Consider the following 72,089-nt stretch of genomic DNA (forward strand, 5'->3'; position numbering starts at 1 on the left):
CCCTTCCATCATGGCGCAAATGACCTCAGCTGTCAGTCACTTCCTTCAAATACCATACTATACCCGGTAATGGAATACTCCCCCATACCATATCAGAGGGTATTCCATAGCCCCTAAACCACTGGCAAGATTGCTGCCCCCCCTCCCCAACATAAAACTTTAAACTTCGACCATGGTTCGAAGGAAATGGACTGCATAGAGAAGGCTCAATTCCACCCCATAGAAGGATGATTCCTGTTGCCACTTCGGTCGCATTTTAATCGGTTTTCAAAAATGTCCGCGGCGCGGTGATGAGTTCAATGCGATCCACCTTCACCCAATATTTTACGATATAATGTTTGTAATTGCGAGGAATATCATTGAAAAGTAATTAATTTGATAGATCACGTCATCGTGTGCATTAATTACGGTTGAAACCCCTAATTATATCTTATTTCTCCGTAAAAATCGGGTCAATATGTCCACCAGCAATGCGAGTGGCGACTTTTGTAAACCCATTTAAATGCGCGGTGGTTGGAAACACTTGAAGAGGCATACTTGAAGACCCTCTTTTGTAATATCCGCGGTTCGAAGGATTCAACTGGGATTTGTACTCAGTACCTCTATATCCGCATCCAGGCGCTCTATCCACAATACTACCACACTCCCCCATCTTTCCCCTTTACACTCCTAATTCTGTTACGGGATCGCGATTTCGGGTCTGGGTGAATGATGACATTATTACTATGAGGAAAGAAGGAAACTTTGCTTGTTTCTTAATAATTAATTCTCCTGCAACCGGTTTCGGGGATCGGGTTGATGTGGTGGCTTGAGTGTTAGCTTCCCATCCGGCGGGCTCGGGTTCAAATCCCGGCAGTGGCAGAGAATTATCAGAGACTGCCCGATCCGTGCTTGAGTGTTGTGTGGAGGACATTTCAAGCGCAACACTCCGTCCGTCGGATGGGACGTTAATCCGTGGTCTCCTAGGTGCCTTTCGTTAAGAGCAGGCCAATGCCGACGCCGGGTTTCTCTCCACCTTTCCTTCCTTACCCTACCTTCATGGAGCAAATGCCCTCAGCTGTCGTTTGCCTCCTTCAAATACTACCTCCACCGCGACCAGTTTCGATTCAGCTTATCATATTCTGGTATAGTTTACTAAATTATTTCATTGTGTCTAAATTATTGCGGAACTAGCAAAATATCATTCTTTCCTGATAGTCATGAAGGAGTCCATCAAGTAACCCCTCACACAATATCATTGATCCCATTATTAATTGACGATTCCATTAATTGTGGTTGACTGGCGCAGCTTCAACTCCTTGAGTGGTGTGCATATCTCCTTTCCTTCTTCCGCCTTTTGCCCGTCACTTAGACGTCCGCATCGGAGCCTGTCTTGTTTAACTTTCACATCGCGAGGGCTGAGGTGCGCATATGCAAGTGGATATGGAGGAGGCCCCTTCGGAGGGGCCTTTTGAGGGAGCGGCCGGAAGACACGAAGGATATAGGGACCCGGAAAACCCATCCTCACGTAACAGGGAGGGGAGGGGGAGTGCGATGAGTGTTGCTAGAAGGGGCGTGGCGCTGATTACCATGCGCGCTCTACAACCTTCATCTTTTTCCCACGGCGGCCGCCGCTGCTTCCGCGTGCATACATAGACACTCCACGCACACAACCAATCTATTTAAGTGACAGCAAACGCACGGAAGCACCTTTCTTATGGATCTCGCCTACCTATCTTCGTGAGCACTTAGAGCAGATATTCTTTGGAGTGACTGTAAGATGGTCATCTTAGAAGCTTACCATGTTTCTAGTTTCGACGTAAGCGATAAATTTGGAGAGATATTTTGGCCGACGGATGGGTGTAGGAATTAGCTATTCTCATTAAAAATAAGGAAATTTAAAACGTAATGGCTCGGTTTCATTCGTTACACAAGAAAAAGATATAGAAAGGAGGCCCCCCTTGCCCTGGCAGTGTAGATTTCACATTCATGAGGCTTTATCATGGAGACATTCTAGCACATACCAAACCAACCCGATTTCTTAAGCATTGAGTAAACCAATTAATCCGTCAAATTTTCATGTTTTACACTCCTTTCAAATAAAATTTAAAATTTACAAATAGGATACCTTCAGGGTTAATAGAATAGATTATAACAACATTGTCCTGTATTTCAAATTAAATATTTTACCGATGAGTAAGCATTCAGTTAAAAATTTTTTACAGTAACGATGCAAAAAAGTAAAGCTTTGTCACCTCTATAACCTCTGGAAATTTCTAGCTGCTGGCATAAGTTCTTCGACAAGCATAGCCTAATCAAAAATAGGTCAGTCAAACGTGGGCGATAAGTCCTTTTTTAAAAAAAAAAACTTTCAGGTTAGAATGCCATTTTATTTTACCTGTTCACTGCATGCGAGGCATTGGAGTGGTTAGTAAACTACTACATAATTTACCAGCATTCCTGCAAAGTAGCTGCATGTGTGGCTGTTCGCGAGAAATAATGAAGGCGTTGAAATCTCCGTGTGCTTCTCCTATAGAAAGGGGAAGCCTGAGAGGGTTTAGAGTGACCTGTTGGAAAATGACAATAAGCGGTGATAAAAGGGATAGGTATCTCTAGAATGACAGAGAACAGCAAAAATAAATAATATTCATAATTCTTTTTGAAATAATTTCAAGATATTTATAGTCACAATAATTTACTCAAACTGAAATTATAAATATTTCTTCAAGTCACCGTAAGTTTAGAATAAGGCGCTCAGATTGCGTCTCTTTTTAAAATAGGTATCTGAAGAGATATCCCTATACATACGGGTACGCAGGAAGGATAATCAAATTCCTTTCATTGGATATAATAAGGATACATGGCCGTGTGGAATATATTTCTGCCATCGGTATGCAAACTTAAAACGGATATGCTCATTTGAATCCGTAGATGATGGGCGTGGCCTTATGAACTGCTCCGCATTAACCGAATCCTCAGCGGGCGCGATAGCCGTTTCCCCATTTAAATGTGACGCGAATTTTAGGGCTATTGTACCGCCGGCACAACTCATCCACGGGGTAAAAACTGGAGCGGCTCCCTGAATGGAGAAATCTATTTGAGAGTGTAATTCAGTCCGTGTTGCATTTTCCCTTTCATCGGGCGTCGGGCGCGACCTTTGTTTGAGGGCAGGGGCTGATGGGCCCCGCGGGGTGGGAAGGGGGAGGCCCCAGGGGTGGGCCCCTGGCCTCCGCGAGGGCCTCTAAAAAGATGGAATACTAATTACGGACGGGCGGATGCGATACCACGAGATGAATGTTGAGCGAGACACCCTTCCATTCACTCCTCTTACTTTTTTTTCGTGGCGAGGTTGGAAGGGAGGGGGTCGAAACAGGGGCCCCGGAAAGGTTGAAGACCCCTGAAAAACTATGGTGTGCCTCTCCTGAGTGCCCCTCGCCTTCAAATGAACGCGAGATAGATCCCAGCAGGAGCGGGAGAGGAGATATCCCCCCTTCCCCCCCATAAGGATCCAGCCCGTTGTTTTGTTCGGTAGCCGGTTCCCAGCTTCGTGCGGGTCCCATAAAAAGGGTTAAGGTGGGATATGGGAGGACCGTTGGGACGGTAGGGGAGGGATGCACCTCTTTTTCGGGCGGCTTCTTCCCCCTCTCTCGCCCTTGGAGACGTCTCTGTCGTAATCGCGCTCCCTTGGAGACGAAGAGGTCCATCGAAGCACTTTCACGGAGTGCTCAGTCGCTTCCTCAAACTGAAGACCATTTCAGTAGCTGCGCAGCTGTTGAACATTTCGGCAAACCATTTGAAACACGTGAATTTGGAATCATGCCAAAAATTTTCCGGAACATGAAGAATTTATTCAGGCTTCACTTTGTGAATGTTAAACTTCCAAAATTAAAATGACTTTATTTTAATCCAGACCCATATGATTCCAGAGCTATGTTTAAGCCCAAATTACCACGTAATTAAGACTATGTTCAAGAAATCAATTTTCAGAATGGATTTTGCTGAGAGCTGGAACCTGTAATATTAATAGCATCCATAGTATCTTAATCGTAAAAATGAAGCAGCGTAAAGGTTGCCAGCATGAAATTAAAAAAATTATCTCTGTCACATTCACCACGTAATTAAGACTATATTCAAGAAATTAATTTTCAAGTTTGATTTTGTTGGGAGTTGCAACCTGTAATATTATTAGCGTCCATAGTATTGTAATCGTAAAAATGTAGCAGCGTAAAGGCTGCCAGCGTGAAATTAAAAAAAAACATCTCTGTCATATTCATATAAATTGTTAGACGTTTATTTATAATATTATTTTATTTTGGTCAATTAAGCCTTGATGTTGAGATTTTGCGTGAGAAGCAATAAAATATTTATCTTTATCACAGAAAAGGTATTCTTATATTGGATCAAATAGTTTTAATCAGTTGATCTGTTTACTAAAGGATTAGTAATATTTTCCATTCAAAATCTGAAAACCCTAATTTTTTGTTCGTGCTTAATTCAATATAAATTTAAAAATCCCTTTTTAAAAACTCACCATTGTAATGCAATGGAGTCACCAAATCACCGATGGAATACGAAGCGAGATTTTCTCATTTTATATGTGAATTTGAGATCCATACAAGATTATGATCATACCGAAGAAAGATTTGGTGCTTTCCCGGCGAATGCTGCTAATAAGGTCTTCACGGGAAATCAGCCGGCAGTGAAACGTTGGCAGCAATGTCCATCTTTACCCGGCTGCTTTCCCGTGAAGACTTTATCAGCATGATCATACCCTTCCCATGAGCATATCTGTCATTTCTGCAAAAAGAAATGCATGAATTAAATCATGTAAGCGACCGGTGAAGTCGGTATTTTTCGAAAAAAAACGAGTCAACATCTTCATCGACAAAGAAAATTCTGCAACCACACTAATACCTTCCATGTTCTTATTTCCCATCAGCATATACTTCACTTAATTAAGATTACTATAAGAACTGTCCGAAAATTCAGCATGCCGATCGGTTCTCAAAGAAGAGGAAAACCTCACTTGGTAGAAAGTAATTTGCGCCTAACATTTGAACTTTTTATCATGAACAGGTGAAAGTGTGGTAACAAGCAATAAATATGGTTATTTAGAATTTTCAACCAAGGCCTTAGCAATTTGTGATATTTTCAGTCCAATCCATCACTTTGCCATTCCCTAATGACTTAAGCGCTGAAGCTCTCCCTCAGTTCTGAGCGTGACCAATCACTTCGGCAGGCATTATTCATTCGTTCCGCGTAATTTATTGCTTTCTGCTGACACGATCATTCGTTGTAGCTCAAACAGGCACCTATGATTTAAAAAACATAAATAGCTTTCTTCGAAGATATTTATCATATAATTAAGCCAGCTTTGATGGAAGAATTGCCTCCCATTTCTGGTAGAAAATGGTTTTGAGTTTTAAATCAGTTATTGAACAAGGAAGCTTGAGCTATTTCTTGTATTTTTCCGTGGTAAAACATGTTTCACCCGAAGGAGGTAAATAATTGCATCTCGAAACAAAGTTCAACTATTCATATATATTGTAAAAGCTTCAGCTACTCACACATAATTTAAAAATAATGTTTTAAACGATTATCAATCCTTCTTACAATTCTTCCTGCTTGTCTATACGAGGCATTTATTGAGATTACGTATTTTATGGAGATTGTGGTGGATGGGCTAATATGAGTATCAACATTGTATTCCAGCCAAAGTATTATACGATTTTATTGCAGCGTTTCTAAATTTATTGGAATTCTGCTCTCCAAACACCCTTGTGGAGCAGGACATGCATGCAACATGTGCTTATCACGAACGAGGTCGCCGAATAAGGAAGCAAGGACTCCAAACAGATGCCTCGTCGTCCGTTGCATAGCCCCAAATTCGAAAGGGAGAGGACCTCTGTACAAGTTTTTGCGCCTTCGGCCTTCGCAGCGCAATTTGCATATCCAGATCGCGCGAAGCATCAGTTCGCTTCGCCCCGCATTAGTCAGCGTGAGGAATTCGACTGCAGAGGCAGGTGGCAAATCGCTGAGTGCATCGACATTCGATTTCTGATCACGCCTTTGAGTGAATCCTAATGCCTTTTGTGAATCAGGCGCCAAGCTTGGGCCCCTTCGTGCACAGCGTGATCGACCCGACCAGAGTGCCCCTCCCTGCTTCCGGTCGGAGCCCAGGCCCCACGTCTTGGAGAAGACTGGTTTTCCGCGTCCCAGGCCCTCAATGCATCTGCATAAATATCGCGGGTCGCGAGGGGCTAAAGGACCCTCCACGTCTGCCTGTCGCCGCCGCCCAAGAACAAACCCTCCTCAACGTGTGTGTTTTTCCAACCCTTCCTTTTTTGCCGGTGCAGCAACAGCAGCAGCAGCCGATGGGACTCCCACGACCCCGCGCAGTCCTCCCATTTGCATCTCATCCCGTCCTCTCTCTTTCTCTTTATACACACGTAAATGTGCTTGCCGCTCGCAGCACTATTTGTTATATTCGTCGGCTCTCGGTGGGAGGGTAAAGGGGAAGGGGCCTCAAGGGAAGGCCGCGAGAACAATGCGGAAGCACGGTTTGAAAGGGAGACGAATACATGCGCTTGCATCATGGCGTATAAAAAAACAAGTGTGTGAGAGAGACTATGGTTCGTTCTCCGGGAGATAGCGAGAGAGCATGAAAGAGGCCGAGGAAAAAACTCGCTCCGCGGGCCCACCTCCGAGTGGGCCCTTTTTTTTACTTGTCTCTCTCTCTCTCTTCCCCTTCATCCAGCTCATGCTCTGACCCCCCAACCCCCCTCAGAGGCTCATTTGCCTACGAGGCAGCAGCGGAGGAGAAGCCGCGACGAGGAGAAGTGTCTAGAGATGAGCAGCTCACCTCGCCGCGGATGGAGACTTCGACGCGCTGCGGACGACGGCGTCTTCGCCCGCGACATCCCTGTGCAGCGGCCGCGGAGAGACTTCAACGACCGCAGAGACTTCAACGATCGCTTCTACAGCCCCCGATGACCATCTCCTGGGAAGTCCTCCTCGTCAGCCACCCTTCGGAGTCTGCAACTGCGGGCGCCAAATTCAGCCTCGCGATCACCTAATTGTGTCAAGCAGGTAACAATAGTTCACATTTTAGAACGTCATTGAGTGAGATCGAGAAATAGAATCAAGAACTCAATCAATTTTGACCCCTTCATGCAAACCTAATTTAAATTTATTATGGCCGTTTTTTACTATGTATCTTACCAGCGTTCCTGGCTGCGAGCACTTGCATGAAGGAATGTGCTTCGCGATTCGTCAAGTTAAGTTTTGACTTGCATGATTTCTGGTTAAGCTCAACGAGAATGGTAACCATTCTTTCAGGTACCTATACCATTCCTATTAAATTGCGATGCAATCTTTTATACAGTAGCGTTATTGGTGTGTAACACTTTTTAGAGGTATTTAGTATTTGATTGATTGGTATTGATAGGTAATAATCATCCCCTTTCAAATTGTAACCAAGGAACCGATTTTTGGGTACTTGGTTAAGCATGAATTTTAACCGGAATGCCACAAAGTATGCGCCACAATGACCCCTTGTATATTCTCACTTAAAATACGTGGGTACATGTATATATATATATTACGAAGTGTAGGAATCTTGTACCGAGATATTCGCCTTTAGTTAATGGAAAATTTAACTTTACTAGCTTAATAGTATGAGTCATATCCGAATAATTGAGAGAAAAGGTTTTCATCCTTAAGAAAACAATGAAGTATTGTGAAAATGAGACTATTCTCGACTATTCTCACTATCAAATAACAATTCCTTGATATTCTCCCAAAACTTTATTTTTGTCCCAAATACCGTGGAATGAAATATGTATTTCAATAATTGTTTCGCATTGATCGGAAATTTCAGATTTCCGGTTTACAACTTTACAGCAATATTGTATTCCTAATTATATTGTATGTCTATTGGTACTCAAACTGAAATAGAAATTACAAGGGGCCATGTTAAATTTAAATTTTACAATGTTACAAGTATCCCCGCAATATTTTTAATATTTTCTGTATTTGAAAATGGTGTAACAGCCAAAACTGGTCATAAAATAGAATTGATATTTGTTATCTAGGACTTCTAAGAGTGTACAGTGTTGACAAATATACAGCTATTCTAATTTATGGACCTATTTTCAGAACTTCGAATTTATTCAAGTATAATTAAAAAATGGACAAGTTATATGATAATGGAAAGAAGAAGTATTTGTATGGGATGTATTTCGCCCTTTCATCTGCAACGAAACGAAATGCTCCTGTAACATGGGTATTGGTCCACTCAATTCTTAGTGGGAAATTTTCTTCCCCGGAAGCGGCGCGTGTCCACTCATTATCCTCCATCTGGGGAAGCGAGGTGGACGTGAAGGGATGAGGAGTGGAGTGAGACTTCTTTGTCGACAACGATGGACCGGAGAGGAGCAGTTGGACAGCATCCGGATTTGAGCCTCACGCCCGACTGTGGCACAAGTGGAGCTCAGCCCAAATCAGTAGTTTGGGCCCATCGGCGTGATCATTAGAATATCACTCTCTCAGGACAGTAATTGGAGGCGTCACTCCCGCTAGACCTCTTACATTTTATTTTCATCCATTTCATGATGATTTTTTAAGCTCACGCTTTTATATTGGACTTTTAGGTTGTACCGAATCGACCAATGTTCATTATTAACTGTAATTCACGTCTTAAATATAGCCTAAGAATTTCTTATCCCAGCTCAGGGTTTATAAAATGTGGAGCAATTGGACAGCTTCCAGATATGATCCTCACTCCTAGCTATCCCACAATTAGAGCTGAGAACGAATCAGAGGATTGGGTCATCGGCATGATCACAAGAATATCGATTTCTCAGGGCTGTGATTGGAGCTGTCAATCCCAACGGGTCGCTTGCATTTAGTTTTTAGTTCATAATAAATTTTTTATTACAAGCTCATTTAAATCGAAACTTGAAGCTTGTACGTGGTGGAAGGGCTCCATAATATATATACCTGTCCCCACCAAAACTTTGTATATTTTCTGTATTTGAAAATGGTGTAACAGCCAAAACTGGTCATAAAATAGAAATTTTTATAAATATTGCGTAGAAGTAACAGAGTGTCTGTTAATGATATTTGTTATCTAGGACTTCTAAGGGTGTACAGTTTTGACTAATGTCAATAATTTCCTGCAATTCACGTGTTAAATTTAACCTCAGAATTTTTATATGAGGTATACAATATAATATTTAGAGGCGACCGACAGCTAAGACCTATTGTGCCAAGGGAAGAGTGGACGGAAACCTGGCGTCGGCATCAGCCTATTCTTAACGAAAGGTGCCAAGGGGACTACAGCTTAACGCTCCATTTGACGGACGGAGGGTTGCGCTTGAGTTTTCCTCCGCACATCACTCAAGGGATTCAAACTCGGACCCACAGTGAGGAAAGCCAGCACTCTAGCTACCAGACCCATTTGAACTCCTTTAAGCCAAAATTCATTTGTTAGATAGAGATAATACGTGGAAAGAGCCTGATTAATTTTCTCAGAAATGCTCAAGATATTTACGTAAGATTTTAATAAATGGTACGTCATGAAATAAGACTGAACGAGCAAGTGTGATGCGTCCTTCGTAAAGCCAAAAACCTGGTTTTTAATAAACCTCACCATTTCGTAATAATGGATCTGAATGTCTCTAATTTCTGTTAATGTATTTTGCTCATTTTGCCTCGTTGTTCAGACTGGTATCAAAGTATAATTCTTGGATCAGGGTAATGCTCATTTATCCACAGTTGCACAAACCATCTCAATTTCTTTTGCGGATTCTGAGCTTTCAGTTGTTGTTTGACGCCCTGATCTCTAGAAAAGATGATTTTTTTCAGTGACTCGTTGTATTTGACAACAGTTCCATCTCTGTCACCTCTCCCATAATGGTTTAAATGATTTCCAAGCCCGATTAATTTCAAAATATACCATTTTTTTGATAATTTGGCATTTACATGTATCGTTGTGCTCAATTATTCATGGATTTGTCGACAGTGAACAAGAAGGAAATACATCTACGTATTTATTCGGTTATTTAAAAATAATTTTACTAAGGATTCATAAAAATAAATAAATATTACCGGATCACGTTTAAGCGCACCTGTTTCCAGTTGCTTAAATAATCTCCATTTCTCTACCACTTAGCATGTACTTATTGGCATACCTTACTTGGGATGATGAAGAAATTGAATGGAGATTGTATAGCGGAAAAAAGTGCAAACTGTATGTTTTCACTGCAGGGCTTAAATGAAAAATTCTTAGAAAATCTAGATCCATCATTTACAATTGCAGGAAGGATATGTTACGATTTGGAGCTTTTGAAGTCGATTTCATAGGTCTTAATACCGTGAATTGGAAGTAATATATTTTTTCATGCTCTCAAAATTTTCCCTTTTATAAGTAATGGTTGTAATCAGCTCATGCATGACTTGCCAAGAGAATACTTGAGATCACGCTTGATTGAAGGAGTACCGTACTCAAGAGTGATTCCAAAACAGGCTGTTTACATGTATAGCGCCAGAACAAGTAATCAAACTCATTTACAGTGTATGTTTATTATACGAGAGGCTCAAAATGTTGCGTTGATGGCCTTGTACCAAAACTTTGGCGGAAGAAATTAACTCATCAATTTCATTTTTACCCATTCCTACTTCAATTCTGTAAGCTTGCGGTTGAAATTTATCAACATATTAGGCATTTAATTGTTCACCATAGGAATACACAGCGATTTTAGGGATTCCTTTTTTCTTCCTGGTAAGCCCCGCCTGGGTTGGTTATCGATCGCCTGCGGAAAAGGAACCATTTTGATCCGTAAGAATGACGGTTCTTAGAATCGCTCCATCTTAAATTTTTGCCTTCAACTAAAAGAATAGACGTAAAAAGGGCTCAAAATTTTAATTCCGTTTTTGAAATGAGTTGAGTGAATTAGGATGGTCTAAAAATTTATGTTCACCCGTTTACAATTTGAGTTTTACTTTATTAATTCCAATACCACCGAATGTAGCACATATAGAACATTTAATATCGGGGTATTCAACAAATTTAACAATTATACGTGCACGAACAACCATGCCTTGGATAGAGGCAACCTACCCAAGCAGGACTCGAACCCGCGACCTCTTCCTTGGCTGGCGAGAACTTTACCCCGCCGCCACGAAGGCCGGTAAACCGACCAGAGTTTGTTTATTTCAAGGGCAAATCAAGTCGCCCGCGTTATATTAATGGTAGCTTACCAGTTTATTCAATTTCTAATTTGACAGACTTTATAATGAAACTTTTACGTTCAAAATAGATTCAATTAAAAAAAATGCACAGGTGAAACTGATGTAGACGTGCTCCTATTGCATTTTCGAACAAACGTATCTTAATTCACTTTTAAGACTTAACATCCTCTTCATTTTTGTTATATTTTTACTGCAGTTTAAATGTAACTATTTTCACAGTTGCATTTGTTACTATTGGAAAAAAAATTATGGGTATTTTTGCCTGAAATCTACAGGGTTAGAACATTTCGATTTGATTAAATAATTACATGTAGAAATAAAACTAACGCCTAAATTAGTCTCCAACTTGACATATTTTTTGTAAATAGAGGTGACTATGAGAATATTATGAGATAATTATGAATTTTATTTTGAACTCTTTGTTGGTAAAATCTTTTCATCAGGTAAAGAGCCAAATCACGTTATCACATCCGTAGAAGACTTCCTTGTCCACACCTCTGTGCGCTCGCTAAGGCTCAGGTAACATTCGTTAGTCAGTGTGCCTACTCCTATGCTAAGATTGGAGTCACAAGTCTGAATTATTCAAGGATATTTTAGGTTTTTACTAACTCTATACACTTTGTTTTCTCTGGCCTACTAATTATTCATTTACTGTCTTCTGCAGTTCTCATTTCATTTTATTTTAAGGTTTTGCACTTAAAATTCGGGTAAATACCTGTATCATTTAGACATACTTATAGACGCATCAAATGCTGGATTGGTCTCATCGCTAGTTGTTGTTGTTGGAAAGTTGGAAATGGAATGCCCCTTGATTGCCTATCCCGAGTATAATTATAGCTCACCATTAGAATGGAATACAATTGATTTAAATTTTTTAATTCGTACTTAATGCCTTTAAAACGTTCTACATAGCTCACTTGCCGAAAAGTCCCCGCATATTTATCCTCTGCCTTCTTCAGACGACCAGAGGGCATCTTTTCCTCAATAGACAAGGTTCATCTATCCTGGTCATCAGCGCGAATAACCTTCGGAGCGGGTACACTGCCGTTACTTCATCTCCGATTTGTACCCTGAGAAAAGGAAAACGATACAAGTTTTAATTCCTGTAGTCTTCATGAAAGTTCACGTAGAATATCTGTAACATTATAAAACAGTGTGTTCCCTGAAAGTTCTCATTCTGTGGACAGAAACTATTCAATAGATTTAATGAGATAAATGAGTGAAGATAGCCTATAGATTACCCATCTAACTCGTCAGTAACTTATTAAACACTTAGCTAAAATTTATATCCATCCACCAAAAGTTAGTTTCTTCATGCAACCAAAACGAAATTTTCATATCCCTTTGTTGCTCAATCGTAAGTTTCTTCTCAGTGCACTTTTCAATGATTTATGCTAAGTTCTTTAGAACTTAAAAGTGTAAGTTTTTATTTATACCATAATATTCCTCCAATATTACGTGAGAAGAGTGTGTTCTATTATTCTTTTGCTCATGGTTCCTTGGGTCTCGGTCACAGAGTCATCGAGAGCGAATTTCAACCCGTATATCTTTTTATAGAACTTTCCTTTCGCTGACCAGTGACCTTTTATGCCATTAACGAGGCTTTGAAGAGAACAAAATACGAGTCAATTCAGTTTTTAAACTTTCAGTTTTGTCATACGCCAACTGAATTTTAAAGGGGTGATAGTTAAAGCAAGATATAACTAGATTGGACATCTGTCAATCCATCTCATTTTCATAAGATTGCTATACCATTTACCTCCCAGGTTGATGAGTATTCCTGAAAAATATTTTATTATAAGGCACTGCATTTAACAAGTAACTTTTTACGCGTGGGTGAAAAGTCATATACATCTAGAATGAAATTCGCCATGAAAATATCATTCGGTTAAGTTAGGATTCGAACCCAGAGCTCCCAATTCCCGGTCAGATATTTTACCAGTTATACCATTAAGCTCTCGCAGAGGTTACGTAGGAGAATTTCAGCCGTGGAAAATAAAAAAGGCAAAATACGACTGGCACATAGTGTGACTCTTCCCAAGAGATTGAACAATCATCGGGGGAATCTCAGCGTCAGGAATTCGATCCGCGATCCGGCTCCGAAAATCAAGGATCAGATCCGAATCCGGATCCGAAAAAAATCCTGGATCCGTCCATCCCTATTCGATACCAAATTTAACTTTTTTTAAACTCTCTCTCGGGTAATTTCTACTCTTAAACTTAAAAAAACTTAAACTCTCTCTCGTTTATTTTGAGTATCCATAATACACCGCAAGTCCCAAAGTAATGCTCTGAATTCCGCTTTGCCGGCAATGTTTATCCGAATGGTTGCATCTCCGCGGCAGCGGTCGTGCCCGTCCATGGCCCCATAAATTAGCGGTAAACGCCCGAACTGATTCTGCGGCACCGCGGAGCGACGGGATATTTGCGAGTATCTGCGGTTTCCGTATGGCGCACCAGTCGCCCGGAAATACATGATGCCCTTCGGAACGCCAATAATATTCACCGATACGGAAAAACGAGAGGGATTCTCGCACAATTGCATGGCAGCCGGAAAAAATGACTCCCTGGAGTATAACCAGGCATGGATAGAGTATTAACAAAATGCATTCCCAGCACATAAATTTTAGCATATGCAAGCAATGTATTTTGGAATTCGGATCACACGTTTGAAAGGGTAAATTATGTAATATTGTTCACCTCTTGATAGTGGCCTGTAAAGGTCGAAACCGGTTGAGTCTTTTATTAAATACTGTGTAGAATATTAGCAAAGTTTTCTTCTTAATCTATTATGTAATTTTGCTCTATTTTTTATTTAATTATTCCGAAAAGAGATGGAAGAGAATATATTTTGAGGGATAATTTTTAAAACTACGTTCTGTCAATTTCAATAACTCACTTTAAGCAGTTTTGGCATACTATACTGAGATATTTCGCCAGTAATTCCCAATCAAAACATAAGTAGAGTCACTGCAAGTCTCCTAGATAGGCGTTTGGCGTGGGATGACACGACACCAGTAGTTGAAAAAAAAATACCTAAATACAAAGGCAAAAAATGTAGCTACGCTTTGGTAACGTTTGATTACTATGTTCCAACTATTACTAATTAAAGACTATTGCTCTATTTTTTGGGAGACAAACAAATTCCTCTACCTACACGATAGATTAAATATCACTTTCATTTTATTCTTTGTGTTATGAGTCAATAAATATTTTTATTAGACACATAATAGGCTTTCTTTGTTGCAACGATTATGATTAAATTATCGTGAGCATTGCGATCATTCATACATAATTTACGCGGTTAAACATGAATAAAAAGTAGAATATAAATTCATTTCATTGGACACTACTCGCTCAAATTCTTTGTGCACGAATCGCAGTATTTTAATTATTAATTCGAGAAGAAAAATCAGTTAGAGTCATTCATATTGTGCTTAGGATGTTTGAATATGACAAGTGGTTGTGCTGATGAAATTGATGAATTTGGAATGCAATACGTCGTGCAGTTTAAGAAAAAAATCGATAAAAAAAGGGAGGGCTTCGCTTCTAAAAAAAATCAGAAATATCACATAGAAGAAGTTCCTGTCGAAGTTAGAAACAAAATGAGGTTATAGGATGATAAGCTTTGAGATAAGTGCTAGGAGCAGATAAAGGAGAAGTCAACGATGAATAACCTTAAATATCTATAAGAAATTCAAGATGTCTATAAGAGCGCATCCTTCGATTGATTTCTGAAAAAAATCATAAATATCATTAACTAGAATTTCCAGTCAAACATAGAAACATAGTGAGGTTCTATGTCGATGATGTGAATGCTTGGGGCAAATAATGGAGAAGTCGACGATGAAGAACATTATATACAGAAGTTTATAAGGAATTCAATATGTCTATAAAAATCAATAAAAAAGGAGATCCTAGGCTTAGTTCTTGAAAAAAATCGGAAATATCACGTAGAAAAATACTGTCGTAATTAGAAACAAAGAAAAAGGTTCTAAGATGATGTACTTGGAGATAAATGCTTAGGGCAGATAAAGAAGAAGTCATCGAAGAAGAACGTTAGATACCTATATTATGTACTGGTTTGGTAAAGGGAGGGCTGCAGTATGCTAATCTCGGAATTGCAGTCCTACGGATGCATGAATGAACAATATAAATTCTCAGTCTGCATATAGCTCGCGCGCTCGCTCGCTGCAGTCCCTGGAGAATAAGAGGGGAGACGAGTACCTATGCTCTCCTGGAAGAGTCGCTTGGTGCGGGGAGGAAATGATAATAATGGAGCGGAAGGGGGTGGGTGGGGGGGTGGAGAGGGGCGGGGAGGGGGTACGATGTGCACACGCGTCGCATATAGACACGACTGCTCTGAAGAGTGGGGGAGTGTAGTGCTAAGCGCAGTGGGTTTGGCGGTGAGTGGCAGCGGGTCTCTGAAGGGAAGAGTAGTAGTGTATAAGGAAAAAGGAGAATTTCTGAGGGGGGGATGGAGGAATATAAGTCGAGGGGGAGCGGGGGAGGGTGTCACGTGATCCCCGGGATCAATCAATCGCGGGAGAGAGTTGGGGGAAAAGGAACCCCCCCTCTCCTCCCCTCCCCAGCATAAACCCCAAGAGAAGGGGAGGGGAGAGAAAAGTGGAGGGGGGTTTGACCCCTGCAAAAGGGAAAGAAGGGAAGGGGGTGGGGGTGGAATCGAAAGGTAGGAGGGGGATCGGAGCTGGCTAAACCAATCGCGTGCTGCCTTTTCGCCCGATGTATGTGTGCACGTTAGCGGGGGCTGAATTGAAGGGGGTGGAGAAAAAAATCATCCATTGGGGGAAGGGTGGGTTTTTCCCCCCTAACAGGGGTGTGGATATATATATAAGAAAAAAGGTGGAGCGGATGGATATATGGAGATGGTATGGAAGCGATGGATAGAGCCCTCCCTAAGCGGGGTTAGGTGGTAGATATAAACAAGACTTTCCGAATGGAGGAAGCAAAATTAACATTAATATACTAGGTTCTATAATGAAATTACTCTAACATTAACATAGCAGCCCTTCCAGGTGACATGTAATGTAATATAAACTAGTTTAGATATGCTACAAGATATTCATATATGTTTCTGCTTCACGATTAATGGTTTTCAAAACGTGATAAACAACATCATATTTTGTTCGAATAAAGTCAGTTCTTTAGTAATAAAGAGCCCAGCCTAAGCGGGGTAGGTAGTAGATAGGCAAGATTTTCCGAAAGGAGGAAGCAAAATTAACATTAAAATACTACGTGCGAACATTAAAATACTACGTTAAAATTAACATGCTTCGTGCAGCAACACTTCCAGGCGACATATAGTGGAAGAGGAAACGGGACATAAACGCCCCTTTTGGGCTATGTTATCAGCATATTCATCTGAGTTTCTGCTGAAAGATTAAAAAAATATAAGCATAGAACAACATCATCTCTCGTTCGAATAAAATCAATCCGTTAGTAATAAAGTTCGGGCGGTGGTAAGAGCCCTGCCTAACCAGGATAGGTGATAGATGGACTAGACTTTCCTGATGGAGGATGTACTAACATTAAAATACTACGTGTAGTAACTCTTCCGGGCGACATTTAGCGGACATAAATGTTGCAATTCGTAATAGAATTCTTACATATCAACTGATTTCTTGCGGAGCAGAGCGTAAGAAAAAGAACAAATAATTTCTTTCTTTGCTACCGACTTTTTTCATAAGACGCAAATGAACATAGTTACAAATGGATGCATACATAACACAAAAAAACATAAAAGCGATAGCAATTGGCAACTGTACTTTTCAAACAAAAGAAGGCGATAATCCAAATAGCCATCTTATATGATATCGATATGAATCATGTGAATGCAATAGCAAAGAAAATCACATACTCTAACAATTTACGCCCCAGTTGGGTTACGATGTCAGCATACACATATAAGTTTCTGCTGAAAGATTAATGGTTTTGAAAACATGATAAAGCAACATCTTTTGTTTGAATAAAATCACCATATTCAGCGAAACTACCTCCGTTTTCCTTTCGTTTTTGTCCCATAGTCTCCTGATGTATTTCATCGAGAATAACTTCTGAGAAATTGGAAGATTTAATCGAAAATAACGAAATAAAAAGACCTCTCGGTAATTCGGCAGATATCGGACCAGAGCACTGCCGGATCACCGAAAATGCCGGGTTAGTGGAAATCACTTTCAATTACGCATTTAAACTGCAGATGCTATATTTTATTGCATTCATACATGCATATAATATATTGTATTATACGCTGCATGAGACCATACACGCAATTTATGTGTCTACGTAAAGTGAAACTAATCTCCTCCTTCCTTTCCACCACGGGATAACTTCTAGTGCATGTCTCCCCACTCAGTAAGTACTACTTACCCTATTTTTTGAGTTGGACTAAGCTCACCTGCGAAGTAGACAACTCCAACTACCGTGATACGCGCTTAGTAAGCTGCCTGCATAAAAACGCCGCATCACTGTCAGGGGTGGAGAAGTGAAGTGTCGGATTACAGTGTAATCCGACACTTCACTTCTCCACGTAAATACTGTAATACTGTAAGTGTAAAACATACTGTATTCCGAATATTTGCAATAAAGTGTTTGCACCCGAGAAGAATAGCATTTAAAAGTTCTAAAATTGAAAGATTACATCATCATAAATATGAAATTCAATTAACAAACCTGATTATAGTTTATTTCTTCGTGAAATTCCGATCAACCCATGCCATAGAGTCCTGAGCGGCGAGTTAATTAAATGCATGGTGGGTGACAGCCCCAGCCTAACTGGAAAATCCTCGATTTTATTTACTATATTCAAGGTCTACGAGTAAGAGCGTCGATGAATTAAGTGTATTATGTTTATTTCTCACATGTTCGATGCCAGTGGCGTAACTAGGAATATGCTTTGGGGAGGATTAGATGGGGTAGTGGAGGCTACCCCCCTGAAAACGGGGATTTCAGGAAAAATTTTGGAAATAACATGCCTGAAAATGCATTTTACATAATTTTGCCACTTAAATTAAAATTCAACTTCAAGCAGATGCAGTTATTGTATATCAAATCCAGACAAGATTTTTAAATATAGGTACTCTTGATTTCTCTGAGGCTTTGGGGGGGGGGGATACATCTCCTCATAACCCCCCCCCCCCCCATAGTTATACCACTGTTCGATGCGATCCAGCTGTATTTATGCTTACGTGACTCTAACTGAGCACTGTTAGTTCCATTACATGGCGCTTGGCAGCGCTGGATCGTGTACCTTTTTCGTACTACCACTCCCTCCAACCTGTAAAACCCCAGATAGACCCCCCCCCGCCCTCTTTCGAGAGAGAGAGAGAGAGCCATGTGTGTGAGTTTCCTGCTGCGGACGACGAGGCGGTGGCGGTCGATACCGAAAAAGGTGAATCGGAGATACGCGCCCGCTCCGAAAAATGTCTCCCTTTCGTCGCGTCCGCATGGAATCGCCCGAACGCAGCGAAAGAGACGCACGCTCGGAGCTCCTCTTGAATCTCTCAGCCAAGTGGAACAGATAAGAAGACTCAGCCACTCCCGTTGAAGGTTGATTTTTGACGCCAATTTGGGAGAATTTTTTTCGAAAGAAACTCATGCAATATTCCACGATTATAAAATGTATCACGACCTTGGTTTACATGTTACTACATAATCTTCAAGGTATCTTAAGGATAGCAATGTTGTCTCAATTGAAAGGATTAATGGCAACGCTCGCTAGTATCACCCATTGCATGTTTTTTCGTAGTTCTAACCTTTCATGTATTTGCTCTAGGAATTACTAACCATTAGCAATTTTTTTTATGAATAAGCATGTACATTTTTCTAGTGTGCGTAATATTTCTTTGACTGTGTGGTGTGCATGTGGCGGTCCTCTTGCATGCTTCATGTTGGTGATTGGTCACCCCCTGCCAAACACCCTATAGGTGGCTCGCAGGGTATTATGTAGATGTAGATGTATCATTTCGTACCTTGGATATTATGTTGTAAAATAAAAACTTAGGACCGAATAATAGTTTAAAATCTTGGAAAATTACTATTATTTCTGTCAATTTGGAAAAATTCCACTACATCACGCTTAGTTCTTATGATTTTATTCATTATTTCGGTTTTCAAAAATGTCCGCATCGCGGGAATGAGTGCAGACTAATCCATTAAATCTCAATATTCACAATGTTATACTAAAAATCGTGACATATAGCATTTCCATACCTTATATTGGCTATATATACCACTTATAGACAAAATACTCGAGCACATGTGACTCAAAAACGTCTAAGATATTTGAACGGCTTAGAGACACATATCGATGGCTAAGTTCTGACAACACGCATCTAAAAACTTGGCCGGCTTGACTCTTAAAACAAGTGTAATAGCATTAAAAAATAAAATTCAAGCAAAAAACAGCTCTTTGTTGGCAAATTTATGCTTCTTATTCAGTTTTTATGAATTTTTGGTTGTTAATTTTAGCGTAAAATTAGAAAAAATTAATCGTTTTTTTGCTCTCCTGAAAAGATTATATTTTTGAGATACGTATTATTAAAACTGAGCCTCGAACTTGCGTCACACAGTTATATCTCTTTACCAATCGGCAAGCCGGTTGAAGTGTTGCGTTATGACCGATCCTTTGAATTCGATGGATATCATCATAAAAAATCTAAATTAATGATAACATAGCTATTTATGTGGTAGCTTGTTTCACCGATGAATTCGGATCGCGCTGCTTTCAGCGACACGAGTGGCGAGTTCGGCGAATCCATTTCAATACACCTTCGGTAACAACATATCCATTGGTTGAGCGAATAATCCATTGTTTTAATATTCATGCTCTCAGCAAATTTTTTGATGTCGTCACTCTGACATTAACTCACTGTTTACGCGTATTATCCACCCGTTGCTAAATACTGTCACCTGAATTTGAAGACTAATGTCTCAAAGATCGCTTATTTGATTTGAAAACCGCTATCTATCCTCATCCGCTCAAGAAATGTTGTGCTTTAAGCCTCAAAATTTCCAACTATTGTAAGTGGAAAATAAGTACCAACTTAAAGGGACGTTGGTTTTTTTATATTTTTTTACATGAGCGCTGTTTGGGAGCCCTCTCATAAAATACTCCATCGTTCATCAAGAATTTGAGTGATTAGCCTTGATTGACAGGGTTTTTCGAAATTGAAATCTTCGTGTAAAAGATACATGTTAATCCTCCTTGACCCGGAAACCACAAACATCTCGATTTTCTGCGCAAACGACCCTGTATTTGAGCTATCCCCGCAGTGCGTGAACATTTTTCAGCTCTTAAAAAATTGAGTTATAATCCACGCCTTGTTAGATCTAATGCAATGGGTACATTATATTCCTCTCTGCCGTTTTATATTAGCTTAACAAAAGGGCAACCATTTTATAAAAATTAATTCCATTCCCTTTAAAAAACAAACTTATATATTTATGTGTATACTTTATGTTTGCATATACTTTGCCCAGTCTATACAAACTAGGTTTGCAATAGAGAACTTCCATAGAATACGTTGGCCATAAACTAAATTCCATCACTGAATCCCTATCATTAATATACCTTATCTAGGTAGAATTGTTATTATATGGTAATGCTTGGGGGAAACAACTTTTAGTGCAATGATTATTTCAACCTTTTTTTTGCAAATTAGTCATCTAGATTAGTCATTGGTTGGCTGAATTGACAAATAAGTACTTATAAGGGCGGTATAGTCCCGTAATTAATGATGATAACGGGCAACTTAATCGTAATGGTTTCTACTATTCTCTTTAAATACCAATCGTGCATTACTTTTTAAATATAGTTTTTGACTTTTCAATTCAGTAGAAGTGTTGAAAAATAAAGTTTATGGAGAGGATGTATTTATCGACTTTGTAATATATTTTCTAATCTTTTTTAGGGAACACAGAATTGCAGGAAAGTAACGAGAATGATTTGGGAATGAACGCTGGTGGTAAGACTTATGAATGAGATGGTAAATTTGAACTTGATACCGTGGGAACTTCTGCCAATCACCAGCATGGCGACGAAAAACTATCTTGTGGAAGGTGAGTTTTTAGGAATATGAATCAAACTAATTGATCTATATCAGGTATCACACAAGCTTATAATTCAAAACTTCGCCAAGCATATACTACTCTGAAACACTAGAACAGACAAATGTGAAAAAACGACCACGGCTGAATTAGTGGTTGGGTGGCTGAAAGTCCAATTAAGTACTTATAATAGCGATTTTTTGTCTATTTGATGCAGGAGATACACAGTCACCTTTAACACAACTGATCTATAGGCTAACAAAAACCATTTTATTCCATTCCCTTTGAAAAAAAAATTGCCTACCTAACAAAAACTGAACGTTTTGCGACAGACAATTTCATTACAATACACAGGCCAGAAACCAACTTCCCTGAATCCTTTTTCAAAATCATTAGCATACCATATCTAGGAAAAAATTTTATGATATGGTAATTGGAAGAAGCACCTTTTTGTGGAGTGATAACGTCAATCCATTTTCTACAAATTAGTGATTGGGTGGCTGGAATGGAAAATAAGTACTTATGGTGGTGACATTTTTTGCCTTTTTTTGCCGAAGACTCAAGGATCCCCTTATACACAACTTTCTCCGAAATGAAAGGTTTTTTAACCCCTGTCTCTCGATCGTTCCACCAGATTTCGGCCATTATCCGAGCCCGAATCCCTTGCATTCGTTTCCATTTGGTACGTGGCTCTCTTTATCTGCTTCCATCCAACCCAAACTTGATCCCAACCCCCTCAAATGCTACACCATCGTTGCGTAGCAACGGAAAAGCAATCCCCGCATCGCTGTCTACTTGCTGCGAAATAAATTGGTCCCCAATATTGGCCTCGACTGCAAATAACGTCGCATGCTCAATGTACCTACAGCGGCTGCGATTAAATGGGCAGCGGTTTGAAATATATGATCTATATATCAGTCAGACAAACTAATTATTTGATTTTAAGCTGGAATATGTATATTTGTGGGCCAGTTATGCCATATTATATACCAATCGATCTACACTACAGGATTATTTATTTGCATGCTCTTAGAGACGGAATCTACGCAGCTATGTGTCATCCATACACTGTTACACATGGTAATGTGATGCAATATTATTAGCACCAATGGCTTTAGAAGATACAGCTTAACAGTCAGTTGGTCGCGTGGCAGACGCCAGGCATTCTCTTTTCTTTGCCCACATGGTATTTTCATAGTTAGGGCACTCGATTTCCTTGTATTTTATTATTTTATAATTCTGAAATAGTCACTAATATTATTATATGTTTTGTCACACTTATGGAGTAAATTTTGATATTTTGTTGTTTTTGGAGTCTGGTTGAAGCCACGTGAAAACTTGAGTTACAATACGTCACATACGTAATAGCTTCTTGATATTTATCGAAAAGTTTTTAAATGCATTCATAGTTTAAACTAATAACTATGTAAAGCATTAAATTTTGGATATGCGTCTTATTGCTACGAATTTTTTATTGTAGCAATCGATTTGATATAATTTCGATGAAAGAAAAACAGTATGAAACGTCCAAATAAGTAGTTTTCAGTATTTCATTAATACAAATATATCCATCCTTATTATGCCTGAATTTTTTGTCTATTCGTGAAATTAAGTATTCAATGAATGATTTATTGTAGCCAAAAAAGTTATTTCTACTCTCATGCATTTTGTTTAACCATTCCAAAACGGTGTCTGTGAGACACCGCGCGACAAATAGTATTCCAAAATGTGATTCGACTGACGGAGGATTCATTGGGTTAAGTAGCCACCTCCGGCTTAGCACTGTGGAGATTTATTCTCATGTAGTGTCCGCAGCTCCGAATGCAAATAACATCATTTCCAAGTAATAGGTATACCACCGTTTGGGAACATAATTAACAGTACTACGCTTTCGAATTGTCTTGTACCATGTACAGGTAAGTTATTTTAACCCAAAAGGCATCTGCCGCAGTAATACTTCACCTTAACTGTAATGGCTTCCATTATTCTCTATAAATAACATTGTTACATTGCTAACTCAGTGAAGGACTTTTAAATTTAGTACTTATAAGTGTTGAAAAATGAAGTTTATGGAGGGGATGTATATACTTGCTATTACTCTTGGTAACGGCCACGGCCAGCAGTGAATGTTGATTTGAAAGATCAAATTATATGAAGTTATGCTCAGAATTACCTTAATACTGGATACATCTACATCTACATCTACAAATTACCCTGCGAGCCACCTCAAGGGTGTTTGGCAGGGGGTGATCAATCACCAGCATGCAGCATGCATTTGGACTCCCACATGCACACCACACCGTCCAAGAAACGTCCCGTATAATAACAAACTATACTACTATATGCTGTTAGAAATAGAATATAGAATAGAAATTCAGAAACATGCAGTAAGTTTTACATAGGTTAGTAGGCTACACTACAAGTCATGCAATCTATTTACGCGTTCTATTGCTGCCGTTATAATCTCTTATTGATCGTGGAAAAAATGACATTCGGAATCTGTCTGTTCTGCAATCTATCTCTCTTATTTTATTTATATGATCTGATCTTCCGTAGTACGTTGGCGTCCGCAAGATATGGTTAACTTCGTCAGAAAAGACACTGCTCTTGAATTTATCCAAAAGGTTTAGTCTATTTTTCAATCTACGGTCCGACAGAGATTCCCATCCGAGTTTAAAATACACTTACATGACATTTAAAAAAAACGAAATTACTTGAAAAAAGCGATGTGGGGGTTGCTAAGAAAGCTAAGTTTTAAGTTACGAAGTAATTACGTTAATAGGTAACATTTTAGAGAATAAGAAACTTATTTCGTAGTAAAATTCCAGAATATAGGAAAATGTAAATAGCTATCGAGATATAAAACAATTCCCTTTCGCGTATATACTGCTACTGCTAGTTATTCATTTCAAAAATTCATTTATTCATTGCTTTTCTCTGTATTTTTAGTCAATTTTTAACAATTACTAAAAAATATTGGAAAAAATTGCGTTCACCTAAATACGCGTAGGCCTAACCGCGGATTTATGATTCCCTAATTTTTAAAAGGTAATTAATGTAGGTAAATCTATATGGAAGTATAATTACCGATATTACCAGTTTAGGGACATGGGTCCTCACATCAATTCATGCGTGTTAATGTACAGGATAGCAACATCTCGAAAATTACGTCGAAGAGCAAACTCAACCGCTATCGTTCTCCTTCCGCCAAGTGTCTAATTAATCACCAGCCATCTTAAAGAGCAGACTCGATCGACTCCAAACTTGACTCTCCCCCTTCCACGAGAAATCGCGTGGCTGAGTCATCGGTGGAGCTTGGATAAGAGTCACCCCCTCCCAAAGAGTCACCCCCCCCCTCCTCCCAAAAAAAAGCCAGGGGGGAAGGATCACCAAACGCCGTTTCACACTACGCATTCTTTATAGTACCAACCGGAAATTGGTCAAATTGGTGACTAAACCGCCAATCCGCATCGTTTACACACCCATCATTCTTTTCATGAACCATTGTAAGCAAATTACCTAAAGCCCTACAACCCCACATTGTCAATTCTTTCTGTTTTTTTATTCTTATTTAAGTGAAGAAATAAATGCATCCAAGCTTATCTCTATTCCAGCATTATAATAACTATTCTCCATATCAAACCAATGTCATACTAAACTAGGTAAAGCATAAAATATCGGACATCATTGTTTGTTAATGGCTTACATGAGAAACAATGTAAATGTCTGTCCCATCTTGTGAGAATAATTACTGATAAAAAGCGCTTTCAGAATACGTGCCTCTTGTTGTTTACCTTGAAGTTGTTGCCTTTGCGATATACGTCTATTGACTGGTCTTGAAACTATTCTTTTTAATATGAGGAAACCTTATCAGAAAGGTGCAGTATAATTTTATAACCTAGGCTAAGGCACTGAATTTCATATTACAGTGCCAAATCTTTCATTATTCAAAAGGTCGTTTTTGTTTTTTTTGGTCAAGAACAAAATAATTTACCGAGCGATGTAAAGGCATAAAAGAGTTTTTTGTTGTTAAAAGGTCAGAGATTGGCTCTTATAACACCAAGATATAGAAGTTTTATTATGATTTCATGCTTGTATATTGCTTAAAAAACTGAACTCTCAACTACTTTGTCACTGTTGCAGTTATAAATTATTATAATATTGTAAGCAACTTGTTACCCTTATATTCACTTCATTTTTGTTTTTTTATGCTTATTATTAGTCTCATAAAACGGTTGTATATTGAATGACAATCTGTACACATAGATCTGTACTAGGAATTTCTGCAAGCCACTAAAGGCCCTCAGTTATTCACCCATTTTTTCTGTAGCTGTAATTTTAGTGAAGCAATAAATTTATCTTGTCTTATCTCTGTTCTGGCATTGTAATAACTATTCTCCATATCAATCTTGTGCCACGATAAACCAGGTAAAGCATATAATATCTGGGACACATAGTCACGTGATTGTTTTACATTGGTTTTTAAATATATCCAACATATTGTAGGAAAGTCTACTTAGTCATTTCAATCACTGGACTACTTTACATCGTAATACTTGTTGGTTCAAATTTGTAGGCTTTCCACCATTTATAAGTATGGTTTTGTTGAGTGGTTGTAATCTGAACTGCATGTAAATGTATTTTTCTATTCCTTTTTAGGAACAAAAATTCGCAGGAAAGTAACGAGAATGATTTAGGAATTAATTCTGGTGGGAATCATAATGAATGAGATGGTTAACTGGAATTTGATCCCGTAAGAACTTCTGCCTATCTCCATTCCTATAGCAACATGGCACCAAAAAAAATCTTATGGAAGGTGAGTTTATAGCGATATGAATGGAACTAATTCCTGCATCTATTTATGAAATACTGCACTAACTAAGGGTATATAAAATCGCCAAGCTGGTGCTCCTCTGAACAACTAAAACAAGGCGTAAAATAAAATAAAAACACGATTTAATCATATGGTGGAACATACAATTCTATATCGATAAAATATGTTACACAATGATAACGTGATTGGAACACAACAATTATAAATTTACAACTCAAAATTTGATAGGTTTGGCTGGATTTTCTTAGCAGTATAGCCTTTAGATTTTTTATAGAAAATTTGACTGATAATTCTGTTGGATGACATTGGATGATATTATTGCCGTGGGTGATATTAGAATATATTTTTTGAGATTCTTGTATCGTTGATTCAGTAAGTTGAGTCACATCGGGAATAAGGGCCAAAATTGAAAATATGTAAGAAGTTAATTTCACCCTCAATCACGGGAGCCTTGTAAAATATTCAGCGTTGATAAACTTCCAAGCGTAAACGCTGTGTAACTTTGTTAAAGTACATTTACGAGTTAACGAAATAAAATATAAAATAATTTCATACCGTATTCCATACTGCTCAGCATAGGCTTACGTCATTTCTGACAGAAAACTTAAAAAGTGATTCAGAACTTACACATTATGTACTTACATTCCTTCAATTCTCCAATGAAATCGGAAAATATCCTAGTATGTGCAAATTTCGAGTCTACAGTACATGTAATATAAACCCGTCCTCCTACACTATAGGAAAATAAGAGTCAGGTAGTACGTTTCACCCAGAATATTTATTAGCACCAACCAAGGTTCCCATACTTTTATATAGTTGCCTTGATAGTGATATAGCACTCTAGAAAGCATTATCGGTGTTACTAAATATTCATTTCGGAAATGAATTTCATTTCCCAAAATCGTGGTTCCACTAATTAAAACAGGAAACCTTGCATAGTGGATGCAGTGCATCGATTAGGCAAAGTACCACCTTGCGTACATATCTACATCAACATAATACCTTATGAGCCACCATGTCTACACATCGGATGTTTGGCAGGGGTTGATCAATCACCAACATGCAGCATTTAAGAGGATCGCCAAATGCACATCGCACGGTCATAGATATATTACGTAATACATAAAAACAATATTTTTTCTTCCATTTTTCCAATCTTGCGTGAATCTTCTACAGGAACCACTAACCACACATGGATATGAAATTAAGTGGACACAAATAAACTGTAAATAAAAATTGTTATCGTAAATCATTATACGGTAAATTTCTAACACAAATTGATCAAGAGGTAACTGAAGAAAAAGAATCACGTGAAAGAGGGATGATGAATGTGGAACACCGGCGACCATGGGAGAAAGGGGAGGGGGTTGAGTGGGAGGCTGCGTGGGAAGAGGTGGGGTGGGATCTCCTAGAGACGAAAGCGAGAGAGAGGCTACAGGAGTGAGTGGTGTACGGCAGGGAGTGCCCTCATCATTTTCTCGAGTGATGCGGTAGGCCGACGCTAATGCCACCTCTGTTGTTATTAAATAATGAGAGCAGCATTCTGGGGCGGCTGAGACCATGTCTTGTATCACTGATGGGGAGTTGGTGGGGGAAGGGGGGTTGAGGGGTGGGTCTAACTGAGGGGTAACGCTCTGAGGAGAGGGGGTGGGCAAAATTGGATGGGGATATTCTGGAAGCGGGGCGTGGGAAGAAGGGCTGGAGCCTCCTGCGGTCTGGAAATGGGCCCTGGAATGAGTGGGGAACCTTCCATCCGAAATGAATAATTGCAATGCTTCAAATTTTAACGCGTGAAACTCGGATGCTAAGTGCGTAGTTGCTTCAGTAACTCGAAGCAGTAAGTGTTCCAGTGTGACACATTGAATCGGATACGAAACCGTTATCCATGATGGCGAGTGGTGTTGATAAACTCATATTCCTGTTCTCGATTGATTGAAACGGATACAATTTCAATCTATATCTACATAATACCATGCGAGCCACCTATAGGGTGTTTGGCAGGGAGTGACAAATCACCAACATGCAGCATGCAATAGGACCGCCACATGCACACCGCACGGTCATAGAAATATTACGCACACTAGCAAAATATACATGCTTATTCATTAAAAAATTGCTAATGGTTAGCAATTCCTACAGCAAATACATGCAAGGTTAGAACTATGAAAAAAAACATTCAATGAGTGATCCTAGCGACGCCATTAATCCTATCAATTGAGACAACGTTGCTATTCTAAATAGTACGAGGGAAAAATGACATTTTAAATCTCTCTGTTTTGCAGTCTATTTCTTTTATTTTTTTCTCATGATCGCGTCTACTATAGTAGGGTATGCGAGTAGTCAATAATAGCGGTCTACTATAGTAGTCAATGCGAGGGTAGAGCCTGTCTTACAGGTCGAAGCTGTTTGCTCTAGCTGTTATCTACTATATTAGACTTGTAAGTGTGGTAAAAGACCTTAGAACTGCGGAGAAGCTCCGTGAATACAATACAAATCGACGTGGACGTTGTCAATCTCGAGTCGATCTGGTATGGTAAGGCATTTGGAGGAGGCGACCGACAGCTAAAGTCATTTGAACCATCAGCGAAAGATAGGGAAAATAGCTTGGAGGAAAACAGCGTCGGTATTAACTTGTTCTTAATAAAGCGCCAAAGGGACCACGGCTTAACGTTTCATCCGATGGACATGGTGCAGTGTATAATGTGTCATCTACAAAGTAGTCAACCGGGGATCGTGTAGTCTCCGAAACATCTCTGCTACCATCGGGATTTGAACCCGGATCCTCTGGGTTGGAAGACAGCACTTTAGACACCACACCAACCTGATCCCATGGAATTTGTATAATAAAATTGAGGAATGTTAGACGAAAAAAATGACGAATGATCCTTCTTAAGTATGCAGAATGTTTTCATAAGGTTAACTGTAATGATTCATCACTGTCTAGTTTATGGTTCCTGCTTTTAACTATTTCCACATGAACTTAGTACAGTAATACTCACAACCGAGATTCCTCACTTAATTTGAAATGTTAAATTCGTTCTAGTATTACAATGAGTGCATTTTATGAGATGTATGGATATATGAGATGGCCCAATAATATATGGAAAATTTTTGTTTGACAAATTGGAATATCTGAATATTGCGGTTCTATTGTCATTCATTTGGCCTATTCTGAAAGTTCCAAGGCAATTGAGTAAGTTTTTACGCAGTTATGCGTTATGAAAGCGAAAAAATATGACCAGTCACCTACATCTAAACAATTAAAAAAAATCACCCCTGGGGTTTTTGGCAGGGGGTGGTGAAACACCAGCATGCAGCATGCAAGAAGGTCGACACATGCACATCACACGGTATTAAAAATATTACACAAAGTAACAGAAAATAAACCCGCATTCATTACAAGGCAAATTGCCTATTCCCAAAGATTATTAATTCCTATGAAAAATCCATGCAAGGTCAGAATGATGTAAAAATATAAACGTGCAATGAGGCTTGAGGGAAGTAATGCTTTCTCTTTGAAAGTGCCGTCTCTAAACGATGACGGTCTTGTTTCTGTTTTACTATAATGGTGCATATTAGTATTTCTATGCTTCACAACTGTAGTTCGCGTTGTAGATAGTATAATTTTCGATATCTATCGACCCTCCGTTTTTCATTTTCAAATATCGGTCTTTCCGATTCTTGTGGTTTTAAAACGTTGAAAAATAACCACAAAGGCGTTGCACTTTTGAACTTTTTCAATACTTTACTTTCAAATTGTCTCAATGCTCAAATTTACCAATATCAACAGTGACACATCTGTTAAATGTAATCTATTGAGGATTTAAAGTGTTTATGAAGGCGAACATTTAAGTTTCATACCCTATAAAAGAAAAGATGGTGGAATTTTCGAACTTTTCAACAACTTATGGACCCAAGACTAGGCTACATATGACACCATCATATCTCTTTACCCTTTGAAAACACGCTAAGATAAATTCAAGCGCATATCGACTCGTACTATATATATTCCTAGTACGCGCTATATTCCCACTTCCGTGGTAGTGCGTACTCGGGACGTACCACTACCTTACTCAGGGGCGGCGCGTCTTATTCCTCCCCTTCCCTCATCCATGGCCTCTCTTATTTTCCCCCTGCCCCTTTGCAATTTGGATTTTCGGGGGTGGGTCCCCAGGGGTCTCTGGAGGGGGGGGCTGTCACCCACTCTCTTTCTCCACCCCCTTTTGCGGTGACGCAAGCACCTTGCCCCCTCCCCCCCAATCCTCGCCCTGCGAAAGAAGGAAGAGTCAAAATGGCCGTCCTCACTCCGTCCCAGGGACTGCTCCCAACCCCTCCTCCCCTTCCCGAAATGAGCGCTCGCTGCCACCCCTGGATTCGGGCCTTGCAAGCTCCCTGCTGCTGCATGGAACGCTCGCTGTCTCAACCGAACGAACGAGCCATTTTGTCGCCCGATGTGAGAGTTTCTCGCACGACTGTGGATCATTGAAAAGAAAGGCGTGAGATGAATCGAGGGATTCATTAGGAGCTGTTACCATGGGAACCTCAGTGTTTAGTCAGTCAGTCATTTTCGTAAAGGACGTGAATCACATCCTTCGTTTGTCAACGTGCTATAGTAGACGTGATCATGAGAATAAAATAAAACAAATAGACTGCAAAACAGAGAGATTTAAAATCTCATTCTTCCCTCGCACTATTAAGGATAGCAACGTTGACTCAATCGATAGGATTAATGGCGTCGCTCGCTAGGATCACTCATTGCATATTTTTTTCATAGTTCTAACCTTGCATGTATTAGCTCTAGGAATTATTAACCATTAGCAAGTTTCTTTTAATGAATAAGCATGTATATTTTGCTAGTATGCGTAATATTTCTATGACCGTGCGGTGTGCATGTGGCGGTCCTATTGCATGCTGCATGCTGGTGATTGGTCACCCCCTGCCAAACACCCTCGAGGTGGCTCGCAGGGTATAATGTAGATGTAGATGTAGTCGAGTTAGGCTGGGTATCTTACCAGGAGCTTAGAGAAAAACATGCACTAAATATACTGAGATAATTTAGGGAAAGGTTTTCCGAGACGATGTAAAAAATATCGCTATTTTCAGGATATAAGGGATCACGAGAAATGATTGAGGAAATATATTTAAAAACAGAGAGGTTTACAATGTCGATCTTTGTTCGTTATATAAGAGATTGCTTCGGTTCTCGATCAGTAAAATTACCTGATGGTAGTACTCACTAGGACTACTCTTTTCACTTAATCCTTTGCAACGGTTCTCTATTAGTAAAATTATCTAATGTTAGCACTCATTAGGATTATTCATTTCATTTTGTCCTTTTTCCATTTGTTTTTGGGATTACCGAATGTTCACTGTATTTATCTTACATCTTTTTATTCATCTTATCATTATTGACTATTTTTTAACCTATATTTAAACTGACCTTTCCCTAAAACCACGAATATGGTACCAGGAGATACTAATTCTTCTCAAGCAGGATATAATGCTCTGGAATCCAAGAAATGATAAAATGGAAAAAAATTGCTAACCGCTGATACATTCCAGCTTTTTATGTGATTTTATTTTCCTTTTTGTGTCTGATTACATGGACATGGTTATACACCCGTGTAGGAACCCATACTAATTGCATGAATATATACGTATTGTTTTTATTATAATGTGTGTTTTTTTGACCAAAAGGTGTGCATGTGGGGAACCTGTTGCTTGCTGGTGATTGGTCACGTCCTGCAAACAGCTTGGCTTGCGTTTCTACTACTGTTGTTGTTTACAATGCAAACCGTTAGAAGGTCCCTGCTTTCTACCTGCTCCAATTCGCTGCCACTGCATTAAAACCACCTTGCGACTTTCCCTAAAACCACTACGATGGTACCAGGAGGTACAAATTCATCTCAGGCACAGGATATAATGCTCTGGAATACAAGAAATAATAAAATGGAAAAAAATTCATTCAAAATACTTCAAGGCCTATACTCCAATACACGGAATCAACATAATACACAAGCGGTAAAGATAAAGTAAAAAAAAAACACAATTTAGCATTAATGAAAGAAAGAAAATTATCGCCACATCCTGTTGCCGTAACCTTGCACATGATACATTGAAATAACAAAGATTATGACGCTTAATTATTCCGTTATTTTGTTAATTTCTGGGGGTTCGAGTCTCTTGCATTCCTTACAAGAAGTTGACCTGGATGATCAGTAATAATGTACGTGCTCACCGTACTAATCCCTTAGAGTTTGCCACTTAAAGGGTGATAGTCGGGGGTGTGCTTTCACCGACATACAAGAACTACGTACAAAATAAAAAGATAAGAGTACGCATGCATCGTGATCTATCTCACTTTATTGGTGACGGATCATTCGCCTTGCCGTCGTCAACATTCCCCGGGTGTATTTCAAATGAGATTATTTTTCCTTGTAATTATATTCCCAGGAGAATAAATTTGTTTAATATTTGAGATACAGACTAATACAGGGCAGGATCTACTTTATGAGAACTGAAAATTTTCTAGATGAAGGCATAACCTCTACGCAAATAATCAATCACCAGAAAAGACCGACTGAGCATACGGTATGCGTCCCCTTAAGTTTCTTTGTACAGTGTTTAGTGCAGGGAACTTGACTTGGGAATCCAAAATAAATGATACCTAAGCTTAAAAATTGTATGAGGTGGATGCATTGAATTAATATGATTAATGTGAATTTTTAGGAAGGTTTACGTCCTCCTCAATCCTTCAAACGTAAATATATATCATTTTACCAGGGAGAGCTCTCTTTCCCGAATACATTATTTTCGTCATCATCATCATAAGTCAACAGTACTAAGATAGGTTTTACGCAGCTCTTTACTCCGCTCTACTATTCGCTAGCCTTTTCATAATGGGATATTTCATCTCAATTATATTATAGTCTTCCGCAGCGTCTTGTATCAGCGTCCATATTCCGGGTAAAGTCGCGTCAGCTGACTTTTCGTCATGAAGTATACCAGGGAGATGGACGCTCATAATTCTTCTCGTTTACATCCTTTATAACCTGTCCTATGTAACTCATTCGGGGCCGTGTCTTGCACTTCTTCCCTTCCACCTGTCTTTCTACGGTCGTTTTCATCATGCCTCGTAATGTAGCCAGCTTAGTAGTCCATGCTATTTTATCATCACTTAATTACTTTCTTCAGATGCCGCTGTGTGAGGACCATTGGAGCGTACGCAGGTGACCTCACTGACCTCAAGACGGAAATGCGGAACGGATGACGTGAACAGCTGCACTCTAAAAGGATGCCCTCTCCCGACGAGTGATGCTGCTTCCTACCTGCACACGATGCACTGCTGACCGCGACCTTTTATCCTGACCAACTGCTGCTATTATTTAATGGGAAAGCGTCGAAGGTGAGATCTGTTCAAAGATAACTCAAAGGAGAAACCAGCATCAGCTGCTTATATGCTCCTACAGAGTTACCTTACCCAAGCGGTCCACTCTTCCGACTCGGTCATCAAGCCGTTTGGGCTTTTCTGGCATTACTAACAAAAAACTAGGGTAAAATATTGGTGAAAATTAACTGTTTGAAGAAGTTGTGTTTTTGTGGTTGCTGAGAAAATTAAGAGTTAAGCTCTCACTGGTTGCTAAAGTAGAATAAACTTGTTAAATTGTTCTCCCCACAAATGTTGAAGGAGGCTCTGAGAAATGTCTTTGAAAATGCCATCCCAAATGGAATAAGTCATTATATTATTGATTTTTGTGTATATATAAGCTCTAGAAAAACTCTCATTTGCTGCACCATCCCACAAATCAAAACTAACAGGATTTATATCTCGAGAAAAAAATTCAATCGTTGGCGGCAGCCATCGATATAAATTCCGCCAGCCGACTCAGTAGGCGTGTAGCTGGGGGTGATGCGACAAATGCCATTGGATCCAGAAAGAATAAATGTCAATAAAAATTAGTTCGAGCTTTGCGAGAGATTTAACAGTAGTCTGATTTTATTTCTGGCCTTTTACTGACAGTGAAACAAGCAAATTCCTATGCCCTTCTGTTCGGTGCTGCGACAGCTATATATTATCATCTTTGTCGCACCAAAATATTTTTTATACCACTAGTTGAGGTAGGATGTTCAGTGGTATAACCTAATATGTCACGTAAAAGTAAAAAAAGCATTTATTAATATTATGGAGTATTTACATACTGCTTCGCTAACAACGATGAAATACACATTGATATCACATTTTTTAATTTTTTGCCTGAAATCATTTTACCGATAGCATGGGTTTGCCACTCTTCATGAATGGCTTCTTCCAAAGCCCATTATTTCCTTGCGTTTCCATTATTAATGGGTGACAAGGGCCTCATACCCACAATTAACGTCAGAAAAATTGCCATCGGAATCATAGAACCCCAGAATAGCGTAGTGGACTGTGCAGTGGTCCATAAGGCCAAAGGTCCGTGGTTTGATACCCGGTCCCGGGGCAATATTTCCTATAGCTCTTTACATGAATTTTATCGCATTTCACGCAACAGCGTTAGAACACTCTACAATAAGGACGAATATCTACTTCTTCATGACTCGTAAATTTATGTTATGATCCAACCTCAACTAGTTTCCCAAACGAATTCCAAAAGGAAAATATTTCTTCTGTTAACAAACGAAAATCAAAGCAAAAACTTTGCAAATTCTTTTAAATGCAAAACTCAAAAGTCTCAGCGCCAAACACCAAATGTACGCGTGATATTTAGTAGCAAGGCACACATTTCAAATAATTGGATTTTTTTATTAATCCCTGATTTTTATGCAAAGGAAATATACTACTTTCCCTACTTTCACGCACTGTATACACATCCATTAACTTGGCTGCTTTATGCTACTTACACATAAATAATTTTGAAGTTTTATAGAAACCTTTATCAGAGAGTTTTCTATACTAAATGAATGGATTAATATTTTTTGTTCCATCAACACAAATATCTTGGGTTCTTTCTGTGTTCAGAAATGAATTATAGGTTAATTGGATGCGCTTAAATCGATATAACGTTTTTTAGGTAAGTGCACGAGTGAGCAGTAATCTCCTCTACCTTTCACTTACTTTGTGTACTTAGTTCCTCATTTCGGGGGTCCCGGCGTAATTCCTAAACATCCATAAATATATTCCATCTTACAAGTGGGATGAGCACTATTGGTCGAACCTTTCCATCGAATTTAGGGCTGTATGGTTATTTTATTCTCAAATCAATGCAATAATGTATGATTTAACCTACAAAAATATTCTCCAATGCAGTAAAATTTACCTATTTTCCCTTATCGAAATGTCACCATCCCTTGGGAGAGTTAAAAAATATTTTTCCACAAAATGCAGTAATTTGATGAAAGATGAAGTGGAGGACATTTCAAGCGCAACACTCCGTCCGTCGGATGGGACGTTAAGCCGTGGTCCCCTTGGCACCTTTCGTCAAGAGCAGACTAATGCCGACGCCGGGTTTCTCTCCACCCTTCGTTCCATACCCTTCCCTCAAGACGCAAATGGCCTTAGCTGTCGGTCGCCTCCTACAAGTACTAAACCACCATACGAGTGAGCAGTTGTTCTCCCCCTTCTGCCTCTCACTTATTTGTGTTCTTGCTGGAACTCTTACCACGCAAGTATAGAGGGCTATAATTATCACGAAACATATGCTTATATTTAACTCAAAAGACAGATTCGATATATTTTTAATTATATAACATGATCCCAAATAAGCATTTATGCGGTCCACAGATTTTTTTTAATTACCGACCAAAGTTTTGGCGAACTACGATATCATGGAAATTACATAATCAGGTCGAATCCTGGGTGAGTAAATAAAACGTATACGACCCATATGACGGTAAAACTGCGATTATTTAATATATGTATTAAACACAGTAAAAATTAAATGGATGAACGAGTCCATACCCCATCGCCACGGCAGCGAGGGTTCCGCCAAGGGCGAGTGAATGGAGGTTAGTGATGGCCGCCATATTAGCCATCATCCGAGTGGGCAAAATGAGTGAGGGGTGGGTGTGGAGGGAGAAAGGTAACCAGCCACCCCTCTTTGGACTGTGGTGCCATCTCTTGGGAACTCATCACCCTCCCCCCCCCCCACAACGCACAGTGGTCCCAAATCGAAAAAAAAGCTGGTTGAAAGTAATTTTTCCCACTTCTTGCGAGGATATTGAAATAATCAATTCGGGCTCTACAGCGAATGGCTCACAATATACGTTACTATTACCTTGCTATTTACGTGCAACAGTGGAGTCTTTGGAACTTATCAAACATTCACTATGCAAATGAAGGTCGTATGAAACCTGTCGATTTCAGGAAGATGTACACAAGTGTAGAAATTATTGTGGTTTGTTACAACGTTTCTTTTGTATTTTACATTTCTTCGTGCTTCATATAATTATTTATAATTTAACCTATTTTACCCGGCTTGTCAAGTCAAAAATGGAATATTTTGCTTAGCGTCACATCGTGCCGCGATATCTTTTATAAAAATTGTTTTGGGAAAAAGTCAGCGGTGAATTTCAAGGATGCCATCAGCAAATTCACTAGTTGATACCAATTTTTCGAATTGAAGGTATTAGAATAAGTTGTATCCTTGACCTCCTATTATATTTTTACACCATTCCTTGGAATATGGGTCTCTATTTTTTTGGAATTGGGTAAATAAACATGTATTAACACATAATTAGTCGTGTGTTTGAAACATTATTTCAATAAGTCACTGCAATATTTCACTAAAGTTATTTTTGCTCGACACGATTCATCGTTGATGTAAAAAGGATACAGTACATGAAATGTAAAAGTTAGGATAAAGTATTACAAAAATATGTTATGTCATCCATTAATTTAATTTAACTTTCGACATTCGCTGACGTGGGCGTCGTGTAGTTGCCAAAAGACTGTCGAACCGCGTGAAAAGAAGAAAAGATAAGAGACGGGAGCAGAAGAAAACCTCATTTCAAGAGGTTTGCGAAGAGGGTGAAGGAAAATGTGAAAGGAATAGAACGAGAAGGAGAGGTGTTCTTTGATTGGCAGGAGTGAAATTAAGTCGTCACGTGGGGAAACGCCACCTATAGTGCATGTACCAAAGCGCAGGGTACATGAGAGCAAGCAGGAGCTAATTTATGATTTTCCAAATGCGTCTATTATTTAATTGACAAATCTGAGATGGGGCCAAATGGTTCTGATTCGCTGATCACAAAAATGGCGTGTTTATTCATGTAGTTCATTCCGAGTGGTGATTTCATTTTCGTTACATTTCGGTGATTCACTGGCCTGTCTCAAATTGCCGGGAAATTTCAGGTACCGTCATATTTTTTACATTTCTGCACTTAGCATAACTAATGCATGAATAAAATTCTTATCGCAGGAACAGCATTTATTGCATCACACTTAAAGACATACATCATGTGACGAAATTTAAGAGTATAAAACTATGCGTAAACAATATTGGTTAACACATTACACATATATCAGCAACTTTACGTAACATTATCAGGGAAAAAGAAAAGTAAAAGGATTTACATAAAACTCATGTTTAAGTGGAATTGGTAAATTTTTCTATCTCTCAAAATAATGCCAAGTTTTTGACGTTTCATTGCAGTCCTCAGATTTAGATAACAGCAAAATTCATGAAAGTGCTCTTGAAAATATTAATTTACTTTTCGGTAGTAATTGGGAAAAATGAGGAAAAGGAGGAAAGGTTACCAGACACCCCAGTGTGAACTGTGATGTCACCTCTTGGGAACAGCCAGCGATCACCAAAAAAGAACTGTCAAACTGCGTACTTAAAAGTATCACATAGAGGAGGCACCAGACAGTCTGGTAGATGCTTTATTTATGCCGCCACTGAAATCGCGGTGTAATCGGTTTTAAAAAATGTCCGTAACGCGGCGATGAGTGGGGAGCAATCCATTTTTTTAATAATATTTGCAAAAGATTCAAGAGAAATAGCAATGAAAATTTTTAATTTGACACGCTTTATGGTTACGAATATAAATTTCGGTAAATACTCCCTCACATGTCAGCGACACGCGAATGTTTTTATGGCGAACCAAAAAGAATTCAAGTATATTTTAGCTCAATCAATTTTTAATATTAACTTCGAAGTAAGCAAACTTGTAACAAACTCTCTTTCATTTTCGTTCCGATAAATGATCGCAGCGCCATTTTGGTGGCCATTATTAAACTAATCTCCATATTAAATTTTAAATTCTGAATAGCAATCGAGATGCAGTCAAAATCATAATAAAATTGTTAGAATAATGCTTGGCCATCTGGTTCTGACCTATCCTGAAAATTTCAGCTTGATAGCTAATCGGAAAGTGGATTAAAATTGATTCGCAAGATTTGACCCGGACAAGATGACAAACAACATAGCGAGTTCATTAAAACATTTTAAAATTTCGTTAAAATTCGCTAATTCGTCTGTAATTTTAATTCACCTTGAACCACCAGGGAAGCGAGTCTCGATTTTGCAAACCCATTGAAATGAGCCTTGAGTGGCAGTAGTATTAACAACATAGCGAGTTCATAAAAACGTTTCAAAATTTCGTTTAAATTCGCTAATTCGCTAATTTTAATTCACCTTGAACCGCCAGGGAAGCGAGTCTCGATGTTGTAAACCCATTGAAATGAGCCTTCAGTGACAGTAGTAGTAGGTGTACGAATGGAGAAACCTCTATTGTGATATTAGCGGCTGAAGAGGTGTGAGGAAGGCAACTTCGCCTCAAGAGGTGGTGGAAGGAAAGAGGAATATACGAGAAAGAGAACGGAGGTCTACTTTGATTGGCAGGAGTACAATTAAGTCGCTTCGGCGAGTGGTTAGGGAAGGGGAGGGTGTAAGAAAAAAAAATTCGCCCCGAGACCTTGGGAAGAAAGAATAAGCGAGCGGTAAACGAGGGAAAAGAGAGGAATTTTGAAAATGGGGGGCAAACAGAGAGACGGTTCCTTTAACGAGACGAGGACGAACGCTGCAAATCAAATTGGAGAGATAGTCACATCCTCACGCTTAAACATCCTACTGCGCGGTTCAGGAGGGGGGGAAGAGGGGGTAGCAAACCTGGAGTGAGGGATTTACACCCCAAATTTCCTCTCCCCCTCACCACCCCTGAAAGATGCCAAGGGGTCGTCTCATTTCCCCCTCCCCTGTCTCGACAGGGGTGATAGGTGGGGTAGGGACGCGTTTCGGTCAAAACGAGGGCCGGCGAGTCATTTCAAGAGTGAGTCAGGGGCGGCGGTGAGAGCTGCGGAGATATCTGTCTCTTACGGCCTCCACAGATGCAAAGTTTTCTACGTCCACAGTTTCCGCATCTTCCAAACCCACATGGATCAGTGAAACTGCCTTAGTCTTCACATTAAAACGCAATTGTTACCTCTACACATGAAGTTGATCGATTCGGCTTTCAATTGGTGAAAAGTCATGATGAATGAAGACATACAACTTTTGTAATTCTGCACAGATTTTTAGTAAAATTAGACATTGCAATATTTCCACTGCGTTTTATTTTCACACTACGCGTTTCGTTGTTACAAACAACAGTATCAAATGTTTTTGTGTATGCTATTTTCATGTATCAAGTGTGTCAACATTATCATGTTGTTTTGCAACAACGAAGCGCGTAATGTCAAAATAAAACTCAATGCAATGTCTAATTTTACTTATATTAAGAACTTCCACCACATCGTGCCTAACATCATACAAGATATTCACAGATTTTTTATTACGTACGACGACTTTCGATGCTAAGTCGTCATTTCAGAACTTTCATTTCAGCCTCGAAAATGACGCCTTATCGTCGAACGCGTCGTGGCTAAAAAAAATCAGTGAAAATTTACAAAGGTTGTATATCTTAATTCAACTATGCACTTATTGCATTGTTAACCGACTCAGGGTTTTCAGCTCAGCTCCATCTTCCAGGAAAATTTTCAGCACAAATCTCCAAGAAAATGGTGCTGGGCATCCGAAATCTGGGTTGGTTAACTTGATAATAATTGTCAAATTTATGTATGAGTTTTATTATAAACATCTACAAATTCTACAAAGTATGGTCTGACGATGAGATGCGCTCTTATGGACTGCTTAAATTTCCCATGTCTTCATCTTTTACCACAATACTCATAGAAAGTAGTTGGGCTTTTGATCAAAGTTTTCGCAGGTCATTAAGCGGTATTCGTTGTTTTCGGGTGTACTTGTATACCTAGTCCTGAATCAGTTGTTGACGGACGTTAAGTGACCGCTGATGGTCACTTTGTCTAGAGGAATAAGTGTTCTTTCACTTCCCCAAAGCTTATAATGGTCCAAATTGTGCAAATGGCTGGTGTCCTAACACCCCCTGCCACACGCCTTTTAGGCAGCTTGCGGGGTAATTTGAAGATGTAGATAAAATAAAAAAATAAGGTAGCCAAAAGTCATTTTATAACTTTATGCGAGAAAGATCTGAATGATATTCTCGGTTTCTACAGGATATAGTCAACAGTACACTCTGTTACGATGGTTTTTTTCGTTGATCAGTGGAACCACTAAAACCCAAATGGTAAATAAAATTTGTACTGGTGAAGTAAATGCGTATTTTTTATATAAATATTGATTAAGTAAAAGCGTGTTTTTTATATAGATGACTACATTGAGAATGTAGCTGTAGTTCATTTTTTATTCATCTGGGATTTATTAATTAGTAATCTTACCTAAACCCAGTTTATCTTTTGATTCACCTTGGTATCTTGAATATTGCCTCATTAATCGTACTTACTTCAACACTTCGGCTGCTAACTGCGCGTAGATTTTTCCTAGCTGTTAAATATTTGATTTTCCTTCAGCTCGTTATGAATTCTTCTCCCGGCAAGAAAACTCAATTTTCCCTCATTTCCCGTTTCCCTTCCATCCATTTGTTCGCTGTTTAAGGAAATGGGAAAATACATTTTCCAAACATTTTTACTCGGACAACGGAAACAAAAGAATACTGGAATCCGTCGTCTTTTAAAGATTGACTGTAACCTTTGTTCCATTCAGCATCTCCATTTCACACAAGATTATACTGAAGTTCACTATAAATTGCTACTTCCGATAAATACTCTCGGTATTTCAACCGAGTTAACGTTGGCTTCAGGCCGACGTTTTGACAGCTGACTCTGCTGTCGTCCTCAGGGACCAAGGGAATTGACTAATTTGGTCATACTTAGTCCAATATAATTTACTCCGGATAACAGACAGCAGAGTCAGCTACCTAAATGTCGGAATCTCTAACACGGTTGAAATCGCTGGCGTGTTTCATCTAACTCTCTCACCGAGAAAACTAAGTCATTTATAATAAACTATCATGTATATTCTCCGTATTGCATGTTAAATTTCATGATTCATTACTGGCAACGTCCAAAATATTCAATTTCTCAGAAAAATCATCGGTATAAACCTTTTGTATAGCAGTTTTCTTATCTATTACACACTATAACAAACCAATCCATTTGCAACATCCATTCACGCCAACTCCTTGTGGACAAATTTCTGGATTTTTTTTTCCAATACGACAAAAGCATTACTCGACCTCTTTCACACCCCATTCAAGCAGTCAGTTTCTTCGCTGTGGTGAAGGCTCCTTGAGTGTTTTAGAGTATCAGGAAATACAATCCTTACGAAGTTTGGGGGATCGATTCTCTCTGCATATATGAAACCTTAGCAGCAATGTCGGTTGAAGACGTAAATAACCGTAACCACAGGTATTTTCCAGTCGAGAATTTGAACTTCATTTTCATACATTTTTTATACACTATAGCTATAACACGTGATATATCATGTACTGAAATCAAATCAAACCTTAAAATCTTCGCAAAGTTAGATCAGTATTTTTCATTTCTTATGAATTACCTTAGATGATTTAATCCCTTAAAATATTGCAAAGATTGGCCATTGTATGCGTGAGTAGTTATTTTTGGATTTATTTTTTCGGTTAATTTTGGTTTATGTTGAGAATATTTTAACAAATCACCGCGAACCTGCCCCGCTTTCAAATTGAACTTCCCTTTTCAATTCGTTACATAGCCTCTTCTTATTTCTTCTATCTAAAAATCATATTTAATTTCTGTTTTCCCTGCTTACCGAACAGTTTTCTCCAAACATATTTTTTTAACATATCCTACCCGTTTGATATTCGCCCCATCCTAACCACATACCTCCTTCGTATCACCTCCACAAGTTTTCGCAATCACCTGGCCCAGCATATAAGCCGTGCACCACCTTAGATTTTTTTTGTGTCTTTCCCTTCTCAAACTATTTCATGCATATTATGAACGGTAAGCGGAAAATGATATACACCATGTATTTTAGTTCAGTACGTATGAATTAATGGGTAGGCAGGGGCTCCCCACTGATCCCTAACCTACAACAACCCAAAAGAGTGTTTCAGCAACTTTAAGGACATTGAACGGAAACAGATTTTTGTTTTCAACTTTTTTTGTAAAAGAGGGGTCCTTCACTTTTACTGATAATGGGAATTCATTGAAAGAATTGGGTGGAGATATAAGTTACGACGAGAAAAATTCTTCCCCAGTCAACCATTCTCTCGTAAGTTCAAAATATTAAAATGTGTAGGTCTAAACCTACTTTTCAGAAGTTGGTGACATCATTAGATTCATTGTTCATTTATTCGTTACGGAGAACCTTTTACTCAGGGAAACACTCAGGGAAACAATTGCTGACAAGAGTGTTAACAAAAAAGAAACACCGAATCGGTCGATGCACCAGGTACGGGAATAGGGAAAAGGTATAAGCTTGCGACGTCATCGGCTTACCTGAGAAAATGTTAAGGTCGTCGACTTTTCGATGCAGATGGCTTGAGAAGCTGGAGACGGATCAATAAACGGAAAAATGCAGGTCTCTATATTTTTGCAATGTATCACTGCTTTCGCGCTAAAGGAGTAGGCAAAAATTAAGACATAATCAACTTTAAGAAAATTTGCAGAGAGTATTTTAAATACAAATTTTGGCGGCGAGGTAAAATTCTCTCCTGCCAACCAAGGGTCACGCGTTCGAGCTCCACCTGGGACGATAGCCCCTATCCGGGGCATGGATGTGCATGCATGTATCATTGTTAACTTGTTGAAAACCCAGATTTAAAAGGCCAATGTGTGCTGTTTTTGGTGGTTTTGGAATAAATAAATAAATTGATTAAATGCACAAATTGACGAAAAAACAGCACAAGTGCGTCTGTAACAATCTTTGTTTACCACCAATAAGAGACAAACAAAGCGAAACACGAACTAAAAGGTCGCTTCATACAATGGCAGGCAAAGTGGCACAACACAAACATCTTTGCGCCAACAATCACCATTGATCATATAATAAAATTGGGGAATGAGTCCATTGCTAATACTTTGCTCTTTAAGCTCACTACCTCTCCCTAATTGATATTGCCTTGGGATCATTTCATTACACCTCCATCTGCATACATGTATATTGTGAGTTGCTGCCTTGGAGACGCTGAATGAAAAGACCTCTTCCGCACCCAAGTTGAAGGGGAGGGTGGTGCTAGAGGGGTTGGGGTGCTTTTTGGGCGGGGCCCAATCAAATGTGCCCCTTCGAATTCGGTTTGTGCCTCCTTCTCTCCCTCAGTCACACGGCGAGATGGATTTTTTGAGAGAAGACGGGGAAGGGGATGATTTTTTTCCGAGTCCGTTCTTCAAAATTGGTTCTCTTCCATTTCTTCTCTTTTGTCGACATTCAGCGGAAATACATCTTTCTATATATCTTGAGCGCATCCCTTCGAGGCCTGAATATCTTGAATTTTTGGCTGAGAGCAAATTTCCTTCGTTAAATGTAACATTATCATTTTTTTATTAACTCAAGAAGGCATAACACTGAGGACAGAGCGAACTCTTTATTTATTTATTTATTTTATTCCCATATTCCACGAAAATAGCACGTAACGGTCTATACGACGATTATTTCAACATAAACATCGTACTACATAAACGTCCATGCCTTGGATAGGGACCACCTATCCAGGCGGGACTCGAACCCACGACCTTCGGTTTGGCAGGCAAGGACTTTACCCCACCGCCACCGAGGTCGGAATTTCAGATTACAAGGTACTTGTACGAATTAATTTCTTGATGAATAATAGCGATTATTAACGTAAAAATGCACCAAGTAACTACTTCAATTGTACAAATTCGTGAACGGAAAATTGAATGCGTACCATAATGGTTCATGCATTCGTACATTTTCCGATCCGGTTCACCAAAAAACGTTCATGCATTCACGCATGAACTCGTAATTGTTACAATACCGTGTAACTACGCCTTGACAAGTTAAAGTTTCAGTCCTTGAAAAACTCATTTTTTTATCATAAATTTTTTTCGAGGCAAGTAAAAGGATTTTATGTGGAAGTGGTTGAATAGAATGTAGGTCAAGATGTGAGTCTGAGATTTGAATACAACAAAATTGGCATTCAAAGCGAAAGAACAAACACACACACGTATTAGGTCAGTGACACACCGCGATAATACTATGGAGAACAAATTAGAGGAACGCGAGAGTGGGTGCGCTTGAATCCTATTCGGAAATTTAAAAAAAATAGATGAAGGCGACACTTTGTGGAATTTCTGTTCGTTAAACACGTTAAATGAGATTACTTTGTACTTTCCACACACCTATATAGTAATCCCGATCTGTGGCGTACCTATGGGGTGGATAGATCCCCCCCAAAGCCCCAGAGAATAAATATAATATTCAAACCTTTATCTAGTTTTGACTTATGGTAAATATTAACGTAACCTTTTAATGAAATCCAAATTTTAAGAGCTAAAAGTATGTAAAATGTGTTTGCAGGCATGTCATTTCGTTTCGAAAATTTTCCTAAAAGGTTGGTGGGAGGTCGACCTTCCCCATCCCCTCTCATCCCCCCCCCAAAGCATGTTTCTAGTTACGCCACTGATCCCGATTGATTTTAACAACAATGTTTCATAATGCCTTATAATTCATAATACTTTCCTGACTTATAATATTGGCGAAGACATCACGGGCTTCACATCGGGTGACGTTTCCCATCTCTCCTTTCAACGTTTCAACGAGCGAAACTCTCATCGACTTCACTTGGATTCTTTGAACAAAGATGAAACATAGGATGGAAATACTCACCCGGTGTAAAACCCGACAGATATTTACCAACAATATGTCATTTTACAGTTCGTTCTTCCACTTTTAAAATATGCATTGTTGTTGAAATCGATCGGGATAAATGAAAAGCTGTGTGAGTAGTACAGAGTAGTTTCATTTAATATGTTCAGTGTAAATTTTTTCCTTCGGCAAATCTACTTGTTTAGCGAGAGAGTTTATGTGTTCGATTGTTTTCTATTCAAATTTTGTTTAATTTGGCGCTCTGACTTCTTGAATTCCCTTCCATCCAATTCCTGCCTTACTCAATCCCTTGACTTTCCCATTAATGAATTTTCACACTGAGGTGTTAGAGACACATTATCTGCATTATATTGCAAAGCTAGCATCAAAATCGATGCAAAACTATTTTTTCCGTTATCTAAAGTACTAACTTCATTTTTGGCATCTATTGGCTATAGGATATTGGAATAAAAATTAAAAAATGTAATTTCATCAAAACCTTTATTTTGAATATGAATTTTTAGTCAATGATACCGAATTGAGCGCTGTTTTACAGAAGAAAATTTGTTATAAAATTGCTGTAGGGTTAAGTACTGGTGACTTGAATATTCTTTTGAAAATACCCCAAAACTAAATGAATTTTCAATCAAATTCAAAGGAGAATCATTGAAATACATCTCTGCAGATTACTAATTAGAGGTAGACAGATGATTTGGAATTCATGGAAAAAAATTAGTTTATTTTTAGAGCTCCAGAATCACATTTTACAGCCTTAAGGAATTTCATTTCTCCCACATATTTCCTTTTCGTTGGGGTTGAATTTGCTGAGGAGGAAGTGGAGGTGAAAAACCAAGATGGAGTCTCATTGGTGTAGGGAGTAGGGGGGAGGGATATGTGATCATTGGGGGAGTTGAAGAAGGTTGGCTGGAAGGGAAGTCGATCGGGTGAGGAGGGTATTTTGGGGGATCAGAATGATGGCAGCGCCAATCAGTTTCGACGACGACGTCGCGAGTGGGAACCAAAACGAAAGGGCCAAGTCATGCGAGGTAGGTACAATACGGAGGGAACCCTGGGGATGTATACGATTTCAGAGAACGAAAGTCTTTATGAAAATGTACAGAGGGAAATGAGGAGAAGTCTCACAGAATGCGTTCAATGAACAGAATAAGTCCGCTGAATATTAAGGCTGTGGTGTGAATATATCTACCTACTACCCCACAACCCACTGCAAACTGGGTGTGTTAGGACAAGAGCTTTCATGAAACAAAAATAAGTCCGCGTTCGAACAGTAACGGGTACAGAAAAACTCAAGGGGGGGGGGGCACGAAAGATATTTTGAGCAATCTTTACTCTTCTCGTAATGAAAAATAATAGTTTACAAAAGTTACACGCAAAATTTAAGTTTGTTTTAAATTAATTAAACGCATATACAAGACAAAGCTATCTTATGATATAAAAAAAGTTACAATTGTGGTTCTGCAATTTTCAGCAATGCGGGCACCCCGCAAGGGAGGGGGGGTGCGCGGAGCGCGGAGTAGCGGATACATATGGGGGGTGCGCGCCCCCCATATGTATCCGCTACTGCGTTCGAGTGATTTCACTACTGAGTTTTTCTTGCATTTGCAATACCAAATCTGTTACAACCAGTTAAAGAGATTAAAATATTATTTTCTTCTTCTCTTGAAAGTCCTTCTCCCTTGTAAGTCCTTTCTTTGTTCGGAGGAAGAATGAAATCTCAATAATAATCCGCACGGAAAAATATTTCTTTTATTTTATCGTTTCCGTCAGACTTAAAAAATATCAACATGGCCTCTGCTAACTATTTTCACGCATTATCCCATGCAGGGCTGGATTTAAGATTTTGGGGGGCTCGGGGCCCATGTTCGTGGGATGCCCCCTGTTTCAAAGTGTAAGTGTTTCACATAAAATAAATCATTTATTGAATACTTAATTTTATGAATAGGCAACAGATATATGCATACCAAGTATGGAGATATATGTATTAATAAAAGCTGAATGCTACTTATTTTGACGTTTCTTACAGTATTTCTTTCATCAAAATAATATGAAAATGTTTAATTTGGACGGTGAATGTAAAAATATTTTTCACAGTACGAATATCGCTAGTAACCTGACAAAAAATTATGACTACGGGGTAAATTTTCGAGGCATTTTATATCGGTAGCGGTTTCAGATGAACTTGAACCAAAATATCTTATATTAGATTGGAAAGTTAATTTTATTCGATGCAACCACAAAATTGTTATGAGTATGTTTACGGTTAATATTATGCATCTACTTCAATGCAATAAGCCAAAATAAATGTATGCAGCAGTAATGACGAAATATTTGGCTGCCACGACATCTATGGTTGAAAGAAAAGTTTTCAAGTTTTCCAAATGAAAAATTTTAAAATCTTGTAATTCATTTTCATCCAGAAGTAGCTGTGGGTTGGAAAGGGTTAAACTGGTTTTAACATATTTGGTGTTACGTTAATCGAATATCGAAAGTAATACAAAACGCAATGAAAAAAACTCGTGAGAGTAAAATACTTGCACAATAATGCTAGAAATAATTATTTTATCCATACGAGCTTACCAAGTCTCTTTAAGTACTTTTTATATGAATCTTTTATTTATTTTATTCCGTTTCCCTTTCGCAAGAATCAGCAAGAATAGAACGTTTGAGTAACACCCTTGGGGCATGGCACAGCTTGAGTCGAGAGCGAAGGCTCCCCGAGTGTCGACTCTCAGACCCCAACCTCTCTCAGGGCCGCCCGTGTGCCTCCGAAGGGGTGGGTGTGGAGGGAGGGTCACACAGGGGTGGCCACCGTTCCGGAAAGGAGGAGGATGAGGAGAGAGAGAAGGTGGCGCCATGTTCTTTTCTTTCTTCCACCCTCACATTCCACCCCACTCCCCTCGCAAGGGATTTGCTTCTTCATATAAGTAGTATTCGATTGATCGGGAAGGGAGACCTTTTTTGGGGGGCGGGTTTCTGGGGGGGGACCGAGGGCGTCTCCCGACCCCCTCTCCCCCCTACTTACTCCTCGCCCCCGGAGGGAAGACATGACAATGGCGTAAGGGCAAAGGGGGGGTGTGGAAGGGGTCCTCTCCAATCCAATCACGGAAAACGCCAAACGACGAAATCACAATGGGGGAAGCAGAAAGGGGGCGGGAGGTGTGGGGGGGGGGGCGAAGGGGGAAGGAAGGAAAAGGCACCCTTATTCCGCCCCCCTTTCCAAAGGGACAGACGCGGAGGGGAGGGGGTAAAGTGCTCGTAGTGGCGCCAGGTGGCGCTCTCGAAAAATGCTCACTTCTCCCTTTGGGTGGAATAATATTTAGACTGCATTGTAATCTCGGTTTTAACCAGCCTACAAGTTATGATCCCACAGTCATAAATCTCATGTAAGTACCACAATCCTTTCTGTAGGAATAAGCTTATACCTGAGGGTTCAGTCCGAAGAATTGAGTTTTAAGCCTGCTGGAAAATTCTCGAAGTAAAGATGTTTCTCGGGCATCACAACGTGTAATGCTCTTTAATAGCTTCGACGTTTCGGTAAATGACTAGTTATTTATCAACAGGATTATTTATTCCTCGTCTGTACGGATTCACGCTAATTTCAGAGCGTGAGGCAATCTGGTGAAATCTTCTTCCGTCGGAATCCTGAGCAATAGTGTTTCCTTTCTTTGTTCACGGCTGCCGTACTAACGTCCTTCGACACACGCTTATTGAGGTGGCTTGCGGAATGCATAGCATTTAGACGTACTGTCTGTAAAAAAAAAAGCGAGACACCCGAGTTTGTGGAGCTTTAGCGTCTAAAATAAACGATCAATTTCAATGCAACAAAAATCATGCAAAAGAGAATTTATTTCTATGCTGGATCGTATAATTTAAAAGTATTCGGCTCCATAGCATTTCTTGTACTTAATGTTTTCTCAAAAAAGTGCCCGTTTTTTTCAATTTCCAATTAACCTATTGCATTGGTGTCAAAGTTAGCAGGGATTTAAATTGTTTAAAACAAATCAATCAATTTTAGTCGTATAAACAATTTGTTCTCGGTAAACTCTTAATACTAGATCTGGCTTTCATATTTCAAATTTTCAAGTTAATGGATCGAAATCTACGGGAATACCAAGAGCTCAAAGTTGGGCAACTTGATTTTACACGCAAAAAACCGGTACTTTTTCGAGAAAAAATTAAGCAAAGGCAATACCAGAGACCCAAAGATTTTTAAAATTATATGATCCAACACAGAAATAAATTCTCTTTTGTGTGATTTTTGTTGCATTGAAATTGATTGCTTCAATTAGACGATAGAGCTCCTAAAAATCGGGCGTCCTGCTTTTTTTTAAAGACAGTAGATGTAATTATAAGTTTATCTAGGGAGAAGCTAGAGTGTTATGCGGGTTGACTATACTGATTTGTTGTTGTCCATTCGCTCGCGTTGGAAGACCATACATTTTATTTCATCAAATATATATTTCATGTGCAAATAGCGGAAAGTTAAATTCATCGTTCTTTATTGTTATTTTAGAAGACGTTGTGAAATTTAATTACTGTGAAGCCTATTCAAACGGCAACCGCTATTCAGTGATCACCCCCCTAAATGGCCATTTTTCCCCAGAATGGAATGATTTTCCCGATGAAACCTATGTAAAATGACCCTCCAAATCACCAGGCCAACGAACAAACCTTAGCTCCTACACTTAATCTCAAAAATAGAAAACAATTCCCAGTGAGGCAGAGAAACGGAAAGTCAAGCTTTCTAGGCACTCAGGTGAAAATGTATTTGAGAGTGAAGAAGATGAAACTGAAATAGAAACAACAAATTTGAGCGTAAAATAGAGGATTTATTCTCTTATGAAGCTAAAATCTTTCATCCAAAATATTAATAAGGAGCACAATTGAATTAAGATGGAAGCTTTTAAGTTTTATGAAAAATATTTTTATGGAAAAGAAGGTTAGACAATAAAAACAAAGTACATCCACCAAATTTTTAAATAAAGTAATTGTTAACTTAATATATAATCAATGGCTGTTAAATCTATGAGTAAACCTGTTATGTAATGTACCCCAAAATTCCCTATTAAGCGGCCACCCCTCTAAACGACTACTTTTTTCCTGGAACCGGCAGTGGCAGCCTTATAGATGTTTCCGTGTATATCTAAAATTCGAGTGTCGGTGCTCCTGGGCTGTGGTCTCTTCAGCAGATACATCGCAGGTAGTCGCCCCTAGGGAAAAATGTCCACGGTGACTGAAGCTCTACATGGTATATTTTTTGGCATAAGAATAATCACTATGACCGGAAAATCAATCAATCTCATGAAAACCCAATGAATGCACAAAAATATTTTAGATACAAATATCATCGGTGATTAAATCACTCTATTCCTCATTTTATATGTCGATATTTATTATGAGCAATTCCGTTTACAGTCAGTGAGCACGAATATTTTTTTCTACATAAATGTTTTTCAATTACTGGCTCAATCGACCAGAGGAAGCAATTTAAATCTTTGAGAGCTCAAAAATCTGTTATTTACGACGGATAGTCATTGTTTTTCGAAATACTGATAAAAATAGCTGTCCAAAAATAAAATAATATTTTCCTCCTGCCTAACGAACGTATCTCCATCCAAAACTTTATAGCGGTCATGGGAAATAGACAATGCTTTCAATGGACAGGTCGCATGAATTTTAATCGGATGCTGTTAAGCATCAGTCGGACTGCTCATTATTTAAATGGGCTCATATTGAAAAATAATCTTCATTGCTGGGATGTAAAAATTATCCTATTGCAAAAGCACCTAAGTAGCTTCGTGAAAAATCCATAATTTATGTGATATAATATCTTTCATATCCCATTGGGAAGGAATATAAGGCCACATATGAGACTCAGACTTGATCCATTGAATAACTCTTTGGGGTTGTTTTTCCTGATGAGAGCCGAACCCAAACCTAATCTTCTTCCATTGATTCTATTCACCAAGTAATTATGCCGTCTGGGTTCGTATACCCATCTATTATTTTTGCTGGCGTGATCTAATAATTGGCTATTTGACGAGGCACGTTTGCGGTTGGATAACGCAGCATCAAGGCTCCAGAAGAGAAATATATTCCCATCGGAGCACAAGGAGTTGCCAATTACGTTTTGTGCCTTGGTCCCACGACTATTGCTAGCCATACTCGTAGAGTCTTCAGTTACTTTCGATATCTAAATCCAGCAGGAGCGTATTTAGGCGATCACCTTAGGGATCTGCACCCCCGGAATGAGAAAAACAATTAACATAAAAGCTGTCTACCGCCCCCCACTTCGAGGTACCGTGGTACCTCCCGTTCATCTAGTACTACTATTTTACTTTCTTAATATTTAATTTCACACTAATTACGATAAAAAAGTATCATAGGGTGTATCCATTTATTGCTAAACCTTAACTAAAATTGATCTTGCTGAAACTATTAATGATAGATTTGCCGTCTGACCGGTTAACGGTGGAGGAACATCTCACCGACTGCTCAGGGTAAGCCTAAGGTACGTCGCGTTGTTGTGCAAGAAGGCCGGTCTTTAGAAAAAAAAAGGGAGCAATTAAGTTTAATATTTAACAAAAATATAGATTAATATTAATATGGCATTATAGATCGAAGAAAAAATTGAAGCATTCAGAAGGCCTTCTATCACACTTATAACACCTAATAGCAGACCGCCGCACGAACTACATAAAAACCGTACTGAGTTTACTTCTCCTTAGCTACCTTGATGCCTTTTCTGGAGATTATTCCTCCATTCCATTTGTCACATCAATGCTAATTTTCATTCCGATATTTCATCCTCCATAATTCACGGTTGAATTATAACGAAGGACGAATTATAACGAAGGAAATGAGTATAAAACATATGACAACGCCGACTGCAGTTCCAGCATTTTCACGCTAATTTAAAAATCAACCGAACCCCACGCTAATATTTCAGTAAATCTAATAAGGTTTAGCGCAAATGTTTTATATAAATGCCGCTTTTTGACTGAAGACACTGCAATTTCAAAATAAGTTCTTCTTTAGGTTAATCTATTGCTATTTAATTCTGTAAACTGCCCTTGCATTAGGTTTTTTGCAAAACAAATTAGCGAAAATTAATTGAAACACTTGAAGAATAAGACCCCTTATACATCCCAAGTTTCTTCTTCCGCGATTCACAGTTTGTATTAATGAAACTCGTGTAATGAGCGCAGGAAACACTTGTGCAAATGGCTACAGCACTGCATGCCTTTAATTTTTATTCTAATTCAACATAGACCAAACTCTGCGTCAATATTTGCGCTTTTTTCGCCAGTTTTCGCGATATTTGTTTTTTTATGAACCCCACCATTGACTAGTGCGCACAAGAATCTCAAGCCGAGTTCTCCATACAAATAATTTATTGGTAAATTTTTTCCATACATCGGCTTTGCTTACTGCAAATTCGAGGCCCGTAATGGCGGACGTAGGGATCGCTGCTCCTACGGAGTGAAGCGTTGGGAGGGTAAGAGGGGGAATAGGGGCGAGGGCGTAGTATTTGGGGAGTGGAATGGCTCGGGCCCTTTGGGAAGACTATGAGGGCCGGCCGAAGGGGTCCTCGCCTATTGTGTTTTGAGGGGGAAAAGCTTTTCGGGGGTTTTGCAGGACGAAGGTCGGCTGCTGACTGAACAGAAAAAAAAATAAAGAGGAGGCTTTTTTGAAGGAGGGGAGGGTGCTTTGTCGTAATTGGACCAATGGTTCTGCGGCGGACAAGGGTGGGTTTTGGCTCGCCTCTGTGGTTCGCACCACAATGGGTGATGACCCCTCCCTTCAGAGCCCTCCCCAACCCCCTCGCTGAAGGCTCATCCACCGAACTGCCCTTCTTCTGCAAGGGGAGGGGAAGAAAACACGCCATCAATCTATCCATCCGGTCGCCTGCCCAAAAGGTCCTTCGCACGGTCGTTTCTGCCAAGGCCCGGAACTACAGGAGGGGCAGAGGGGGCACATGCCCGTGGCGGCAGATATCAGGGAGCGGCAAAATTTGAAATTTTTATTTATTTAACACCAAAAAGAGCACTAACTACATTGGGTTATTGAATAGATTATAAATTTTATATATTTTTTAATTTTTTATTTTATTCTTAAACCACCGGATACATCTCTTATTGGCCATTTTATACCGGGGTATTCAAAAATGTAACAAGTAAACGTACACGAACAACTATGCCCTGGACCGGGGAAACCTAACCAGGCGGGACTCGAACCCGCAACTTCTTGTTTGGCAGGCGAGTACGCTACCCCGCCGCCACCGAATATTATCAATATGATGAAAAACAAGTATAAAATAAAATCATAAATATATGCCAAGTGGAACTTGACAGTCAAATCAATCCCACGCGTAGGAGGAGGTTCTTACAAAAGGCGCGGCAGGGATTTTTTCCAGATGGAAATTTTCAATAGTTGAGATGCAAGCAAATGTTGAATAGGGTCTAATCTGTTACTCTAAAAATTTAAAAAATTAATGCACTAGTTTTACGCGAGTATTTAAGACAAAAGTGTATAAGTTGCTTCATGATAGTTCATGGCAATTCGCATTGTAACTAGCCAAGTTGACGTGATTGATTACTGATATGATTAGGGAAGAATATATTTCGCATTCATGATATAATTTTCTATTTGTGATAGACCTCTGAAAAACGTTTTCCTCTGTTAGTGATATAGTTTCCATTGTAATTAAAATGTCTAGATTTTTTTGTGACTAGATACCCGGATACCCGCATTTGGGATTAAATTTTATGCATATGCTTGAATAGGCTCATATTTTGTTTTTTTTTCCTCCTTTTTTTCATTTTTTTTGTATTTAATGAGACTTGCTGTCGCGTTTTTTTTATGTACCTCTGTCAAATGCTTTTGACTGAATTTTTGTGGTCTTGTAAAATATCTCATAGGCCAAAACGGCCCACGATACTAAACTAAATGAATTGAGTATCTCGTCCCCAATAAAGACCGGTCGAGAGGGAGTTATTCCTACTCCTCCTCCGCCCGGTGTGTGTCTGCGATCGCGCGTCATTCAAGGCGGGCCAGCTGATTACAACTGCTCGGCGATTAAGGAAAGAGGGGAGGGAGGGGTAAAGGGTCAAACCTCCACCCCAGATCTCCATCCCTTTCATGGACATGGAGGGGGTGGGAAGAGGGGGAGCTGGTAGGGGGTGAAACCGGTCCTGTGGCCCATGGAGAGGGGGCAAAGAGAGAGAGGAATAAAAAAAATAAACATCCCCAATGAACGGGTCTCTTTCTCCCTCATTTTTTAACGGTTTTTAAGTGCGCGCCTCCGGATTTGAATTTGAAATTGAGCCGTTGATCCTCGGAAAAATTGCCGGAACTCCACCGCCATTAACTCGTTGCTTCAGCCGCTGGTCTTTCCGCAAAAAAATTCGCCCACGAGATAGAGGAGGTCCCAATTTTTATTATTTGACCCTTTGGAGACTTTCAGTGACAGTGAAAAGAAATCATGCCGAGGAGAAGGATGAATTTGGAAATTAAAGAGGCCGTATTCCTCCCTCTTGAGCGTCTGTTTTTGTTGAATCATCACTCGCGTAAAACGTATGCAGTAGCATTGTAATTTTCAGGGTAAGCAGAGTAAACCCTGTCCAATAATTTGGCTGTTTATGACAAAGTGTTGAGAAGAGTTGGAGAAAAAAGAAGCCTTCTAAAACCTAGAGGAGAAGATGGGACAACTCAGTTGGCCACATTATGAGGCATGGTGAAAGCAATCGTAGAAGGACAAGAGGAAGGGAAGAAGGGCAAGGAACGCCCCCGAGTGAGTGGCATAGAATAGGTTATGAAGGAAGTAAAAGAGAAGAATTACGCCGCAATGAAAAGGCTAGCGAATACGAGAGAGGGATGAAGAAATGAAGAGCTGCGTCAAACTAATCTTAGGGTTGTTGACCAATGATGAACTGTGTTATTAATATATAACACAAAATAAAATTATAAAAATACAGGTTAAGTTATCAAATTATGAGGAATAGTCAAAATTTGACCGCTGTCCAGTTTTAATGTCCTGAAAATTTATAGATGATAGTATACGTATTGAGAGAATAATTCATCACCAAAAAGGAGTGGTTAGCAGGAGGTATGAGTCTCCTCAATCCAGCGCGCTGCGGTGTCCTCATTGGAATATTAGCCTCTCATTAGCCACCATAGGAGAGTTTGGTTTGGGTATGAGTTTTTCATTGGCCCACACGTCACCACACCGCATTGCTATGGTTCCCACCAATCGCTCATTCTTTTTGTATCTTTATCCTCCAAATAAAAAACAAAGTTCCCATTCCCCTACAGTCCACAATACGGCCTAATCCTCATAATTCTATCCATAAATCCTATTCTCTACCACCTCCACCTTCTTCTTTTTTTTATCACAGAATTTAAAATTCCATTCCATTCCATTCCTCTGAGTATTCCCTCTATCCAAAACTTCAGTCTCCCCTGCATCTCTCATACAAGCTTCCTCTCCTCGACCTTCCTTTCCCTCCGTTTGCTTCGCATACTCCATTCCTTTCCACAACAACATCTCGACGGCCTCCGTTCTATTTCTGTTATCCTTCCGAAGAGTCCACGTTTACTTACCGTTGAGAGCTACACTCCATAGAAGACAGTTAACTAACTTTTAATTAATTCTCTGAAGAGAGGAAACTTTAAGAAGTTATATTTCCTTAAACACTTACTTATTCCCCATCCTATCATTCCAACACCATTTCATCCTCACTCACTATTATATGATCCGAAAATTTCCAAAAAACTATCACTTTTAAGGAAGTAAAACGTTAGAAAATTAGGAAAAAACGGCCAGCTTACAATTGAATACGGATCTAAATATAAAATAATAAATTATGGTACAAAATTCGACGCTGTATATGACTGATGACAGTGGGCTCGTGCTGAATATTCATAACTTAGTATTGAAGATTCAATCGCACAAAAAAAACCTTCCTCACGAGGTCTGCCCGCTGTGCATCTCCTGCGGGGTCTTGCTGCCAAATGGATTTACGATCGCACGGCTTTCAAGAGAGACGTGAGAAGGACAAATGGACATAAATGCCACCGGCCCCCAAGGCGTCGACGATTGAACGCGGGTCTGAGAGCTCACCGGGCGACCGCCGAGACCACCTAACAATGGAGAAGCTCTTTTCAGTTTTTAGGCGAAATCTCCGAGGCGAAATCTTCGCATTCTTTTGTTTTGTGTACTTGCACACGCGCGCGCGCGCTCTTTCAATTTTTTCAAAAAGCCGTTTGCTCCGTCGAATTGCACTCATCCTCGGAAAATTCGCGCGTCTGGCAAAAAAATAAATAGGAAGTGCGAATCAAGCGGAGGTCAGGGAGTATTTCCGAGTCCCCATGGTTTTTTTTCCATTCATTCCCAGAAGGCAACGGAAAGATGCCCAGGGGTGAGCGCGCTGGAGAGAAAGAGAGAAAGGAAGGGAGTGAAATGTGTTTTGGGATTGGCGAGTGCACTTGAAGAACCTTTGAAATTCAACGGGCGAATCGCGTCCGTATTTGATATGTTTAAAGAATAATTGACGCCAAAACTTATTATTTTTAAACAGTTTAACCGGTTAAGATTTCATGCGCCTTTGGAATTAAAACGGGTGAATTACTTTCGAATTTGAAAAGTTTTTCAACTAAAATGATGAAGTGAACTTTTGAAGTGATGGATCATTTATTGTGGTAGAAAATATGGCTTGCCACGCTTAGAATGAATATACAAATATTATGCTTTTTATTTCCAGAGTCCTGCGAAAAATATCTACAGCCAGGAATGGAGGAACCTGAGATTGGGTGACATCCATCTTGAATGCCATTCTCGTGTTCTCCGCATTTCATTGTGGTGGTGACACGTTTTCACTCTTTGGTGGACGTGCCCGAGATCTTCGCGTGAACTCTGATCCAAAGAAATCCTGAAGTGGACACACGACGAGTGGCAGATGTTTCATCCCGTTACGAAGAGGGATATCGCTACTGAAGTCACTCAAAGCCACCTCCACTCGATATTAAAATACGTTATCTCAATTAATTTTTTCAAAAGGAATTATTAACTTATTGGTGAGAAGGTAATGTTAACTGTTGTTAGTATTTCCAATGCCTGTTTAATTCTTCCGGAATCAAATACCTGGGAAAATTGCGTGAAATGCTAAAACAAATAGTATATTTATATTGATAAATTTGTTCCGTTAATCTACGTCTTTAACTAAATAATGCTGAAAAGAAATAAGAGTATGTTTCCAATTTATTTTCCGTGTTTTGTCATACTTTTTCTGCCTAGATGTAAGGAAAATTTTTCAGTTGAATATCACTCAATGTACTGTCTAGATGGAGATAATTTGATGGAATACATCAGATTAGAGTGTAATATTGGCCATTTATTATATGGATCATTGTTTGACGAAAGTCATACGATGCATTTCAAATTAAATGTCCCAATGTTTAGGCAGATGCATTCTCTGAATAAAAATTGCCGATTATCATGAGTTTATTTGAATGGTATTAATCAAAACTGTAAGTATACCTACTCTTTAGTATATTGCCATATTATTGTCAGTCAATCACATTTTAATATATGTCTTACTCCAAAAAAACCTCAAAAATTGATGGGAAAAAGGGTAATTCCTATCAGGAATTTGTAGTATGCACCATATTACCTACGTCATTTGCTACAATAAAATAAAACCATATTGGTTGATTAGGGTTGACCACAATTACTTAAAACCTGATATCGTCTTGATGTTCTCAGGGTACTTAGAGTAAAAAGACCCCCATCAACATTTTCCAGCATCATAAAATATGAAAATGCTGCCTTGCTATTTTTTCCGAAGGTAATTTCTTACACTTTAGACGCTGGTAATTGAAGAATTCATGAGGGTGTGAATGTCATTTTATTTTTTTTGTTTTTATCTTAAAGAGGATATGTAAGCCAAGCCCAGCGACAGTTATAAGGGTTTATGAGCAGATTTACAACCTAATAGTTGCCAGAGTCCCCACCAGATGGCATAGAGACTAATTCCAATGTAAAGCTCTGGAGAACATGCTAACTTTTAAACGAGTAATGCGTCAGAAAAATATACAAAATATAGCGCTCTGTCGAGTGGGACTGATTCTTATTACATTTAGTTATTTTGAAAAAACTCCCGCATAGCGTGCTCGCCAAGGCATATTGGCATAATGCTATAACAATAAATAAAGATAGTAGAATGCATTCAAACAAAAATCATAGCATTAACAGTGACTAAAATTAAGAACAATGCGTCCCCTTGGGAATATGTTCCTTCTATTCAAGGATAAGAATATAATTAAATACGATTCATAAGTACTTGTGGGACGTCCAAGTATTATGTAAGAACTCTTTGTCGAAGAGGTAACGAGTTTCTTACTTTTAGTGACTAGCGGGAGTGGGCTGGCACAGCATTGCTTACATAAGGTAGTACAACCAAGAAGGATTAATCCGTATTAATTGTAGTTATTATCAAGTGAAGAAAAGGTCACTGGTCGAGTAGAGCGTTCGCTCGGTTGAAAACAGAAAGCAATTTTTTAATACACTGCACATAATGGCCACATTAAATGTAGCGTTATGGTCACCAATGTTGATCCATTTATAAATACTTAAATAAATTGGATATAATTTAATAATTATTTACCGTCAACTGGGGTAACTTTAGGCAATTTTTTCAGGACGTCTTGGAAAAAAACAAACTTATCTAATTTAAAATAAATAAACAATGGGAGGAAAGTGGCTAAAATTATTGACAAATCATGTACGTACCTCAATTTAATTTAGTTGCTGAATCTCTTCAAATATTAACGACCAGATTTTTTTAAATCAAACATTTGGGTAAAAATTAACTTGAATTGGGGTAATTTTGGCTTTAAATAATAAAAGCATACAAATCCAATTCTAAACCATGAGTGCGAGCAAAGATAACCATACAAAATATCTCTTCTGTTAGTGTATATTAGTTTCAAGTGTTCCTTCATTTTAACCCGTAAGTTTAATTTATTTGGGTGAAAGGAAAAATAAATGAACAAAATTTATGCAAAGAAAAATCATATTATAATACAATACATCAATTTACGTATATACAGCCAATTAATGGTCGAAGTTCCCTCTATTTGATGAAACTAAAACCCACCCTGCAAGGTGTGTTGTAATTCAAGGGTGAGGCCAGTTCTACTACTTGTCGACTGATGCAAGAATCTTTTCACGCTTGTGGGCCTCAGTCGAGTAAAAACGTCCAAAGCTACCCCAGCTAGCAGCACACACACTAAGAGTACGCTATATCACTGCAATCACGTTACATGTCTAAATAAACACTCCAGAAACCGATTAAAAGTATTTGATTCATTCTTCATAAGAATCAAATACAAAAAATCGAACAATATGACTAGAGAAAATGAAGATGGGGTAGGGAAAATGCTAATTTTTACCTGCATGAGGAGGGTAGGGGTCAAAAATAGCTTGAAATGCGCTCACGTAATACTTGAACGTAAGTACCCCTTTACAATGAAAAATTTGAAAGCGTCAGTGCTATATATCTTTTCCATCTGTGGTCTGTGGAGTTAATGGCTGGGTAGCCGTGATGTCGAGGTGAGCCCGGTTGTACCAGTGCGTTCTAGCGTCGAGCGAGGGGAAATACTCATTTTTCCCTTCCAATGACTTACACCCCAGCAAAATCCACCGCCCGCTTTGGCAAACTCGAGCAGTGGCGTTGGAAGGGGATGTAAGGGGGAGCAAGGGGACCCTCCCACGAACCCAAACCTGGCGGTCGGTCGTCCAATCCGGAGTGAGGGGGGTTGGCGGGGGTCTGCGTCAACCCTCACCCCCCCAAAATACCCGCACCCCCCTCTCGTCGAAAAAAATACACCCCCACCTTTCCTTTCCCCTTACAGCCTCCCCTTCCATATTACGAAGGAGGGGGAGTAGGGGTAGAATTGGAGAGGGGGGAGTAAAAGGACGTGTAGGGGGGGAAGTCCTGCTACTCTCCCTCCCACCCGAAAATATCGTGCTTGGGGGGAGAAAGAGGGGACGCAACTGATGTGAGGGATGAGAAGAAAAGCGGGGAAACGCGTTGTGCAGAAAAACGCATTGCAAGCTGCGATACTGAATTCGTCCGTATCATTGGAATAGCTTTCACACGAGAGAAAGTATAAATATCTACGTATCTACATATTTACCCTGCAAGCCACATATGGTGCTTGTACTATGTGATACAAAGGCCTTAGGTGGATGGCGGTATAAGGTGGATTTTTCGCACAATTTGTGCATTGCAGATAACTCCCATAAAGTTATAACCGTGGCTAGTCCCGGTATACTTGAATCAGTCATGAGTAAACACCTCTATGTTTTCTAAGTCGGGGATTTGCTCTCTTGCTCCTGTAAGAACGATTTGTATTGCTATTCGCATAATATGCTCAGCATTCCAGCCACACCTTGTCCCGTAGTGTCCAAAAATATCCACAGTAAGGAATGACGCCGGGGTAGTTTAATTGGCTGAAGCACTCGACCGGAAAGAGGGGGATCCGGGTTCGTATCCCGGTTAAGGCGAATGATTTTTTTCTCTGTGGAATCTTCGCACAATTTGTGCATTGCCGATGACTCCCGTAAAGTTATCACTGTGGCTAGTCCCGGTATACTTAAAACTATGATCGAGTACTTAGTGGGAAGGGAAAATTAAAACAGTGTTGAAGGGAAGCTTGGAAAGGTGTGGTAAGGGAAATAACAAGGTTTAGGGATAGAATAAAAGCAGGTAATCTTTACTATACATCGAAAAGAGAGAATTACATTTTTGGAAGAATGTTTTGTAAACCAGAGAATAACCACATTTAGCGGTAGTATGCCTTTTATAATGAACTAATTCTTCCACTTTTAGTGTCCATAATGTACGAGGTGTCACGGAGGAAAATAATATGAGAACCGCCCTTTATTTTACGGTTTGATTTAAACAACAAAGTTAGGTATGTATTTTGTAGAAGAAATAAGCACACGGATTCGATTTTCACTTGGCTAATGCAGGGCTTTGATATATACTAGATCGAACTTAGGCAGCCAAATTTCTCTCCAAATTTCTCTTCTTTCTGTCACCTGCCCCATGATTATATAGGCGGTTTGCGAAGTAGTTTGCATACGTATATATACTATAGTTTCCGCACCTAATCCCATGCTCAGGGTGCATGCAATGTAACCTTCAAATCCTCAAATAAATTAAATAAAATATTGTCTTCCGATAGAAAATTTAGTATCTTAGTTATTTTTACTTAGCAATACCTTATAATACAACCATTAGTAATAGGTAATCGATACCTACGTACCATTGCTTGCCCTAAGATTGTGATGCATCTTGGCCAAAGTACTGCCGCGCCGTGAGTTACGGAATAGATGGTATGTACATGGTAAGATATAACCCCTTCCACGCAATTGAACGTTCAACTGTGGTAGCACACATATAAAGCAGAGTGCATATTTAGCAAAAATTCCCCCTACGAAAACCCTAGGGTGGCTAATTGGGTATCGTGTAAATTTAAATTTGTTATAATAATTGAACTCATTCGGCTAGATTTGAAATCATTCCATTATCATCACAGGTCAGCAATCCTAACGTTGGTTTGACGCAGCTCTCCACTCAATTGTCCTCTCAGCTAATCTTTTCACATTTATGTATTTCTTCTCATTCAAATCCTTCTTCACATCATCATCATCATCATCATTAGTCAACAATCCTAAGATTGTTTTTACGTAGCTCTACATTTTTCTCTCCTGTCCAATATCCTTTTTAAAGCGATTTTTTTCGTAACGCATTTCTTCTCTTTCGCATCCTTAATAACCTATCCTATGTAACTCATTTGGGGCTGTCCCTTGCCCTTCTTCCCTTCCACTTGTCCTTCAACGATATTCTTCATCAGGCCATCATCTGACTCAAAATGTGGTCAACTAAGTTATCCCGTCTTCTGCTAAAGGTTTTTAGGAGGCCTCTCTTTTCTCCCACTTTCTTAGCACTTCCTCGTTACTTACACTCAATCCATTTTATCTTCATCATTCTTCGGTAGCACCACATTTTAAATGCTTCCACTCATGACTTTTCTCCTGCTGTCACCGAGCAAGCCTCCCTTCCGTAGAGAAACGTGCTCCATACTCCATCTGATGAATAATTTCCTTACTACTATGCCTGTATTCTCAGCTGTAGGGCGATTCTTCTTTTTATGTAAAGCCCTCTTCGCCTGCGCTATTCTCCTGACTATTTCTTTCTTGCTTCGTCCATCGGTGGTAATTTGGCTTCCCAGTAAGAAAACTCTTTCACATCTTAAAGATTCCATTTAGTTTAATCAAGGTCTTACTTCTCATTACCTGGCATTTTCATTCCCTTAGTATTCTCTTATTTTCTAGTCTGGCCACATGTCGATGTCCTGAGTGCTTGGTCAGTGTCCGACGAATGAGCGCGTTTCTAATTGAGGCTAGGATGATCGATGCATACCTGGTTTAAAATCACCCCGTGCCACAAACCCTGGCGGTAGCTTGCACGGTACCTCGTTGACGTAGCTGTAGTGTTGAAGTATCTATATACACCTGTAAAAGCGAACACCCATTCTTTTTATAGCGATTGCAGATACTTAGACGCGTCTATGACTTCAACCTATCTATGAGAACAGAGACAACACCTACGATTATAGCATATTAAACTTCTGTGTCAATGCTAAAAGCACGCACCCTAGTTTTGGCTTGCACGGTACCACGTAAATATAAATGAATTTGTTTTTGAGGAATTTTTCCCTTCCATTCACCACAGAGGTGGGTCGTACGGTATACCGTTGATATTTAAGAAACTTTGCAAGTTCCCCTCGAATTGCTCCGAAAAGATCTTACTTGGTAGGGGGGGGAGGGGAGAACGCTTACGATGTGGGGAGAGAGGGTAGGGAGATTGTGCGTGGAGGAGAAAGAGTATTGATCACCGATGTCAGGTTTGGGAATGCCCGAAAAGAGAGCTGAGGGAGGGGTGGATTGGAGGGGGAGCTTTTTCACTTCCGGAGCGGATGCTACCCCCCTCTCCAAACCCCCTCCCCTCCTATCACCATGGAGACTTAATATTCTCCCCTCTCCTCTTGCCTCCCGATTATACGCGGTTCCCGGTGGCCGAGTGGAAAATGAGAGTGAACGTGGAATGCATTGAGCGGGCGTGCCAATGGATTCTTTCTGGGGAGGCTGCGTGCAGATCTGCATGCGATGACCTGCGAGCCACCTCTAAGGTGTCTGGCAGAGGGTATTTATCCCACCATGCAAACATTTACCGGTGTCGTTTATTCGTAAATATTACCGCAGAATTTTCTAGGGGTTCAAATTTTCATTATTGAGAAATTGGTATATCTGAGTATTGCGTGTATACTTTTGAGTGCATATGTCCGGAAGTACCAAGGCGCAAGTTTTAAAGGAGGTACTAAGCGTCACCGAAACGAAAAAATATAGCCAGTCTTCTACATCTACATAATACCTTGCGAGCCACCTCTGGGGTGTTTGGCAGGTGGTGACCAATCACCAGCATGCAACATGCAAGATGATCACCACAAGCACACCACTCGGTCATAAAAATATTTCGCTCCACAGCAAAAAGCACGTGTACATTCATGCAAAGGCAAAACTATCTAATGTTTATTAAGTCAATAGTAAATCCATGCAAGGAATCAAAGCAATGGAACAAGATTAACCCTCGAACGGGCGCGCCTGATATTTTTACACGACCGGGTGTGTCGTACTTTGTCCATGATATATGCATGTGGATATGCATGCAGCATTTATATGATGACACTCGATTTTTGCTAAAATTTATCTTTACCTGCAGAAATTAGTTCAAAATTGTACATTTATAGGTGATACAGATATGAAGATGGTACATGGCCGGTCGCGCGGCGTAATTTATACGCCGGGGTGTCGGGTTCCTCTTGCAGGTCTAAACAAAATTTCTGCAGTACTTTGTGCTTTAAAAACTCACGCTATAGGCAGCCAAAATGACATTGTAAAAATACGCGAGACCATTCAAGAAAAACAAAGCACTAGGTACACGGCGTACTTTTACGCCACGGGTGTCGGTTCCTCTTGCCGATGTAAAAATAAATTAGCTACAATATCCCGAGCTCTGAAAACTCGCGTACGTGCGTACGTACAACTTAAAAATATTTGGTTTTCGAAGATTGGTGTACTTTATACATCAGCGCGCCCGCTCGAGGGTTAATATACAATGAGTCGTCCTAGCTAGTGACGCAATTAATTTTATTTATCAAGACACCGTTGGTATCCCTGACAGCGCAAGGAAATGCACTTTGCACTGGTGACTATACCACTTCAACTGGATTCCCAAAATCGCAATTCATATACGTTGTTCTGCATATTACTACAGTATTCTACCGATACAATTAGGTTTGGATGGAGCATTTACGAAGTATTCCGGCAGTATCACATCCCTTCATGGACTTCCCTCTTTAATTATTCCCCATTCCCCATCCCTCCATCCCAATAGGCTCACAGCTGATTTAAAACTTAGTTTTAAGATTCTCAATTCCACCATCGACTGCCCTGCATTGCTCTCTTTTATGAATTTTCAAGTTCCACCCTGCCCGACCCGTTCTCACCGCCTAATCCACATGCCCATTCCTAGACTTTCGCTTACTAAACGTTCGTTTTTCTACCACATTACTTCTGTGTTGAACTCACTCCCTCCACACATCGACCCCTTTGCACTTCCATTGAAATCCTTCATAAGCCTTTCCCTATCCCATCTGTCACCGAAGTAGTCTGTACCTGCAGTTTCTTGTTGTCCTTTTGTTTTTGTAAATATAATTATTGTTTTCTACTTGTTATACTGCGTCTTCGCCCTCTAATTTATGTATTGCTACCTGGCCACTATAAAATGGCAAGTATATACTGTATGTGGTTATCTTTCTTTAGAATAAAAAAACTAAAATAAATTCACAATAAGGCCTAGGTACTTCCTCTCATTCTACTTAATAATTTTATTCTCTTCCTCCTTCTCCCTCGTTTGCCTAACATTCTTCCCCCTAACACTGTTGTCAACTTCTCCTTCCATCTTAGTGCTCGCTCCATCCATATCTTCCGCCTCCTTCGTATCTCACTTAGAAACTTCCATCACGTCCAGCACTTCGTCATTCCTCCTCTCCTTCGTCCACTTCACCGTCTTCATACCCGTATCGATTCTGTGTATGGAAGAGAATAGTAAGTAACGACGAAAAATAATCTTACTCATTTGGCCGTTCTTTCGTTCAAAATGAAAGAGATTTTTCAGTTCCAATTAAAAACTTTGTACTCACTCTATACGCGAAACGTTTCGTTAATTTCACATCATTTTCCACCGTAATGATGAAGACGCTTGAAAATTATGAGAGAGCATCGAAACGTGTAGTGCAAATTGTAGTGTACACAGTTTTTAAGTGGAACCTGCAAAATCTTTTTCATTAATTATGGTAAGTCTCCAGTGTATATTATTTGAAACATCATCAGTTTTGTTCCCCATTAATAAGTTAGCAAGTTATATAGAAGTGTGGCAGTTGCAGCCCAATTCTCATGAGTTAGTGACGTCATTAGCATTCTGGTTTGCTTACTCGCAAAGGATGAACTTTTCGTCGAAGGAGGGAACACTGTCATGATTATAAAAAAAACACAGAACCATGCGAGGCCCATGAACAAGGACGAGGAGTAGCGGATAGGCGTGGACTTGGCACTATTTCTAGACGTGGTCAACCTATCTGCGAAAGCGTAATAGCGTCGAATTTTCGCCGCTAATATCTTGAGAAGCAGGTAGTTATGCTATTTGGAGAAGGCGATCGACTGTTCTACATCTACATAATACTCTGCGAGCCACCTCTAGGGTGTTTGGCAGGGAGTGACCAATCACCAACATGCAGCATGCAAGAGGACCGCCACATGCACACCGCACGGTCATAGAAACATTACGCACACTATAAAAATATACATGCTTATTCATTAAAAAAATTGCCAATGGTTAGTAATTCCTAGAGCAAATACATGCAAGGTCATAACTATGAAAAAACATGCAATGAGTGATCCTAGCGAGTGACGCCATTAATCATATCAATTTAGACAACGTTGTTATCCTTAATAGTACGAGGGAACAATGACATTTTAAATCTCTCTGTTTTGCAGTCTATTTCTTTTATTTTATTCTCATGATCACGTCTACTGTTTAGGCCATTAGCGCCATAGGAAAAGGTAAGAAAGAAAGTTTGGGGAGAAACCCGGCGTCGGAATTACCCTCCTCTTAATGATAGGCGCCAAGGGGATCATGGTTTAACGTCCCATCTGACAGACAGAGTGTTGCGCTAAAAATGCCCTCCAAAAGGCACGAAGCAAGGGTCAAGCAGCTTCTGAAAAATCTCTGTCATCGCAGGGATTTGAATCCGATTTGGCTGGGTAGGAAGCCATCACTCTAGTCCCCACAACAACCCGATCGCCGGGAAGCTGGCGATGGTAGTGTAAACGAAAACGTTTCTTTGTTTTTCAAACTATATCGCAATCAAAAAGCCCATAAAATCGGAGAACGTGCACACCAAGGCCAACTTCGTAACTTAAACAATATTGAAAAGACCATTTGAAAAAATTATTTGAATTATACCCATTTCTGGTGAGATAAAAGATGACGTTCTGAGATAATAAAGCCATTAAGTAAATACACGTCTCTAAAATATTTTATCCAGTTTGTTTGTCTACATTAAATTATGAAAGTTGTACAGTTTTAATACATAGACTGGACCACAAGGAACAACATTAGAACGATTCATGAGGCGGGTTATTAGCTGAGAAATGGAGTCGCGCTTGGTATGATATTATGACGTCATCAGCTTATCAGCGAAATGGTCAAGGATGTCGAAACTTCAACGCAAATACCGTAATGTACATAACAGTCTGCCAGGAAATCAAGCGTACTCTTTTATAGAATGGAAAAGGGGTAATTTTTGAAAGCGTGCCATGTGCAAGGGGGAGACAGTAACCAGCCATTCTCATTCTGATTTGCTGAGAAATCATCTCCCTTAGATCAGGAGTAAATCTCAAAAACGTCCAAATTATTGCTACAGCATGACAACGCACGACCCTAAATAGCTCGGTTAGCAATTAAGACTATCAAGAATATCAAATTTTGAAGTCTGACCCTTCAACATTTTCACTAAAACTTGCTTCTGGTGACTTTCATTGGTTCAATGCACTCAAAAAAGCTATGCATCGCAAGAATATGCGAGGTGACGAACAGGTGAAAACCGTGGAGTAGGAATGGCTGCAGAGGCGACCAAAAGATATCTTCCAGTGCGGTATCCATACACTTCCAAAGCGTAGAAAAACTTCCATTGACTAATAGGGAGGCTATGTAGACGCAGTATGTGCTAAAGTTTTCCTAAATTCTTAATCAATAAAATTTGTTGCACTATTAAGGTTTTCATTTAAATCACCCTCGTATGTATGAACTACTGTCGGCGCAAAAAAGGTAGAACGCTGAACTTTAAGCAGTAGTATGAAATTCTTCCGAAGCTCCATAAGGTCGTGTCATATATCCTTTTACAGATTGTTTATTTGGCTACAACAATAAATTATTAAACATTCTTTTAACGTAAACTTTTAGCTTCTACTATCGAAGGAATGAAGAAGAACACGCGAAAAACTATTAAAACGGCGTAAGGTCGTCTTTATTCCTTTAACACTCACCAAAGAAGTTGATGACAACATATCTTTAATTATGTTATTTTTTATAACAAAAATTTATATTATTAGAATCGATTTATTTTAAAATGTCATTTATTGACTTCTTTTAAATTTTCATTCTGATTACCAGAATATTATATTGTTTTAACGTTTTTATTCCAACTTTTAAAGCATCTGATTCTTGTTCATGTCCTTCACTTATTGGTGAGAATGCAGCCTACACTTTTATGTATATTCAAGGTATTTGTTTTTTATATTGCTTCAATTATTTATTTATTTTTTATTTATTTTTCATATACATATCGTATATGGTGGATTTCCTGAGATGAACTCGAACGAAGCAATGAAAAGACTTGACCAGCCCGACATCCAATGTCCAAGGATCTGAACCAAATGTACTATAAGAAGAAAATAATACATACCGTTATCATATTTTGTGCTGTAAGAATGAACTTAAAAAAAGCCCTGGCTCGGGGGAAGAGGGGACCGGATTGTGGCCTCACCCGAGGCAGGTAAAATAAAATAAAAGTCACGTCTTCTTCATCTCGTTGCGGGAAAAATATTTTATTAGTGAATTTTATCCTATTTTTTACAGAGAGAATATCATTTTCGAATTACAAAGAGCTCACTAAAATTAAATTTTACTAATTCCTTGATTTTTTAAATGGCTGAAAGATAGATTTCAATTTCCGATGTTTGGAAGAATACATGGATATTGAAGTTACGTATGCTATAAGTAAAAAATATTAATAAGCTTTTCATGTAAGGAAATGTTTACATTGTTGTTCCTCTTACTCAAAATTAACCAGGAAGACGAAAAGGGCCCCACCGCAATGCACTCAACCAAAAAGACGATTTTGGTAGAGTTCATTGGTAAGTGAGTGGACGGACGGAGTGCTGCGCTTGAAATGTCCTCCACACAACATTCAAGCAGGGATCGGGCAGTCTTTGAAAATTCTCTGCCACCTCCGGGTTTTGAACCCGAGCCCACGGGGTGGGAAGCCAACACACTAGCCACCACCACCAACTCGATCCCCCACCAAAGGATTTTACTGCTAATAAAGTTTAAGTGGCTCTAGCTAACAGCTAGCATCTCGAAGTTATCGGAGTTAAGTCAATATCAATATTTTTTTCAAATCAACTATTTCTCTTGCCATAGTTTTTCAATTCTGATTTTTTTCAGGCCCGAGAATTTTCATAGACAAATTTATCTCTCGAAAAGTTTCAATAGCTCACCAAACTTTAATTTCTATCTATCAAGAAAAAGAACCTCAACTTCATTCAACCATACTTCGCACTCAGTGTGTGGGTCGAAACTAAAATGTTTGAAGGTGAATCACGTGGTCACTCCGGCACAAAACAAAACCTGTGTTTCGTTTCGTCCCAGAGTTTTAGTTTACTTTTGGCTGGAAGTAGTTTTGACTCCGATTTCGTTACGACCCTGAGTTTTAGCTCCCCGGGTTTAATTCTTTTTCGTTTCGTTTCTACATTTCTCTCCCGGGAATGAAACTAGTTGAATTTTAATGGTTTTGACTTTCGTATAGTTTCGATTGCCATCCCTGATTAGGACTTTTTCGCATGGAGTGTGTGTGTGTGTATAAAAATTCTCAAGCCCCCATCATCATCAACAATCATAAAGACTAAGATTGATACGACGCAGCTCTTCACCCTGTTGTCCCATTGGCAAATTTTCCAATACCAATATAATTCTTCTGATTTACATTCTTCATCTCCTGTTCTATAAAACTCATCCATAGTCTACGCCTCCATTCTTCCATTCCCCATATCCTTCAACGATAATTGTCATTCCACCGTCGTCTCCTATGTGTGTCTATTTTAGAACTGTATCCTTCATGAATGAATCGTACAAAATGAACGATTCAAGGGCATGAACCGAATGAATTGAATCTACGATTTCCATTCAAATCGTTCAAAATGAACCGCCGAATCCAAATCGTTCGAAATGAATCGCCACATCCAAATCATTCAAAATGAACCGCCGAATTGAAATCGTTCAAAATGAACGATGGAAGATTCAAATCCTCCAAATCCAAAACGTTCAATAAGAACGATAAGGATATGGATAATATAAGAACGATTTGGATTTGGAGACTGCGAACTCTTCCCCATAATTACTACTGTTTTACTTGTAGGAATATGCGGTATGTATTTTAGTGCCACGGAACTAAATATACACTGATTTCGTAGAACATGATAAAAGCTTTTGAAATGCAATAAATTACACACATAGGCGGATTTTGGGGGAGGGCACGCCCCCTCCCCCCAGACGCTTAAAAAAATAGGCAAGATTTTTAATACGGTTATCATTACTTTCGTTTTATTTTGTGTATTACGGAGACTCAATCATTTAATTTCATTTTAATAACTTTCATGTAAAAATAAATAAAAAATTACCGCAGTAATTGTCATCCCCCCCTCCAGAAAAAATCCGCTCCTGATTACTCATACATAATGAATACATATGGATACATAAATATTCTCCATGGATTCAAGATTCACACAGATTCGAGATTCAAATGGATTCGATATTCACATGGATTCGAGATTCCCACGGTCCATTCGGTTCAGTATGAACGATTTAAAGAACCGATTCATTGCCACGAATCAAATCCCATGAACCGAATCCACCAAATGAACCGAAATTCCCACCTCTATTCTATATGATGAGGCCAATCACATAGTCCTCCCTTCTGCCCAAAGTATTCAATAGACTTCTCTTCTCTCCTGCTTTTCTCAGAACTTCCGCATGACCTTCGTCGGCCTCGGTACCGGCGGGGTAAAGTCCTCGCCTGCTAAACAAGACGTCACGGGTTCGAGTCCTCTCTCGGTATATTGCCCATAATCAGGATATGATTATTCGTGCACGTGTAATTGCTAAATTTGTTGAGCACCCCGATATAAAATGGCCAATTTGTAGTTTATTCGGTGGTATGGGAATGATTAATATTTACCCACTTGATTTATCCATTTATATTTCATCATTTTCCTATTTCACCCCATTTTGAAAGCTTCCAATCTTTATTCTCCGATGCTGCCATCGTCCATACCTCGCTAGCATGGTGAAGCATTTCCCAAAAACATGTCCTTATGAATTGCTTCCTAACTTCAACGCCGTCAAGTGTTGATGATGCAAAATTTAAAAAAGCACGAAAATGAGTCTATATTTTGCACTAGAATCCCGAGATCTCAGTCACACCTACAACCTCTTAGGTCATTATGATGGGTGTTTTATTCCTCCCAGTTTCCAACAAGATTTATGTCATAGCTCTTTTTGCAATCCTCGACTCAAAATGAATTATTAAAACTTTTTGTTGTAGAAAATACAATTTAGGCTACTACATCCTGGCTCTATATTGTAACAAATAATCCTTCATTTGGAGCAGCAAATTTTTGGTGTTCTAAATTATTAATAATTGCCAAAAGTCCCACAGCTAAAATGCGAATTCGCTAATTATTATTAAATGCCTATCCACAGGGCTGGAATAAAATATTACTCAGTAATTAGCGCACCACAAGTGACAGATATTAAAATGTTACATGCGGCTTTACCAACGGTTTACAGCTTTATGGAAATGGTAACGAGGAAATGACCATTTTGAGGCTAAAGTTGGGAAATTGTGTATTCCGTAAATGATTAAGAATTTTCTTGGATAATTTTGAGATAACAAATAAATGTTACTCCAAACGAATCATTTAACTTCAGTTCGTAATTTAAATTTTCTAGTAATTTCCATGAAATTATTTTTTTAAATGGCCAAGAAAACTGCCTCCGGATTTCTAGTTTCAAAAATGTTGGTATGAGTCAAATAACTTTAAGGCAAACATTAGCAATTAGAGGTGAAGAAATATTTATTCAGAAAATTTAATGTTAACGATATTGATATGTGGAAATTAACAGTGTGTAAGCAAACGCAATTATCGATATTAGCAAATCATCACGGTCAGGCCCATCGCTCGATCTCAGCTTGTACTATGTTAATCATAGTTTCATCTTCAGAAGACGATTTTTCTCTTTTTTAAGTTTATTATTAAGTAGCAATAA

The 72,089-nt window shown here is 39.2% G+C and overlaps 1 long non-coding RNA gene across 1 annotated transcript; it reads left to right on the forward strand.

Annotated features, from left to right (window-relative positions):
• Positions 1-6,702: 6,702 nt before the first annotated feature.
• On the forward strand, positions 6,703-57,793 carry LOC124163851. The gene is made up of 5 exons (XR_006865852.1): positions 6,703-7,068; positions 21,162-21,309; positions 25,957-26,113; positions 33,326-33,536; positions 57,054-57,793. It is a non-coding gene; the product is annotated as an uncharacterized LOC124163851 (long non-coding RNA).
• The last annotated feature ends 14,296 nt before the right edge of the window (positions 57,794-72,089 follow it).

Source organism: Ischnura elegans, chromosome 8, assembly GCF_921293095.1.
Source record: "Ischnura elegans chromosome 8, ioIscEleg1.1, whole genome shotgun sequence".
Classification (NCBI taxonomy): domain Eukaryota; kingdom Metazoa; phylum Arthropoda; class Insecta; order Odonata; family Coenagrionidae; genus Ischnura; species Ischnura elegans.